Source organism: Neolamprologus brichardi, chromosome 2, assembly GCF_056152115.1.
Source record: "Neolamprologus brichardi isolate AB-2024 chromosome 2, ASM5615211v1, whole genome shotgun sequence".
In the NCBI taxonomy this organism is placed as follows: domain Eukaryota; kingdom Metazoa; phylum Chordata; class Actinopteri; order Cichliformes; family Cichlidae; genus Neolamprologus; species Neolamprologus brichardi.
Window position 1 is genome coordinate 13,864,392 of NC_142105.1, and position 72,089 is coordinate 13,936,480.

General features: G+C 39.9%; 1 pseudogene; it reads left to right on the forward strand.

Moving 5' to 3' along the window:
- The first annotated feature begins 40,818 nt into the window (after positions 1-40,818).
- LOC148106095 (uncharacterized) lies at positions 40,819-44,692 on the forward strand (annotated as a pseudogene).
- Positions 44,693-72,089: the final 27,397 nt, after the last annotated feature.

Consider the following 72,089-nt stretch of genomic DNA (forward strand, 5'->3'; position numbering starts at 1 on the left):
TTATGTGTACTGCAGATACAAAATACATTATTGAAATTACAAAATTACAAATTACAAAACATAAATCTTACATAAAACATTTTGTAATTATAAGGATAATTACGTGAAATATATTAGATATAATCTAAAACAGTCTGCGGTGATTATATACAAATATTCAACTATCCCAGAATTAAACCAGGTCTAAATAAAAAGGAGTGAGTATCACTACAAAGGTTAACTCAGTGGTCCTAATGCTACAGTTTGATATCAGCAAACACCAAGCGCATACATTGATATGACACCACAGCCATGCTATCATTGCAAACACTGATAACAGCATAAATCGAATTAAATCGGGACTTGATGAGACCTTCTGAGTATCACTAGAAATATTATAGAGTCATCTCCGTACCACAGTTTGCTATCAGTAAACACCTGAGAGCATTCACTGTTAGCATAGCACATCCATGTTAGCAGTGTATAAATGGATGGTTTAGCATATATTAGCACAGGTATCAATAAAGGACTACCGTATTAAATACTTTTACTAACCTCAGGCAGATGGACAGGCACTCTGCAGGTGGGATTGAGCACCTGTAATTGGTGTCTAGGCGGGCGATTCTGGGACCGACGCGGGAAAGCAGGTCCTCAAACTGGCCGAGTGAAAGACGGTGATATCGCTGGAATCGGCCGTCATCCAGGCGCAGCTCCTGGAGCAAATGGTGAAACTCACCAAACTGCTCACGCCTCTGGAGGACCTGATGGACCCAGGTACGGCGAGGACGTCTTTTACGCCGCTGCTCTGCTCTCCACAGTACATAGAGAAGGGAGACTCTCTCTTCAACCGCTAGCTCGACAGCTGCCATCTTGCAAAGATACCGTCTGGCACAACTTCCTCCCACATTCCTCCCACATTTCCGGTTCACTGGATTCACTGGATTTTTCTTGGACACGCGTTGAGGCACGAATGTGCACGCGTCAAATTTGGGGCGTTTGGGGCGTTTTTGTTCGCGTCCATCGCGTTTGGTGTGAACACACTGTTACAGCTACTTCCGTGCAACTGATATAAGGTGCGATAAGCTGAACACAGCTTCAACCATCTGTTTGTTGAAAAATAGTAACGCGACCATATTGCATTTTCTTGTTAGTAATGGTAACGGCTTTGTAACAATAGGAATAGTAATTAGCTAGATTATTCGTTACTGAAAAAAGTTACGCCGTTAGTAACGTCCTTAGTAACGCTGTTATTCTCATCACTGCTGACAAGCAAGTAGCCATTAAAGCAACAGCAGTTTTTGACACCGTCATTTTACAGTTCTGGAGGCTTCTGGACCAGTCTATAACAAAGTATTTATACATGTGCTTATGACAACTTTTTCCTTTGAGTGATCCATAAGTGGTCCTGACTATAAGTGAAAATGAAAGATTTTAAGGCTTTTTAAACTCTAATATAGGATGGCAAATAAACACTTTGTAAATGGTGCATTTTTATGTACTGCCTGACAGGGACTTGAGGTAAGTGGTAATAGTTTTCATGGCATTTGTCTTCTGCACCATCAGGCTCTCTGCCATATAATCAGTGTTGGGAAGGTTACTTTTAAAATGTATTCCACTACAGATTACAAAAAACATGCCCCAAAATGTATAACGTATTCCGTTACGTTACTCAATGAGAGTAACGTATTCTGAATACTTTGGATTACTTAATATATTATCATGGTTTTTACAACTACATGAATGTACTATTGCTGTGTGATTTATTACTATTACTGAAGGTCCGCGGCTCTGAACCATAGTAAAGGGACCTCTGGCTAATACGTCGGGTTGTGTGTCGGGCTCGTAGCCGAAAACTAGCTTTACCTTGTTGTCTGGGTCAACTTTGCTAGTGAGAGACAGAGAGAGGCGTTGAAAGGCTGCTCCAACGGAACTTATTGTTTCGGGGGAAAACACAAACACGGTGTACAGTCGAGTCTTAATAGCTTACTTACAACTGGGCTCGTCAGGCGCTCTTCTTGGCTGCAGTGGTTATTATTATATTTACATGCTTCCAGCTCTCGTTTCTGCTCAATGACAACTCTACTTTTCCACTCTCCTTTTTCTCCCTCCTCGCGTTCACAGACACATAATGGGTATGGCAGTCCATTCTCCCTGCAGCACGGACTACACTGCCCATGAGGCTACATTCTTTAGGGCTATGCCTGCAGCATTCTGTCTATTAGGTTAGCACAACAACAACAACAAAAAGGCGCTCTCTTACCCAGGAAACACACAGTCGCAGAGAGGGCGCGCGTCACCCTGTAACCATGGCAACCGTAACGCTGCCACCTGGAACAACAGAACATAGCTGTCAAACAAAACCCAAACAGTCCTGACCCGTGACAATATGAAACAGGAAAATACCGCCGTGTAATTCATTTATTTCAACAAAGTAACTGTATTCTAAATACCACCTTTTTAAATGGTAACTGTAATAGAATAGAATAGAATAGAATTCAACTTTATTGTCATTGCACATGTTACAGGTACAGGGCAACAAAATGCAGTTTGCATCCCCAGAAGTGTAACGGAATACAGTTACTCAAATTTTGTAACGGCGGTACATGTATTCCGTTACTCCCCAACACTGCGTATAATGAACTGCTCCACAAAAATGTCAAAGGTAAAACGTTCTTCCTTGCCAGTAAAAATTCATTTATAAAGCAATTCTCAAGAAGGTCTTACACAGGTCTTAGAGACCAATCAACACTGCCATGTTTTCCCAACCTCATATTTCTTAGTAATGCATTATTGTTGCGGTTGCTGAATAACCTGAGAAGATAAAATAATCAGTTGAGCTGTGATTGTTGTTTCAGTCTATAGTATCTGCATTTGACATGTATGAGTGCAACTGTATTCATATCCCCCCTGTTGATTAGTTTGATGGCCCTTGGAGGACTTGCAAGGTTATCATAGATTTCATTCCTGTTTGGAATTTTCTGGACCAGGGAGGAGTTTTCCATCAGCCCCTGCTCTGTCTTCTTGACACTAGTGTTGTTCGTCTACAGCTGTGATATTTTTGGAAGCTCCAGTGTATCATTGTCAACCGTGACAGTCTGAAGAGCAGATAGACGTTTAGAGTTTTAGCTCCACAGTCAGACTCACTCTGGGATTAAGTGAACTTAAAGTGAATTAGATTGTTTGGCTATCCTTGTCATGATAAATTTAGAACCTCTAAATTTGGTCACAAACTATATTTAATGTTTTTCCTACTGTGTGTGATCCAAGTTGATTATTAATGGAGATTTAGGATAAAGGCAGAAAAAGGCACAGTGGAATGCTGCTTTGTTTTCACTCTTTTAAATTTTACTTTCCCACAGCAAGTGTGCATAATAAAAGGCAAATTACTCCATTCCATTCAAGTCTCAGTCGATTTCAGAGGGACTAAAACTTATCAATTGAAGAAATTTGTGCATCTACTTGTCAATCACAAGATTGGTCTTGCCTAAAGCATGGACATGTTTGACTCCAATGGAAATGATCATTATCAAAATAAAAAATATTTCACATGTAGTAAGAGCTGAAACTAGCACTGAGTCCATCATGATACCCAGTGTAGTAGTGTAGTCATTTAGTCACATTCATACAAGGACTCTGGACTCTCTGGAGCAGCCAGGGTGCAAACCATCAGCTTCCCAATTAGAAGACAACCTGCTCTACTTCCTGATCTACAGCCTCCCCATAACAGTGCAAACAAATAAACTAACCGCATGGTCACCAAACCAAAGTCTGAAAAATCAGATGTTCCACAGGTACTCAGCTGTAGGCTTTATTAAATGGTAACCTCAAATGCCAGTCTCAGTGTCATCAGTGAAGGGGTAACTTGTGGATTGGTACAGAAATGTAGACATGTGGCAAGGAAGATTGAAGTGCTCTACATCAAGGTGTCCTGTCCTATCAGAACATTTGTGAAATGTCAAATAAATCAAAACATTAAAAAAAAATCTGGAAATGCTTGATAAGTCTAAAGCACAATAGCATGGTAGAGTGTCTTCTAAAAGGTTTTGTAACTTTCACTGGTTTAGTCTGCGACATGACTCCACTGCAATAAAATGGATTTTATTATTTAATTCTGAGACATGTGAGACTGAAAACGTCTCTGCAGTCTGACTTGATTGTTAATGCATATTACATAAAAAGAGAAATTGGATCTGTAGCTTCATTTTCTGTACAGTTGGGTCCATTTTGAGGGTCCGCTTCTTATTTACAGTGGGAAATGATCATTTCATCAGTTTGTTAGCTTAGTTAAGCCAAATAAAATTAAACATATGTTTGACAGACCCACCAATGATGAAAAAGATAATTTTACTCTGTGCGCACTTGTATGAACACAGCTGGTGAAATTGTTTTCCATTACAGAGCAACGTTTCACCAGAGAGATTCTGAGAACACAAGGAGAAAACACCAAGCCATGATCACTGCATCTATTTGGCAATATACTTCAATTCAGTGCATCGCTAAGAGTGTTCTGAGGGCCCCAGCATTTCTTCAAGGGTTCCATGGGAGGATAATAAGGTGCGTTGTCTTCCCAGCTGTGCTGTTTTCCACCTAATCGTATCTAGTGGCACAATTCTTTGCAGATGGCGGGTGTCTTGTTTCTTTGGCTAATGCATGTTGTTAGGAAGACTTATCCAAGATCATGGATAATATCCTCTTGTCTTTTACTTCTTGCCATGCCCCATTTCAGCCTGGCAGAAACCACGGTATCCTCAAGCTTATTGCTATCCTTTTTCTAAACTGCCTCTCTCAGCAGGGTTATGGGAGATTTGGGCATATTCCTCATTTCTTTCTAAGTAAAACACAGAGGTGCCATCACCCACTGTGAGCTGCAGAAATGCATTTATATTACTCATTAATTCTGTGTGACGTGATGTTGTGAATCTGAATCTCAGAATACAATTACGACAAGATTGCTGTTTCGTGCATGCAAATGTTTTTGATACTATGTGACATACAGCAATATGACTGTGTCCTCCTTATGCCACCATAGCAGCTCTAACCCACTAGGGCAATGGGAGATGTTTCTAAACCATCTATTCCCAAAATTTACTAGCAGATTAATGCATTGGGTCACAATCATCAGTGCTATAGTCATTTCACCTGTTTTTATACACAACTTACCAATAGCTTTACTGTGATACATCAGTGGTTGGGACCAAGCAGTAGTAGGGAACACTATGCATGTGTTTGGACTGTAAGAGGGAACAAAATGCTTGAAGAACATGCAAATGCCACACAAACCAGCAGGTTTGAACCCAGACCCATCTGTTGTGAGGAGATGGGGCTAGCCATTGTACATCCATGCTGCCTTATGATGCCTCCATATTAACTGTCTAACTCTGCATCAGAAGTAAACATGTTTTCAGAGTAACACATGATGTTTCCACAGTTAGAGGTTGATGATGTCACAGGGATGATCTGATATTGTCGTGTTGGTGTTGTTCCCAGATCATCATGAAAATGTTGTTCCAGGTTTAACATTGCAAGTGACCAATCACATTGTTGTGACGTTATTCTTTTGCTCGCCAAGCCATTCGTGCATTTATGAAATTCCAATGTTGCAAGGACAATATCAGTTCTGCTTACCGTTTGTTAAAGAGTTACGGTTAGGGTTAGGGTCAAGGTCCGTTGATCGGCGGACAGAGGCGGTTTTTCGCAGCTTAAGTACAGTTTTTTGTTTTACGGCGGTTGTTCCCGAAGTTGCAAAAGTATGACGTCACAACATTCTGATTCTTGCAATGTTGATCCTGGAACAACATTTAGTATGATGATCTGGGAACAACACCAACACGACGATATCAGATTGTGCATGTCACAGCAGAGCAACATTCAAAGTTTCCTCCAAATGTACTTAAAAGTATGTACAAATGTACTGTAAATGTTCTTTTACTAGAATTTGAAGATTCAATCAGATTAATTTCATCCTTCAGGGTCCACCGTATTCCAACAATCATTTTGTGCTTCGGGCTGTCAGATATTTTTCCACCTAAAATCGCAGGCTATGAGTTCTGCTTGGCTTTCTTAGCTTAATGCCACTTTTAAAGTTTGGTGAAAACTGTCACTGTAAGTGGAATTAGAGAACCCAGATGTGGAGCTCTTAATGAAAAGACAGTGCATTTATTTACAGTGCAAAACTGTTCAGAATACGATTCAATGTGCAAAAGTCCAATAGTGATCTTCTCCCAGTTCTCCAACAGTGCTTGGTAGTGCGACTCTGTGCTTCCAGAAATAATTCTGTGCTTGTGATCCTCCTCCCATGATCCTCCTCCCCAACTCCATGAACTAGCTTTCAGCATCACTGACAAGGTGTTTCTAATTTTAGAGATATTGCAGAAATGACTCCAAGCAGTGCTAGATGTTTTCTTATTGTAAAAGACATTCTAGTCAAAAATTCAGTATTACAGTATTCACAGTATTACTGGAGGCCAAGCTAACGTCATCTGAATCTAACTGAGGTGGTGTCGTAAATAAGTTGTGTACACTGGAGAGTGAAACAAGAAATTTGTCCTTCTCAATTTATCGAAAAAGTGACTTACATTGATACAAATCGTACATCCTAACAGCAGAGTAGCATTGTGTTCCACTTTCAAACATATAATATGGAGTTATTTTCTCATTATAGTCAGACATTCAACATTACCTAAATGTCTACAGAGCTCAGAAAACCGAGTAACTTTGTCTACAGGCTGAATATGACATACTACACAGCCAGACAAATTCTCTTTTGCCAGCCTTTCTGCACCATGCTGAAAATCCTTGATCACCTATTCTCTCATTTCTTTATTTTTCCTTCCCTCAAAGAACATACTGATTAACAGAAGACTCCAGGAGAAGACTCGATGATTGTAAGAGGATATTGAAAGGAGATGAAAACAGATAAGCTAGAATCTACAACTATGCAAAGTTGGGGTGTTTCCCTGCTAAAGAAGACCAAGCGACATGCTTGAAAGCTTCAAATAGCAGTCCATTCATCAGGCATTTCATCAAGTCATCCATCCACTCTGACATCCTCTTTGTACTTGGTTAATGGCTACAATGCTACATAAACAGACATCCACCTTTGCTCATATTTGTTTTGGCCATGTCAAAGTAGTGTCTGCTAAAACTGGATCCCCATGCCCAACTTTTGTGGAGCCATTCATCCACCTTGACTTCTTCCTTAAACTGAAGTTGTCAATTACAGGGTTCCACCTTTATTGATACCACTGTCTTTGTGTTATGACATGATTTATTGTTGGACTTCTTAGATTTTGTTTTGCTGAAATTTTTTAATTGCTTTATTTTCCATGCATCTCATGCTTGCCTGCATGAGTATACAGTACTCTTTGCTCGTCTCTTTCAATTTACTTTTCTCGTTTTCTCATACTCATCACTATTCTTATATCTCATTTCATTATGTGGCTTTCTGTTTTTCCTTTTTCTGTTTTCCTGCCCACATCATTGCTCTGATTTAGTTCACTTCTGTGTGAAGATTCTTCTTTTCTGTTTGTATTTACTCAGTGTTTTCTCCCTTGAGCTTTGTAAGGTCATCTTATTCTTTCCTTGTGTCTGCTTGTATTTTCTTGCACCTGCTTTTAGTTTGGTCCCGCAACCCTTGGATTTTGATGCCAAACAGTGCAGCACTGTAATTACTGCTGTTAATGTACTAGACTGATGTTTGCATTCATGAGCTCAGTACATTTTTTTAAGAACATTGATATAAAAAAATGGCCAATTATACCCTGGAATCCAGAGATTTAAAAATGTTTTAAAATAGTTATTTTTCCTAGTAATTAGTTACTTTGATAATATTGTAACTCAATTACTTTTTGAAGAAGTAACTAGTAACTATAACTAATTACTTTTTCAAAGTAATTTGCCCAACATTGGTCAGTGATGACCCAGTACTATCAAAAAATGTAATTAACACGCATGGAATGCATTACATGAAATGGCATGACATTAAGTATTTAAATTTACCATAGACAAATTTAAGATAAATAAGATAGCCTTTATTAGTCCCCAAGTTGGGAAATTCAGAAAAATAGAGCCCTGGCTACAAAATGCCCTCATCTATCTTCATGATTCCAAACCTACAGCTGGGTATTTAAGAGGGTCACATAATAGGACACATTCTAGCTTATTACTGGAACCATTGGAGTGCAAGCACAATTGGCCTTACAGTAAACACGTTGGCAATTGATGGAGATGTGCTTCATGAATTCGAAGAGGAACAACAACATCTCAGATGGATCATCCCTCTCAACACAAATGCAATTTTCTCACTAATGCTCCAGCAAAGCAGGACATATGCAACCATTTCTAGTTGCTAGAGAGAATTTGGGTAGGTGCCTGGGAAGGGCTTTCCACCCCCAAGAGTCTGTGTGTCAGAGTGGCACTGGGAAGAGGGTTGAGAGCCAAAGAATGGAAAAGGACTTCAAAGTTGAATCAACAGGAGTTGGCTAATTGAAACACTGAATGAGTCACTTTTCACACAGGAAATACTACCCTGGCTTGCAAAGATGTAATTTTCATCTCCTGAAGACAGTCGACAAAAAGATGTGAAGAAAAGATGGAAAGGAAAAAGAAAGATGGGCACAGGGAAAGAAGGACAGAGGTGAGTGACTGGAAGAAAAATAGAGAAGTTAGAAAGAAAAGGGACTCTACAGAGAGAGACTGCAGAGACAGAAAGTGCAATAAAATACATAAAAAATCTCCCAGAAGTAATTTAAATGTTTATCACCTTAATTAAAATTGTTTTTGAATTAACTGGATGAAGGTTTAACTCTGACTAAATTATTGTATTTTACATAATTATAGTGGCCACCCAGCTAGAGAGTGCGTATGCATACATGGCAGATTTCATATGTTTGTGAGTTTATATTTGAGAATGGGTGTGTGACCTACTATCCATCCATTCATCCATTCGCTTATCCATTTTCAGGGTCGCGGGGAGCGCTGGAGCCTATCCCAGCTGTCATAGGGCGAGAGGCAGGGTACACCCTTGACAGGTCGCCAGTCTGTCGCAGGGCTAATACATAGGGACAGACAACCATTCACACTCACATTCATACCTAGTGACAATTTGGATTATCCAATTAACCTATCCCCACAAGCTGCATGTCTTTGGACGGTGGGAGGAAGCCAGAGTACCCGGAGGGAACCCACGCAAACACGGGGAGAACATGCAAACTCCACACAGAAAGACCCCGGCCTGATGGTGGAATTGAACTCAGGACCTTCTTGCTGTGCGGCAACAGTGCTAACCACCGTGCCACCTACTATATATTACCTATTGCAATGTAATGAGGATGCCAGTCATTGATTTCCTGAGCCACTGAATGTCATCCACTCACAACATTTGTCAAAGGCTAACAAGCAGGACAAAGGCTGGTGCACAGTGAACACAATCATTTAAATTCAGAAAATGGTCGTATTACATTTAATCACCTTTTTGTCTTCTTTGCCACCAAGGGTTTCATATTTTCTGCATTCACTGCATTTACATTTTTCCTTGTGCTGGAAACCTACTCAACGCCACAGTTTCCTGACACTGGGACCAAGTTAATTATTAATTTAACATGAATTGAACATGAAGTGCACAGGTTTGAATTGGGACATTAAAGCCCAAAGGGTATATGGGTAAGACCGAAACTGGGATCTGAGAATTGCAATCCCATTTTAAAAAACTGACTGCAAAGCATGCTGGACTTAAACCCCAATTTCTCAGGAAATTTCTCATTGAAAAAATTTAAGTACCAAGAGTCAGTATATTTTTAGATTAAATGAAGCTGTCCGATATTCAAATGACCAGGATAAAGCACTACCCTAGAACTGCAGTGTTAGAACACTGTAGGCCTCCATATCATCCCAGTTTGATAGAAAAACTTGAAATAGCCATGAAAATCAAACTTGTTTGTATCAACTGCCCCTGTACTAGTTAGCATAGCTCTGTGCATTCCAAATAGAAGAAGGTTTCATAGATATTTTTGCTAGTTTAAGCATGATGAAAAGAAATGACAGTAGTGCTGATTGAAAAAGATTTGGAATTTGTTACGCTAATGAAGCTATGCTACATCATCCGCTTCAAGACTGCAACAAAACACCTGCTGTCTTTGAACATTGCTCAAGATCAGCAATCATACCATCAAATTGACAATCCCTTGATCCAAAATTGTTAGACATAGATAACACATCACCGTCATCTGATGCATTGTTGTCACTTGCAAGGCATCACTAGATACTTTGAAAGTAACTAAACATTAAAATTAAAAATGTATAAAGAAATTTTGCAGGAGAATGTAAAGATGGGAGTCTGGGAGCTCAAGATGGTGACAATGAGAAGCACATAAATAAACAGAATGTATAAAAAAGAGTAAAATTCAGCATTTGCAATGGTTAGGTCAGAGTCCTGACCTTAATCTAGTTGAGATGCAGTGGCATGGCCTGAAGACAGCTACTTAGTACATCTTAAAAATACAAATAAATGGAGGAATAGGCAAAATCTCCTTCTCATTTCTGCTTAAGTCTAATGGACAGACTTATGGATAGATAGGTGTTGCTGCTAAAAAACAGTTACTAAATGTAAGAGTTCACTTGATTATTTAATTGGATAAATGCAGAGAAACATAATATACAGCAATGTGTGTATTATTAGTTTTGCTTTTGTCCATAACTGTTAAGGATCAGATAGGATTTTATGACTTATAATCAAGGCAGAAATCCCAGGAATTCCAAAAGGTTCTCTCACTTCTTTCTAAATTCTCTTTTTGCTCTCAGCTCTTGTTAGTAAGTTAATTTCACTTCCTGAAAAGCTTTCTTAAGCTGGTGAAACACCTACACTTTTGATCCCTACCCACCTCTCAGTTTAATTATCTTCTATAGAAAAAGGCTTCTAATTTAATATGTGCTTACCTCTGGGACTGTTTTCTTTACCGCATATGATTATATTCCTCAATAATATAAAGTTTCTAAAAGTTGAATTTCTAGGTTTATAAAAGCTCCTTCAGCAAGCTCATTTGACCCACACCTGCACAATGAAAAAGTTATATAAATATACTTAATAATTCCAGGGAGAAAAAAATGGGGAAATGTAATGTACCCGCAGGTTAGGTAAAGTATAATTCATTCAAGTTATTTCACAAACTGAAACTATTTCATTTACATAATGTTTGTACTAGCCCTGTCTTTCTTGCTATTATTCTTTTTCCTCTCTCTCCAGCACTTTGCTTCTCTGTGCTCCACTTTCAATCTCTGTCGCTTTATTTTGGCCTCAAAAATCAATTTCATGGAATATCATTTTTTTTCTTCTAAAAAGGAACAGGTCTTTTAGAAGCAAGCAGAGTGCTGTTGTCACAGTGTTAACCTACGGCCGTTTGTGACCCACTTCTAGCAGAGAACAAAACTCTAATAAGAGGACATCTCTCTCTGTCTCTCTCATCTTCATGCTCTCTCATTCTCTGTCTTGTCTTCCTCTCTGTCTCATTTCTCGTCTGTCCACCTTGCTCTAATTTTTGGTCTTTCAGTCTGTTTAGCACTGACAGTCTATCTATATCTATATCTATCTATATCTTTTATTTTAGTAATTACAAAGTTTAATAGAATTTCTCAAGATTTCCCAAGACTGAAGAGATTTCCTTTTTAGTTCTGTTTAGATCAGACTGGGGGTTTCTGTATAAACATGCAACAAATTTGTCAAATATTTATATATATTGCAATATATCCTCTTGGCAAACAAGATAAATATAACACTAATCATGTCTGCCCCTATTTGCTGTGAGGCAACAGTACTAACCACCATGTTGGTTAACACTTTTGCCTCACAGCAAGAAGGTCCTGAGTTCGACTCCAGCACCTGGTTTGCATATTCTCTCCATGTTTGGATTGCGTCTTTCTGGGTACTCTGGCTTCCTCCCATAGTCCAAAGCAAAGAAGTTAGTCGGGTAAGGTTGTCTGTGTCTGTATTAGCCCTGCGACAGACTGGCAATCTGTCTAGGGCAGGGGTGTCCAACTCCAGGCCCTTAAGGACCGGTGTCCTGCCCTTAATTATCTCCCTGGGTCAACACAACGGAATCACATGATTAGTTCATTATCAGGCCCCTGGAGAACTTCAACACTTGTGTGCGGATAGCCAGCTGTGGGCTCAAGGCTGGAGCCGAACAAAAACTCCCCGATAACGACTGTGTGTTGACTGTTCTTTCCACTCTATGCAAGGCCACCTGGGTTGGACACGCACACACATACACTTACATTTATAAGCACTCACACATCCCCCTCCCCTTCCAATGTCTTCGATGCTTGTTGCCTCCTGGGAACACGAGGCGGGTCTGGGCCCGTGCTGGAGAGATGGCGCAGTGGCAGGATGGCTGCTGTGTTGCCTGGGATTACTCCTCATCCCCTACCCAACCCTGTTGCTGGTCACGTGCTCTGTAATGTTGTACTGTGAACATTTCTGTGCTTTCTGTGCAGAGGAGTTTTTTTGTTTCTTGTTCTCATGCTGTCCTCCTATAGCCCAGCATAAGTAGAGGTCTCTTTTTTTCCTCTTGTACATTCCCATTGTAGTGTACATTTCAGTGTTTTTTTTCTGTAATGCAACCGTTCTCTGACTTGTATCCCCATGTGATGTCTGTGTTGTGTGTGTTCATTCCACTGCAGGGCAACCTGCCACTGCATGTGGCAAATAAAATTTGAACTTGAACTTGAACTTGAGGTAATTTAGGCATTTAAATCAGCTGTGTTGGATCAAGGACTCGTCTAAAACCTGCAGAACACCGGACCTTGAATCCTGGAGTTGGACACCCCTGGTCTAGGGTGTACTCCGCCTATGGTAGCTGGGATAGCCTCCAGCTAAGCAGAAGAGAATGGATGGATTAAACATGTCTTCTGTAAATAATTAGGTTGTTGTTCTCTAATGTGCGCCTTTCTCTTATTTTTGTATATATTTCTCATATATCTCTCTTTATTGTATAGATTCCTCCTGTATGCTATTTATTCTTGCTGTCTACTATTTATATTTTATTCTGGCACCGTTGATGTGGAGCAGTCACAAATTTGTTGTATGTGTACAATGACAGTAAAGGGCTATTTTCTTCGTCTGTTCTATTCTAAAGGTAAATGGACTGGCCATTATATATTGCTTTTCTATACTTGAGCACTCAAAAAGCTTTATTCAACATGACTCATTCACCCATTAACACACATTCATACTCCAAGCAACACAGTGGAGAGCAATTTGGGGTTTAGTATTTTGCCCAAGGATACTTAGGCATGCAGGCCGGAGACTGGCGCAGCCAAGGATTGAGCCACTAACCTTCCAATTAGTAGATGACCTGCTCTGCCTCCTGAGTGTTTTGCTTCATTGCTATACTAATAACACCATGTCGAGGTTTGGCTGTTTCCATGGTAGCTGAATAGTTAGAGTTGAAAGTTATGTCAAGTTTGTCGTGTTTGTCAGAATACATGGACATGATCCTATAGGACAAAAAAAAAACATTAAGCATCAGTGGGGTTGTAAGGGGCATCCACACACTTTATAGAAGATGGATGTAACTTCTGGATAATAAAGGTTATGTCACTGTGGATGTGCCTTAAATCTGCATTCTTTATATTGGTCAGCAGGGGGCAACTCCTGTAGCTGTATATAATTCTATGGGAAAGCAAATTTCAAGGTAACTAGATACAAGAAAATGTTTTCATTCAGTAAATAACGCTGCCAAATTAAATTAAATTAAATTACATTGCATTAAATTCAGTTTTCTTTTCTAACCCCAATCAATTCAAGTGCATAATCCTTCCTATGGTAAATGAAAACAGACAGTAAATATATATAATAGAGTGATAGAAAAAGTCCCACTAACTATCAGTCAAATTCTTAGAGAAAGAACTGATTCAGTAGTGTTTTACTCTAGTCCAGACCACTGAGCCAGAATAAACACCCAGAATAATAAGGTAATGAGGGAATAGTTGAATAGGAATCTGTCATTGGAAAAAAAAGAGTCAAGCTGGATTGGTTGCATTCACAACTGAAAAATCCAGGCAACTGTCTCTGCATACCTGTGAAGAAAAATATACTATGGATCGTTGTAGGAGGAAGTCTAGCAATTCAACTCTGTTCATAGGTTCATCATGGAGAGGAAAACAATTGAGACTTTGACACAAGATATGCAAAACTTGTGATAGTGTGTAAAATGTGAATAGAAATAGAATGCACTTATTTGCATATAGACAAAAATGTAAACCACTACACTGTGGAGCCTATTGTATATGGTGCAAAATATCAGCAAAAGATTCTGAAAATCTATGACAACCTCAGTGTACTGAAATGGCGTGTCACAAATTTAGAGGATCATCATTTAGCCTGGAGAAATAGTTTGTTGCTTTATAAGAAAGCCCTCCGCAAAGCCAGAACAGCTTACTATTCGTCACTGATTGAAGAACATAAGAACAACCCCAGGTTTCTCTTCAGCACTCTAGCCAGGCTGACAAAAAGTCATAGCTCTTTTGAGCCAACCATCCCTTTAACGTTAACTAGTAATGACTTCATGAACTTCTTCACAAATAAAATTTTTATCATTAGAGAAAAAATTACCAATAATCATCCCACAGATGTTATATTATGTACAGATACTCTTAGTACCATTGATGTTAAGTTAGACTCTTTTTCTCCAATTGATCTTTCTGAGTTAACTTCAATAATTACTTCCTCCAAACCATCAACGTGTCTTTTAGACCCCATTCCTACAAAACTGCTCAAAGAAGTCCTGCCATTAATTAATTCTTCGATCTTAAATATGATCAACCTATCTCCAATAATCAGCTATGTACCACAGGCCTTCAAACTGGCTGTAGTTAAACCTTTACTCAAAAAGCCATCTCTAGACCCAGCAGTCTTAGCTAATTATAGGCCAATCTCCAACCTTCCTTTCATATCAAAAATCCTTGAAAGAGTAGTTGTCAAACAGCTAACAGATCATCTGCAGAGGAATGGTTTATTGGAAGAGTTTCAGTCAGGTTTCAAAGCTCATCACAGCACAGAAACAGCTTTAGTGAAGGTTACAAATGATCTTCTTATGGCCTCTGACAGTGGACTCATCTCTGTGCTTGTCCTGCTAGACCTCAGTGCAGCGTTCGATACTGTCGACCATAATATCCTATTAGAGCGATTAGAACATGCTGTAGGTGTTACAGGTACTGCACTGCAGTGGTTTGTATCATATCTATCTAATAGACTCCAATTTGTTCATGTAAATGGAGAGTCCTCTTCACACACTGAGGTTAATTATGGAGTTCCACAGGGTTCAGTGCTAGGACCAATTCTGTTTACATTATATATGCTTCCCTTAGGCAGCATCATTAGAAGACATAGCATACATTTTCACTGCTATGCAGATGACACCCTGTCCATGAAGCCAGATAACACACACCAATTAGTTAAACTGCAGGAATGTCTTAAAGACATAAAGACCTGTGTAACCCAGTTCCTAAAATCATCTCAAACAAAAGAGAAGAAAAATTAAAACATTTAATGTTCATTGTTCTGTTCTTACTGTCCCTGTTAATGAAAGAGAAACAAGATCAAAATATTTATTTAAACATAGAAAGGACGCAGATTATATATGATATGCTCTGGTCAAACAAGGGTTAAGTTTTTTCAGAGGGTTGATGAGCTCTGATGAGAGCCTATTGTTTTACTCCACTCCTCGCATGTCAGCCAATCGGTGAAGCTCTGGGCAGCTCTTGTCCCTCCTTAGTACCAGCTCCCAAGTTTTCAGTCTCTTGCTTCTACAGCCAAACAGAGCAGACGGACTAAAACTTTGTTATCGGTAAGCTGGAGAAATTAACATCTAATGAGTTAAAAAAATACCATTTAAACTGATATTTTTTCACAAATTATAGTTTTGCACTTTTTGTCGTCAAGGGCAGAGCGAAACCGGAAGGTTTACTGAGCTGTGGCTTCACGTAATGCTGAGCATCCACTCGACGGCGGTAAGCTAAATGTGGCTAATCAGACACGTGATGTGCGGAGTGTGGGTACAGTTGTTGGATGTCTCTGAAACGCACTGTTGTTATGCTAGTTAGGTAATAATCTAAGTTATTAACATGTGAAAAGCTGTAAATGGTCAAAGCAGCTAAAAATAACTTTATGAGAGATAATTGTAAGCAGACTTTATCCTGCTTCCTGTTTAATTTTTGATGTCAATCAGTTGTTTTACTATACTCAGTATTGAATACTTGGAGGTAATTTTTAGTGTATTTCCGCTTGTACTAGTAGGCCTATGGTACAAGTAGGATTAAGCACGTCTATTTAATACTCCTATTTGAGTCCTTGTGTTTACATGTTATTGAGATTGATTATTTGCACTTTGTTCAATTTCTGATAAGCATTTGCATATTATTCCATTTCTTAAAAGGGGTAATATACTTATTTATTTGTGATTATATATATATGTACAGTGAGTATTTTGATGGATGTAATTAATGTTTACAATGAAAATGAATTATATGGTGACTATAATTCCTGAATGTTTAAAACCTTGTAGATAATCTTTAATGTTACTGCAGGTTACAAATAATTGAACCTTGATACTGTGAAATTTTGGATATTGATACTTTGAACTTTGAAACTTGATATTTTAATGTTGTACAACATGACTGAATTGAATTGATTGATGATTGAATTGATGATAGCTGATCTGAATAGTTGTTACTGCACTGTGACACTACTTTAGTTTAATTTGTGAGAGTTATCCTTAAAGGGGACGTGACATATATTTGGCCATTGTTTATAGGTCAGGTTTTTATATGGGACGAATCCAAAGACCAGGTCAGCGATTCCAGAACCCAGAGTGTTCCAGTGTTCATTGGATGGCGAGCCAACCCAAGATCCTAGGAGCCGATATACATATACACGCACACTCACACGCACATGGACTACAATCCTCTACTGTACAAGTAGTACGGTAGGACAGACAATCACATACACTCCTTGTCGGACAAATTCTATTGCCATACACCCGTTTGTCATGGGCCCCACCGGTATCATTTGGACTTAAAAAAAAAAAGACTAATTCTTTTATTTGTGCACAATTTTATTTTATTCTATTTTTTTGCTACTTTGGGGGAATTTTCTTTTATACTTGACATTCTGTTAAAACCTATTGAAATACTGTGTTGTTTACAAATTTATTTTACAAGGCTTAACGTCACTAAAGTACTTTTAAAGCCACACAACTGTGTTTGTCTGGTTTCTCTGCCATTCGTGTACCAGAGCTCTAAGAGTCGTTCTCAGTCTTCTGATACTAGCCCAAATTACTTATCACCTTGGTAATTATCCATTGGTACTTTATATAATTCTATGTAAGTGCTACACCTGGATGGCCGCTAACTTTCTGCTTCTTAATTCAGATAAAACTGAGGTTATTGTACTCGGCGCTGAAAAGCTTAGAAATACAGTATCTAACCAGATTCTTACTCTGGATGGCATTACCTTGGCCTCCAGTAACACTGTGAGGAACCTTGGAGTCATTTTCTACCAGGATATGTCCTTCAACGCACATATTAAACAAATATGTAAGACTGCGTTCTTCCATTTGCGCAACATCTCTAAAATTAGAAATATCCTGTCTCAGAGTGATGCTGAAAAACTAGTTCATGCATTTATTACTTCCAGGCTGGACTACTGCAATTCATTATTATCAGGATGTCCAAAAAAACTCCCTGAAAAGCCTTCAGCTAATCCAAAATGCTGCAGCAAGAGTACTGACAGGGACTAGAAAGAGAGAGCATATTTCTCCTGTTTTGGCTTCCCTTCATTGGCTTCCTGTTAAATCCAGAATTGAATTCAAAATCCTGCTCCTCACATACAAGGTCTTAAATAATCAGGCCCCATCTTATCTTAATGACCTTGTAGTACCATATCACCCTATTAGAGCACTTCGCTCTCGCTCTGCAGGCCTACTTGTTGTTCCTAGAGTATTTAAAAGTAGAATGGGAGGCAGAGCCTTCAGTTTTCAGGCCCCTCTTCTGTGGAACCAGCTTCCAGTTTGGATTCGGGAGACAGACACTATCTCTACTTTTAAGATTAGGCTTAAAACTTTCCTTTTTTCTAAAGCATATAGTTAGGGCTGGACCAGGTGACCCTGAATCCTCCCTTAGTTATGCTGCAATAGACGTAGGCTGCCGGGGGATTCCCATGATGCATTGAGTTTTTCCTTTCCAGTCACCTTTCTCACTCACTATGTATTAATAGACTTCTCTGCATTGAATCATATCTGTTATTAACCTCTGTCTCTCTTCCACAGCATGTCTTTTATCCTGTCTTCCTTCTCTCACCCCAACCGGTCGCAGCAGATGGCCGCCCCTCCCTGAGCCTGGTTCTGCCGGAGGTTTCTTCCTGTTAAAAGGGAGTTTTTCCTTCCCACTGTCGCCAAAGTGCTTGCTCATAGGGGGTCATATGATTGTTGGGCTTTTCTCTGTATCTATGAAGCGCCTTGAGGCGACTTTTGTTGTGATTTGGCGCTATATAAATAAAATAGAATTGAATTGAATTGAATTGAATACTTGCATGATGCAGGTTTTAGAGCAACGTATATTCCCATCCAAACAACATCTTTATCATGGAAGGCCTTGCATATTTCAGCAACACTAAAGCACCAGCATTACTAAACCACCTGCATCTATTACAACAGCATAGTTTTACAGCAGAAGAGCCTGGGTACTATGTTCCTAGTAGCACACAATTCCAGTTTAAAGGGTTACATATTTTCTAAGACTCTTAAATACCTCTACTTGCTAGTGACCTAGCACATAACGCAGATAAAGCCATTACAGAGAAAACAACTAAAATAAAAATCGGACTGGTATTTACATCTGCAGTAATGAAAATTTGATACAGCAGGGCTCTATTCTGGAATAAGCGGCAAGACCTAAACACAGGAAAGAACAGGCATTAGCCACTTGATTAAATCAAACAGCACATTAAATGGAGAAGTTGGGGTGGAGGTGGATGGAATAGTGGCTTGCAGAACATGACTTTTTTCCACTAGTACCTACTTGGCTCGCCACAACTCAACTGTGCTCTACTCAATTTTCAACCGTTTGCCATTACGATTGATTATACCCCCAATGTGCTTGGAGTCATTAAAGAAATGCAGCCAAACGTCCTGTGAGGTCATTTTTATGCGACACAAATGGCGCAACAATCCAATGGGAAAAACAAATTGAAATCATCTGCTGTCCCTCTCTTGTCATCTTTTTATCTTCATTCTCTCAGCCTCTGTACAGATTCCCTCACAGGTCACACTAGTTTTAAACTGCCTTGTCTGACACTACTCATTGTGTGCAGCCAGCTGGGTAGAATAGGACATCTTGGCTTCAGCTGCTACACCTTGGATTATTAAAGAGAACTTGTGGCCCGCTTCTGTCCCTCTGGCTCATTCAAGAAAACTGATTACATGGTTCTTACTCATCCTGTTTCGCCCTGTTAAAAGGGAGTTTTTTTCCTTTATTTTAGTTTGTTATTTTGGGGGGGATATTTTGTAGTTTATTTTATTGTATAAAGTGCATTTATCTGCAACTGCTGTGTGTTAAATACACTATTTGTGCACTGTTCCTTCTGGTGTGATTCTTCATTATCAATGTTTATACCTTGGTAGAGCCTCTGATATTTCATTAATAATCTGTTACAAGGGTTACATCTTACTCCTCCTGTTTCCCACCTGGAGACAGCATTTAAATTGCAGTCTGCCTTTGGTGGCTTTTTAGCATCCGTGACCTTCAGTAGTGATCTCATTGTTTCAACACACAGAACAAAACAAATGACTACACCACACAATTACTAAACACTACAAACACGCTATATCACAAATCTCAGATCTTGAAACTCACTATTAACATCACCTGGGTTGGCTGGAAGACTGTTTACTTAGCCTGGGAGGGCGAAGGACACTGTCTCAGCTGAATTATGGACACGCACACACATACATATACTGATACTGATAAGCACTCACTGACGCATCACCCTCCCTACCCCGGATCCAACGCCACCTCCAACGCTTACCTCCCCTCTGATGTGGACATCGGGTCAGCTGGAGGCGCAGTCAAAGATTGCAGCGGTCCCAGATCAGATGTACACACTGGAACACTTTCCCATGTTGCTTGTCTGTGTTTATTGTGCTATGGTGTGTTGATATCTGTGCATTCCTATATTATCCTTTTGTGTTACACATTTCAATGTTTTTTTCCTCGCTACCTAGCCTGACCTGTCTCCCCAATGTGATTTTTGTGTATTGTATGTATGGTCGGCAAGGTCTGTCATCTCGGTTGTGGGCAAAAGACCTGCAACTGACAAATAAAGGCTATCTCATCTCATCTCTCATCATCACTCTCATTCTCTTTCACCACTGTCAGTCCCAAAACCTTCCTCTTTTCCTAATCAACCACATGTCTCATGTTGCCATACAATTTTCTTATTGGTTGACATTGTGCATTTTTCCACCAATAGGTGGGTGTATTTTTTATTTTTTGCTTAAGAGAATAATTTTAAACTAGAACAAAAAACATAATCAATTTAACCCGAACTATTTCATGACACTGCTATTGTCTCACCGTTGCAATAAATAAAGGCAAACAGCAATTAAAAAAACAAAACAAAACAACAACTACTTTTTGTTGTGGACCTAGTGCAAAACAAAATCTTTGTACATTTTATTCTCTAATTGGACTGTGGAGCTGTCCAATATCAGGTCCTAACCCTAGGTCCCTCTAGCTGTTACTTTAAGCAGTTAGTTCAACTTGGGAAGTCAGTCTATCACCATAACCTCTAGAAACATGTTCCACCGTCTTAAAGTCAAGTAGAGTAACAGAGGCTACTTACAGTTCTAAAACGGTTCATATTTTTGGTAACACACACAATCTAAAGTTATTGCAGTATATGGACGATGAAGGGTCGCAAAAAAGGAGCAGGGTCACTGAGATGCAGCTGGAGTTTGAAGGTAACACATATTTACAGACAGCAAAATTGTTTTGGGCAACATAAAAAATGAGTCAAGGAGGTGTTGTGTACGTAAGTAATCCAGTCGAACAAATCAGGCAGTCACATATTCTGAGCAAAACCCATCAAATCATGGCTCAAGGTCAGACTTGCTGCGCACCTAGCCAACACAACCAATTTATCAGGGCCAACTTTTCTGTTGAATCCCTCCACTCTTCTCTCGACAGCTGACATAGAATTCAACCTCACTATACCAGAATTGGATTTAGCGATATGCCTGGAGGTGTGAGTGCACATCACTCATACCTCTAAAGGCCAGCAAACACTGGAAGCAATGCACTGTGAGCAAAGCGCTTTAAGCATTTTTCAAGTTTCAATTCTCTTCTCAGAATGTTGGCATCTGTCTTTCACACATTATCTTCTCCTTTGCCCATTCAACTGAAGAAAGCAGCTTTAATGGGTGGCATATAAGTTATAAGCAGTCTACTGTAGAGCAACTGAAGAAGAGAAGGAGATTTGTGATCAGAACTGTCCACTGTGAAATCTTTTCCTGAGGGAATTAAGTGCATTTCAAAGAAAAGGGACCTGCCAACATATAATGCCAACTGTGTCCAATGTGGGAAGATTAGAAGCAAGAGAGCACATAGTACAAGAGGCCGCTCATAATGTGTAGTAGTAGACAATTTCTGCTAACTAAAGAAGATGACATACTTTTCGCAGTTGAGTTATTACTCCTTAAAGTTCAACTTTCTCATTTTGAATCTTTTTGAAAATACTTAACTGTTTAGCTAGCTGAATAAACAGTTTCATGGAGAGAGAAGCCAGAATGCAGCGCTTTAAAGGTTAAAACGACAAATTCAATTTGAGTCTCGAGTTAACAGAGAGCCAATGAAGACATTCTAAAATTGGAGAGATGAAGAATAAGAAGTACTCAATGCAATATGGGAATCCCTGAGCAGCTGATACCTATCGCAGCATAACTAAGGGAGGATTCAGGGTTATCTGATCCAGCCCTAACTATATGCGTTAGCAAAGGGAAAGTTTTAAGCCTAATCTTGAAAGTTGAAATAGTGTCTTTCTCCCAAATCCAAACTGGAAGCTGGTTCCATAGAAGAGATTCATGAAAACTGAAGGCTCTGCCTCCCATTCTACTTTTAAATACTCTAGGGACAACAAGTAGGCCTGCAGTGTTTAATATGTGCATTAAATGACATATACTGGTCAAATATTACTCCAAGGTTCTTCACAGTGAGGTCAAGGTAATACCATCCAAAGTAAGAATCTGGTTAGATACTGTATTTCTACGATTCTCAGGGCCAAGTACAATAACCTCAGTTTGATCTGAATAAAGAAGCAGAAAATTTGAGGCCATCCAGGTCTTTATGTTTTTAAGACATTCCTGCAGTTTAACTAATTGGTGTGTGTTATCTGGCTTCATGGATAGATAAATCTGGGTGTCATCTGCAAAGCAGTGAAAAGATTCAGTGAAAAGATATTCCTTCTGATGATACTGCCTCCATAATTAACCTTAGTGTGTTAGACGATTCTCCATTTACATGAACAAGTTGGAGTCTATTAGATAGATATGATAAAAACCACTGCAGTGCAGTACCTGTAATACCTACAGCATGCTCTAATCGCTGTAATAGAATATTATGGTCAACAGTATCAAACTGTCACGGTCCCCGTGCCTCACCGGCTGACCCCGTTTAGGCAACACGTTTTTGTTTTTGTTCTTTCTCTCCCTCTCGGCCCTGCCGCAGCAGTGCTCATTGAGGGCTCCCGCCCCTGGCCCACACACCTGTGCTCATCATCACACCTGTCGCTGATTGCTACAATCAGAAGAGCTTCTTAAGATGGCAGACCTGCGCTACTCATCACTGGAATGTTGAGCCACCAGCATCAGTAATTCTGCGATCAGCAAGTCTCAGTCTGTAAGTCTCTGTGCGATCTTGTACTAATTGGATTTTCTGTGTGTGTGTAGATCTTCTCTGGACCCGTCCCTGTATCTTCGAGCGAGCGAGTGAGAGAGGGAAGCGTGGGAGGAAAGGAGTGGGACTGTAGCCGAGAGAGTGGAGTGTGGTTTTGGACCCTTCCCCCCGAACACTTTGTATATATTATCACCTGGTGAAATCACTGTAAATAAACACACTGTCAGCTTTTGCAAAGGTCTCCTGGTCTGCGCCTGAGTCTGTCTACAAAACGGTGTCACAAACGCTGCATTGAGGTGTAGCGGGGCAAGAACAGAGATGAGTTGACTGTCAATTGGCGAAAAAGACACTAAATGAATATCCATGGTACAGAAAGTAGTTGTAGCTAATGTTACACTTGTGAGATGATTAAGAGTAATTTTTTCTCTAATGGTTAAAATTTTGCATGTGAAGAAGTCATGAAGTCATTACTAGTTAACATTAAAGGAATGGTTGGCTCAACAGAGCTCCGACAGAGCTGAAGACAAACCTTGGGTTTCCCTTATGTTCTTCAATTAGTGATGAATAGTAAGATGTTCTAGCTTTACGGAGGTCTTTCTCATAAATCAGGAAACTATTATTCCAGGCGAAATGAAGATCTTCTAAATTTGTGATACGTCATTTCCTCTCCAACTTATGAGTTACCTGCTTTAAGGTTTGTGATTGAGAATTATACCAGGGAGTGAGGCACTTCTGATTTTCTCTGTGTAAACTCTGTGTAAGGCCCAGGGTGGACAAGGCTAAGCATCAGGCTTTCAAATGAATTAAAAGTCTGTCTTGGTCTTTGGTTAATTAATAAGGTGGTGTGAAAAACTGCTGCCACACCACGTTCTCGGCCTGTTAATTTGGCCTCGATCTAGAAGAGAGAGACCTCATGTTTAATAATCCACATTTAGAATAGAATAGAATAGAATAGAATTCAACTTTATTGTCATTGCACATGCACAGGTACAGGGCAACGAAATGCAGTTTGCATCCATCCAGAAGTGCTTTAGTGATATAGATATATTACAATATATATTAGCAATAATATAGATATGTAAGTATATTACAGAAATGGGTCTATTATGGTATGTTATAATGTACACGGTATGAAGTATGTTATGAATATTCTATAACTATAAGTATGTACAGGCTGTAGTGAGTACAAGCTATGTACAGGCTATGAACAGGATATAAATATGAAATAAAAAAAACTATACAGAAATCTGAGATATACAGTTATACAGAAATGTGAACTATGCAAGTTATAAACAGTTGTAGGATTAAAAATTATCGTATGTACAGAATGATTATTTACACAGAGCTATAAAGTAGTGCAGTTAAGATAAGTGAGATATGTGGATAATTTCTACAGAGGCTATATAAAGTGCTAGTGGTTGTGAGTGGTGGTCCGGTCCATGTTATTATTGTGTGTTTGAGGGTACGGTTGTCCATTGTGTGTGTGTGTAGGTGGTTGTGGGTGTGTGTATGTCCAGTCCATGAGTTTAATGTGGGTCAGATGTCAGGATGCAGAGTTCAGGAGTCTGACAGTTGTGGGGAAGAAGCTGTTCCGGTACCTGGTGGTCTTAGTCCGGAGGCTCCTGTAGCGCCTTCCAGAGGTCAGGAGGGTGAAGAGTCTATGTGATTGGTGACTGGGGTCTTTGACGATTTTCCCAGCCCTTTTCAGACACTGCTTCCTGTAGATGTCTTTTATGGCAGGACGTGGTGCTCCGGCGATGCGCTGGGCAGTTTTCACGACCCTCTGCAACGCCTTCCGGTCCGAGGCAGAGCAGTTCCCGTACCAGACTGTTATACAGTTGGTCAGGATGCTCTCGATGGTGCAGCGATAGAAGTTCACCAGGATGTCTGAGGACAGGTGGTTCTTCCTCAGAGTCCTCAAGAAGAAGAGGCGCTGGTGAGCCTTCTTGACCAGCTTGGAGCAGTTGGTTGTCCAGATGAGATCCTCGGAGATGTGGACTCCCAGGAACTTGAAGCTGCTCACACGCTCCACAGCCGTCCCCTTAATGTGGATGGGTGGATGTGGGTCAGCATTCCTCCTGTAGTCCACGATGAGCTCCTTGGTCTTCTCGGTGTTAAGCAGCAGGTTCTTTCAGGTTCTCCTTTCAGAGTTTGATCCCTGATGGGTGTGTGGCAGAGTGGGGAAAAGTGATTAGACACATGAACAGGTTGGTGGTGTACCAGGGGCTTCTGTTTAAGACTGTGCTTCCTCCTTACGGTCACCCAGCCGACCTGTTTCCCCTGCTACTTGGGACAGTCTGCTAGGAGACAGCTAGCGGGGCCTACACTACCTTCAGCTGCATCAATTACAGAGGCCTAGCTACAGGTTTTTAAAGGGTGCGAAACCAGGTCCAATTTAGTGATCATGGCCTCCAGAGCTGCAAATAGGTTACATTTATTACAAGTATCATTACTGCTAAAGGATGTCGAGGAGTAACTGAACATCTGACTCAATGAGCAGGAAAATGCAGGAGGACAGCTGAAGAGGCCATGCTGCTAGTGAGTCGGCTACGAGCTAAGCTAAGGTAGCGAAACCCTAAAAACACAGTGAGCGGGTACTGTGACTAGAAGTTAACTAGTGAATACACAGAAAGTGTGCTTCGGATGAAGCATGTGAAGATTGCACTATGAAATAAGAAGGTATCTATAAGCTTTTGATTAAATTGCTACACAGATAAGCTACATGATGAAGGGCTTTGATGGAAATTATTTCTTTGACTGTACTTTGTCTTTTATGGTTTGGTTGGTCTTAATTGCCCCTGGGGAGAAATAAAGTTTTTTTTGACTTTGACTTGGTTGTGGAATGCTTGCATGAAATAATTTATCTGCACAGTACCCCCACATAGCAACTGAGAGTAGCTTGCTAACAGGGTGTCATTAGCAACAGGACACTGTGATCTGAAAAATTAAGTTTAGCTATTGACAAACCTATTGACAAATAATACTACTAAGGTAGTATTATCTTGAAGACAACAGATACTTTTCATTACCCATCTGGTACAAATACAGGTTTGTAGGATTTCTGCACCAGCTTATATTTTCTTACCTGTAAGCTATGTCCATGTTTTATGCTTACAGAATAATAGCTGCTGGTTGGTCTCATCTTGTTGTTAGTGCTACAAATGATAACCCGCTTTGACAAAGGTAGCAACAATATGACCTGAAACTATTGCTATCTACGATATAAAACTGAGCTTGATTATAGCTTTACAAAGCCACTAGCATTACTACAGGTAGTGTCTCTCAATACTTCTATCAGCATAGTACTAAACTACGTAGGCTACACAAAATATTGGTGCAGTGGGTGACGTTTTACTGGATAGTCTTGTTTTAAACCAAACATTACTTATTTTTTAAGTCAAGATTTAACACACTGTGTATTGCAAGGAAAACTCCACGTTCTACGGTTTTGTTAATATTTAGAAAACAATCAGCCAGGTAACATAATTGCACAATGATTGGTGATGCATTCTTTTTCAGCTGACTGCAACTAGTTTGGTGGTATCCAATGTGGCACACTGTTTTTTGACCTTTATGTATACCTCAACCAGGTACTCAAGCACATAATACAGCCATACTAGATACTTTGAATGCACTTGTACACTCAAAATAGCAAGTGTAGTATTTATGGAAATAGATGATTTGAGATAGAAAATTGGTCTTGTTCAATTGGAAACAGAGCTAACTTTGATGCTAATTCATGAGTAAGAAGGAGGTGACAAATGCTGAAACAAGCGAGACTCTCATTACATTAGCTTAATCCTTTAGGCTGACTACTTTCTTTGTTGGAACACACACACTATTATTTCTGCAACACATTGATTTTAAGCTAGTCCTCTTTACACAGTCCTTTTTAGTCATATTCACTCTATGTTTACTTTGATGAAAAGCTTTGGAAATTTTTAAATTTTCTTCTTAAAACAGTTCATTCCATTGCATCTTGAGACAAAATATTGAGTAATGTGGTTACATAGTAAGTTGCAGCTGTATTTCTTCTAACAAAAATATAATTTTCTTAGAGTATAAGTCATTTTCAAGGTCACAATTGTTTTCTCTATTAAAGTCGCTGCCAGGGCCAGAAGCATCTGGCAACATGGATTGTAACACAAGCTAATCTCCATTGCAAGATATGCAGCTGTAACACTGTAAGAAAGCTCTAAGGGCACAATTTTCACATAGTATTATTAAAACCAATTCAATTCAATTCAATTTTATTTATATAGCGCCAAATCACAACAAATGTCGCCTCAAGGCGCTTCATAGATACAGAGAAAAGCCCAACAATCATATGACCCCCTATGAGCAAGCACTTTGGCGACAGTGGGAAGGAAAAACTCCCTTTTAACAGGAAGAAACCTCCGGCAGAACCAGGCTCAGGGAGGGGCGGCCATCTGCTGCGACCGGTTGGGGTGAGAGAAGGAAGAAAACCAAAGCTTTAATTCACACACCCTCTGATTCCTAAAAATAAAAGTCTTACACAACTAAACACTTTTTCACACCACTGTCACATGCCACCTAGGTCTGATTCTTATCAAAATTATTGCCTCTAGCTGTCACTCATCCACAGTCTTCCATACATTTACCAACATGCACTCACCTTTAATGTTGTTCCAGAACATAGTGTTTATTGCTCATATGGCTGCTACCTCCTTGCAGCCAAATCAGCCAGGCCCTGTGTATTATATATATTTAACCATTCATACATTCAAGTGAAGTGAAGTCAGTGTTTCTGTTTATATAACCAGTGCTCCATGGTTATCTGCCAGTGTCATTATTCAGTGAGCAGCAGCAGTTGAATGGACAATACCAAAAGACATTACAAAAATTAGTGAGTTTTTTTTATGTTCTGTGACAATTATTATCTAGTGAAAACAAGATAATTAGCTTGATAATTTATAATAAAACAGGAGAAAAAAATCCACAAAATTATAATTTGTGTGAGCAATAAATATTGTGGGCTCCAAATGTTTCACTTCTTTTCAATCTCACATTCCTAGAAATAAAGAAAAGCTGAGAATCAATCAAGGATATAACTTGATAATGAAAATTTTGATAGGAAATGATGATGCATGATATTACTTGTTGGAAAAGCATGGAGTGCCAGTCATGGGTCAAGTAGACTAATAAGTAGACCAACTAGTTCAAAGGTTTTCAAACATGGCCACAAGGGGCCTACACACCGGCTGTTTGAATCAACTATGAAGCTTAAATCTCAATTTAAACAAAATAAATGCATTCCAGAATTTATTTGACATTTTATACATTTTAACACAATTTCAGTAAAATTCTATTTTTCATAAAGAGAACTGTATCAGTCAGGAAATCACACTGAAATTGGATTAGTAGCAGTTAGTAGTCAACCTCAACCTCACCGTTTCCACATTTCCGGTGATATAATTAATACAGGCTTTAACAATACTGCTACACACTAAATCAAAGTGCTGTAAAGCAGCATTAACTCTGTATGCCATTAACCAGCAAACACAACTTCACCCGTTGACCTAAGTTTTCATAGGGCTCTGCGTAATTCTGTGAAAGAATACGTATACACTTACTTCTTCCATAGAAAGAAGCGATAGGAATTCTCCCAAATTAGCTTTTCTTCATTTTATCTCTGTTAAATCCAGAATCAGATTTAAAATCATATGTTTATACACCACTTTGCATTCACTTATTAATTATTATTAATCTCTGGCTCCCTTCCACAGTGTGTCTTTTGTCTTGCTTTTCCCTGCTCTATTCTTTTCCCTTCACTCCTAAGTGGTCATGGCAGATGGCTGCCCCTGCCTGAGCCTGGTTCTGATGGAGGTTTCTTCCTGTTAAAGGGGAGTTTTTCCCACTGACACCAAGTGCTTGGTCACTTTACCTTGCAATATAAAGGGTTTTGAAACCACTGTTGTTGTGAATGCGTTTTATATGAATAAAATCGAATTGAAATGACATAAAATGAATTGAATTAATTAATCAGCAGGAATGACTCACAGGCTGTAGACCATAAGAAATTGACTTGCTGAATATCATCATAATCATCAGCAAAAGCAGGAGGATGAGTGGACGCTGGCGCGTTTGGCTGCCGCTGCTCCCCTCTGTATACAGTTTATACTGCTTAGCAGTGTTGGTCAAGTTACTTAAAAAAAGTAATCAGTAATTAATTACTGATTACTTCCCCAAAAAAGTAATCCCGTTACTTTACTGATTACTTATTTTCAAAAGTACTTAGTTACTTAGTTACTTAGTTACTTTTTAAAAACATGATTTACAACCTGAATAGGTGATAAAGCGATAGATCTTTCAGCCCAATTCTACTTTTTCTACATAATCCATCATACAAAATGTAATCAAATGGAAAAGTCTCTTTTTAAAACTTGTTTTGTTAGTTTTAATCTTTTAACTTTATGCATGAAGCAAAATTTTAATTATATGCACCATTCTCTGACTTGAAGAAATTAGTTTAACATTTAAATATATATATATATATATATATATATATATATATATATATATATATATATATATATTTTTTTTTTTTAATTTATTTATTTTTTTGTGTTTACACTCACTCTTTCAGATGCAAGTAAAACACAGCAGAAAATAAATAAAGTCAAAGACTAGCGGTCCTTTTGCTCTATTTTCACCTGTAAAGCAGGAGTAGAGTAGGCGGAGGTTTATCCTGGTGCAGGTGTGCCGCAGCGGTCAGTGGAAGGATACCGCAGTTTCTCTGTGAGTTTCTCATTACGTCGTAGCTACTCGGTGCTTGCTTGGAAGTTTAGGGGGTTTTTTCGCTGTAAAAAGAAGTTTTCTTCCCACGCACAGTGGACACTAATGTTTTTGTCACTTTTTACGGAATCAAACTCAAAGTAAGGTCAGTACTTCCACGCTTTAAAAGCTGCACGCTCATACTCTCTCCCGCACTCGATATATTATCCATTATTGATCTGCACACAGCTGTTGTCACGAACATCACACTTGCTTACGTCACTGTCATGAGACATTATCGCAAGAAAATCACGGTTTTAGTGACGCAGTAACGCAGCGTTCCTACGGGAAAGTAACGGTAATCTAATTACCGTTTTTGCAATAGTAATCCCTTACTTTACTCGTTACTTGAAAAAAGTAATCGGATTACAGTAACGCGTTACTGCCCATCTCTGCTGCTTAGTATAGATACAAAAGTTTGTTTGTTTTTATTTGTTTTTATTCTCTGAACCTACTGTCTGCCAGGTGAACTGCTTCCCTGCCTGACCTGTTTGGGCGGTGTGCATTGGACACATTTACTGTCAGCTGTTAGCATCAGCTGTTAGCACCAGCTGTCAGCATCAGGTGCTAGCCACTGCGCTGTCTTCGGATAGGCCGTATTACATCATGACTACTGCTAAGGTGCTGCTCTTCCGGGCTCTTCTCGCTGGGTTTGTTCTGCAGTCCATACTCTGGCCCATCTCCTCCATGCTGAGGTACTCGACATGAGAGCTACTCTTTCTGCGCTTCCAGCACCTCTCGATCTTTCCACCGGCTTCACTGCTACACCCTGGCATCGCCTGACGCCCACGTCGAAAGTATGTCCACCGCGGATCCAGACGGAATTACAGGATCGACAGCAGGAATTCGATACCATCCCTGTGGTCATCTCACCGTCGCTCCGCTAGGAAGCCTGGTGGACGGACTGCTGACCCTAGTGTGCTTGCTAGCCCTGCCCGGTCGGTTTGCAAAGCTTGCGGCAACTATCCCATTTCCGTCGGATTGCTTAATGTCCGATCCCTCTCCAGCAAGGGACCTCTTGTTTATGATCTTCTTAATGAACATAACCTGGACTCTCTATGTCTGACAGAGACCTGGCAGCATTCAAATGATTTTGCCGATCTCAACCTGACCACTCCGCCTGGATTTGTTTACACCTGTGTCGGGACTTGGGGGTGGCCTTGCGATCCTGTACAACAACAAGTATAAGGTATCTTCTCTTTCTGCTCCTGCCTACTCCTCGATTGAATCCATGCTGATTCAAATTAATGGACCAACCCCCACAGTATTAGTTGCTGTTTACCGTCCACCTAAAATCAACTCTGACTTTTTAACTGATCTTTCTAACTTTCTCGCCGAAATCCTACTCTTATCTCCAAATATACTACTGCTGGGCGATTTTAACATCCACATGGACAACACATCAAATTCAGCCACAAGAGATTTTATATCCTGTCTGGACAATTTTGGCTTACAACAATTATGGACGTTCCCACACACTCCAAAGGACACATTTTGGATCTTGTTTGCTGCATTGGTATCACCCCTAACAATTGTGCTGTATTGGACATGCATTTTTCAGACCATAAATTACTTTTATTCAGTGCTAGTCTCCCACTTTACAAAAATAAACAAAACCGCTCAATTACTTTTAGAAATATTAGGGGCATTGATCTATCAGCTCTTTCCCATGGCATTAATAACTTGCCTACCATTGATGCCTCAGTTTCCATAGACGACCTGGTATCTCACTATAACAATGAACTTATCAACCTCTTAGATACCTTGGCTCCCCAAAAAACTCGAACTGTTTCTTTCTCTCGCTCTGCACCATGGTACGCATCTGAACTTCGCCAACTTAAAGCTACTGGACGCCGCCTGGAACGTCTCTCCAGGAAAACAGGACTTACTATTCACAAGGACATGTATCTCAGTCATATACAACACTATAAAGAAGCTATTCATCATGCTAAAACTGCTTACTACACCTCTGTTATTGAATCCGCTGAAAGAAACACTCGCACTTTGTTTTCTACATTACATAATGTTGTTAAACCCCCAGATACCTTTGCCATACATACACACTCTGCCGCAGTTTGCAACAAATTTATGGACTTTTTTTTACACCAAGATTGAGAATCTTCATCAACAATTGTCCTCATCCTGTGAAATGGTCCTGTGAAGTGTTCTACCTGCATTTTTTGTCCTTCTCAGCTGTCATCCTCTCTGTCCAATTTTGAACTTCCCACAATAACTCAGCTATCTTCCATAATTACTAAGTTAAAGTCATCATCATGTAAACTTGATCCACTGCTGACAAATCTTGTCAAACTCTCATTCCTGTCTCTTGCTCCACTGATAGCTAATATCGTACACTCCTCTCTTATATCTGGTTCTGTTCCTTCTTCCCTTAAAACTGCAATAATAACTCCAATACTGAAAAAGAATGGTTCAGATCCCTCCAATCTAAATAATTTCAGGCCAATTTCAAATCTCCCTTTCCTAGCAAAAATTCTTGAAAAGATAGTGGCTGCACAGGGTCATCATCATCTCATTGGAAAAAACTTGTACGAACAGTTTCAGTCCGGCTTCCGTTCATGTCACAGTACAGAAACAGCCCTAGTAAAAATCACCAATGATCTTTTGCTTGCAGCTGATTCTGAGCTTATATTCAATTCAATTCAATTTTATTTATATAGCGCCAAATCACAACAAAAGTCGCCTCAAGGCGCTTCATAGATACAGAGAAAAACCCAACAATCATATGACCCCCTATGAGCAAGCACTTTGGCGACAGTGGGAAGGAAAAACTCCCTTTTAACAGGAAGAAACCTCCGGCAGAACCAGACTCAGGGAGGGGCGGCCATCTGCTGCGACCAGTTGGGGTGAGAGAAGGAAGACAGGATAAAAGACATGCTGTGGAAGAGAGACAAAGGTTAATAACAGATATGATTCAATGCAGAGAGGTCTATTAATACATAGTGAGTGAGAAAGGTGAGTGGAAAGGAAAAACTCAATGCATCATGGGAATCCCCCGGCAGCCTACGTCTATTGCAGCATAACTAAGGGAGGATTCAGGGTCACCTGGTCCAGCCCTAACTATATGCTTTAGCAAAAAGGAAAGTTTTAAGTCTAATCTTAAAAGTAGAGATAGTGTCTGTCTCCCGAATCCAAACTGGAAGCTGGTTCCACAGAAGAGGGGCCTGAAAACTGAAGGCTCTCCCTCCCATCCCATCATATCCATCCTCATTCTCCTTGACCTTACAGCAGCTTTCGATACTATCTCCCACCGCATCCTCCTTCACAGATTAGCATCTATTGGCATCAATGGTACAGTACTCGCCTCGTTTACTTCTTATCTCTCTGGCTGCTCACAGTTTGTTCAATTACTCCCTCACAGATCATGATCTACTCCAGTAAATTCCGGTGTACCCCAAGGCTCTGTCCTGGGTCCTTTACTTTTTATCATCTATCTCCTACCCCTAGGTAATATTTTTAGGAAGCATAACATCCAGTTTCACCCCTACGCAGATGACACCCAGCTCTACCTATCCTCCAAACCCACAGCTACTCTCCCACCCACATCCATTTCTGACTGTTTCAGTGAAATCAAGGTCTGGTTTTCTCACAACTTTCTTAAACTTAATGGCAATAAAATAGAATTCATTTTAATAGGCACCAGATCAAAACTGACTACAGTTCCAACCAGTCTTTCATTATCTATTGTTACGGCCCTAGCAGGGCCTCCTCCTGAAGGTGCCTGTGTGGGCGTGTCCCACCACCTCTTTTGCCTGAGGTGCCACCTTTCCCTTTTGTGCAGCTGACTCTCGTCAGTAATCAAGGAGATTTAAGCCCAGGGAAAGGTGAGCTCGGGGCCAGAGTGCCATTAGTGTGGTTACAGCTAGTGAGCTGAGTGTGCTGCTGTGTTTTCAGCTAGTGAGCTGCGTGTCTGTGTTTGCAGCTAGTGAGCTGCACTCTTTTTGACTTTGTGCTTTATTGACTAACATTTGAGTTTTTGTTTTCTTAAATGGTGATAGCGGCTTGTCCGTCTCTTTTAGTTGAGCTACTTTAATAAAACTCTTTAATTTACCCTCATGCCTTTTTGTCTCCTTTTTCTGACCCGGACACTTTTTGTTACCTCCCCCTCACCGCCTAGACCCCTCAGGGGAATGTAACAAGTGGGGGCTCGTCCGGGATCGTTGAAAAGGGAGTTTTGAGTTGGAATTGGTTTTTGATTGTCTTTTTTTTTTTTTCACCTTTAGAGATTCAACTTCCCAGTTAAGTTAGGTGAGTGTCCAGCTGAGCTTATTAAGTTCTTCCTTCGGGCACTCTTTTGTTATTTTGCCTTTTTTATTTTCAGAGTAATCCTGGGCGGGGATTAGTTCCCTGTTGGGGGTAGGCGATTCAGGGCTCCGGTCGCTGGAGTTTTGCCTTTAAAGTTGCCTCGAGCCCAGCACGCTCCAGAAGATAGGTAGGTAAAGTTTGTTGTGCTTAGGAACTGGGTAAGTTGTATTTGTTAATGTGTGTGCAGCAAAAGGTAAGTTGGTCAAGAAGAGTAAGTTGTTCGGTTACCATTAATTGTTGGCTAGCCTGTGAGAAAATTGGCACAGGTGTGTGGTGGTTTTCTTCAGGCTGAAATGGCGTTCCAGTTGAATCAGCTGGAGCTGACGAGCACTGGGCCTACATCTGTTGGTGAACAGGTGTCCATAGGCTCGTTTGTGAGCAATAACATCCACCTGGTTCCAGTTTTCTGTGAGTCCAGTGTTCATAGCTTCTTTATTGCATTTGAATGCATAGCGACTGCACTGCAATGGCCTCAAGACATGTGGTGTGTGATGTTACTATGTAAATTGACAGGTAAGGCTTAGGAGGTTTGTTCTGGTTTGTCTATGGAGGACTGCTTAGTTTATGAAAAGCTTAAAAGTGCCGTCCTCCAAGCCCATGAACTCATACCTGAAGCCTATAGGCAGCATTTTCAAGGTTTGGAGTTGGCACAGGGTCAGTCCTATCTTGACTTCGCTAGGGACAAGGCGAAGCTTTTTGATAGGTGGTGCTCTGCAAGCCAGGTTAACGACTTGGGGTCGTTACGTGAGCTTGTGCTGGTAGAGGACTTTAAGAACACAGTGCCTGAGTGTGTTGCTTGTTATTTAAGTGAACAGAGGTTTTCCACTTTACAGCAGGCTGCCATACTGGCAGATGAGTTTACCCTAACTCATAAAACAAATGCTGTAGAATGTGGTACCCCTCTGTGCCATAGTACATCTTGGCGAGGTAAAAGTGGGCCAGCTAACAAGCTGAAAAAGTTGTGGTTTCGAGACCCAAAACAAAGCTTTGTTTCTTCTGCCACAAACCTGGACACCTTGTTGCTAACTGTTTGAGGCTGAAACTCAAACAGAAAGCCCACTCAAAGCAAAAAGGGCCTGCTTTGAGAAAAGTCAGTCGTGGCTCTCAAACCGACAAGGTTGCCAGGCCTACTAAGAGGCTAAACTTGGAGCACAATTGGTCAGTAGCGCCCTGTAGTAAGTGTAAGAGGTCAACTAGCCCTGAGCTGCTGCTGGTTGACAATGTCCCAGTTCCTCAAAATGACCTGCAGGTGGACAGATCATGTATAACCCCACCACTCAGACCTGTACCCCTGACTAACAAACATGCCTGTACCCGTGACCTGAGCAATCGTCTGAAAACTGTTGCAGTAAGGTCTTCTGACTGCCTGCTGTGTTCTCCACATGTGATGGCTCAAAAAAGCCCTGGCTATCACAAGAGACATTGTTTTGAGGGTCTGCGGCCACCTTCAGTAAGCATTTTGAACCCATTGAGATAGGGTTGGCAGCTTCCGCAGGCAATGCCTAACCGTTGCTATGGGGTTTGGTAGGTGGAAAGCCTGCAATTTGTTAAGGAGACGGTTACGGACTTGATTTGTAGTTTTGTTTATCATAATCATTTGACAAACCACAGGTTTGTATTTATGGGAGGGGGTGTTACGGCCCTAGCAGGGCCTCCTCCTGAAGGTGCCTGTGTGGGCGTGTCCCACCACCTCTTCTGCCTGAGGTGCCACCTTTCCCTTTTGTGCAGCTGACTCTCGTCAGTAATCAAGGAGATTTAAGCCCAGGGAAAGGTGAGCTCGGGGCCAGAGTGCCATTAGTGTGGTTACAGCTAGTGAGCTGAGTGTGTTGCTGTGTTTTCAGCTAGTGAGCTGAGTGTGTTGCTGTGTTTTCAGCTAGTGAGCTGCGTGTCTGTGTTTGCAGCTAGTGAGCTGCACTCTTTTTGACTTTGTGCTTTATTGACTAACATTTGAGTTTTTGTTTTCTTAAATGGTGATAGCGGCTTGTCCGTCTCTTTTAGTTGAGCTACTTTAATAAAACTCTTTAATTTACCCTCATGCCTTTTTGTCTCCTTTTTCTGACCCGGACACTTTTTGTTACCTCCCCCTCACCGCCTAGACCCCTCAGGGGAACGTAACATCTATTGATAACTCTGTTGTCATACCCTCCTCTCAGGTTAAGAGTCTTGGTGTCATCCTCGATAGCACTCTGTCCTTCTCAGCACATATAAATAATATCACTCGGTCTTCCTACTTTCATCTTCGTAATATTAACCGTCTTCGTCCCTCACTCACTCCTCACAGTACCGCCATACTTGTCAATGCTCTTGTCACATCTCGTCTGGATTACTGTAATTCTCTTCTCTATGGTTTACCTCATAAATCCCTCCATGAACTGCAGTTGGTTCAAAATACAGCTGCTCGTATTATTTCCAGAACTAGATCCACTGAACATATAACACCTGTTCTTAAACAGCTCCATTGGCTCCCAATTCACCTCTGTGTCAATTTCAAGATCCTGCTTCTCACTTTCAAAGCGCTTCATAACCTTGCTCCTCCATATCTATCCGATCTGCTCCATACATACTCGCCCCTTCGTACACTCCGCTCTTCTTCAGCTTCCCTTCTGTCAGTTCCACCTGCTCGCCTGACTACCATTGGACTCAGAGCCTTTAGTTGTTCTGCCCCGAGACTTTGGAATGCACTCCCACTTGCTCTACGGACCACACACTGTCTCACCACTTTTAAATCACTACTCAAAACCCATCTGTTTAGAATTGCATACACCTGATCTCTCTTAGGCCATTTTTACCTTGCTCAGTTTTTATATTTGCTTTTATACTTTTATGACTGTTTATGTCTAAATTTTATCTACCATGTTTGCTATATACATTTTTCTTGTGTTTTTTATGGTATGTTTACGTGTTACTGTAAGGTGACCTTGAGGGTCTGAAAGGCGCCTATAAATTTAAAAAAAATGTGTGTGTGTATCTTGCATTTTACGTCATATGAGATTTAATTACCCATTTACTAAAGGTGCAAGAACTCTGCTAAATGTCATTCCAACTGTCTTTAACCTCTGCACATACAGACATGCTGTATATGCATATTTACATGGATTGAATGTAGACTATGCTTAGCTTCTGTATAGTTGTATAGCCACGAGCTTTCTGTAGTCCATCTTCAGGTCACTGTAGTTTTAACATGGTTCCTGTCAAACCTGTCACTGTTTTATATGAAAACAGTAAAATTGCACTTGAGCATATTAAAATATGCAAAAAGATGAAAAAAGATTTCTAACTTTATGCATTTTCTGTCACAACTTTCTGTGACCTCATAGAGGTCAGTATATTTCTTCTCCAAGCCAGCAATGCAAATGAAAAAGCTAAATTATTATATTCTCATGCCCATGGAGCATTGAGGTCTATTTTCGTCCTACTAGCTTTCATGTCAGAACTTTGTTCTAATTGGTTAGATATGTATGCAGTGTGTTGTGCATATTATTAAGAGAAGTTTAAAATAAATTACAAATACAATGCAATGGAATTTCAGGAGATAATTCTTGTGACTTTTTTGTCCATAAATGTGTAAGCCTTGGTAAAGTTGCCTATTTTTAATTTACAGTGTACAGACAGGAAAGGGGGTTTCAGCTGTATAATTATTAATTATTAAAAATATATCATTTTAAACTGGGTTTTTTTATACTTTCAAATTGATCTGACATATCATAGTTATCGGTTGAGGAGTACCACCCAATTACACAGTTTGCTTTATTTGCTGGCATTTCTCACATTTACTTTGCTGATATGCTAAATGTCAGCATCCAGAGGATCTTCTTCATATGCTTGCTTTTTGGAATTCTGCAAAGACAAGCAAGGCAAGAAATGTCAAGATTGCAGCTGTGTCATGATCACTAACTCAACACAATGACTGTCCTAATCTCTGTTTGGCTTCAATTCAATTCAATTTTATTTATATAGCGCCAAATCACAACAACAGTTGCCTCAAGGCGTTTTATATTGTAAGGTAGACCCTACAATAATACATACAGAGAAAAACCCAACAATCAAATGAACCCCTATGAGCAAGCACTTTGGCGACAGTGGGAAGGAAAAGCAGGAAGAACCAGGCCCAGGGAGGGGTGGCCATCTGTTGCGACCAGTTGGGGTGACAGAAGGAAGACAGGATAGAAGACATGCTGTGGAAGAGAGACAGAGATTAATAACAAGTACGATTCAATGCAGAGAGGTCTATTAACACATAGTCTGTGTGTAAAAGATCCTCTACTGCTTTGCACAAATAGAATAGAATAGAATTAGAATAGAATTCATTGTCATTGCACAATACAGCACAATACAAAATACAGTTGTCCCTCACACCTCCTGTTCGAACCTTAGAACACAAGGAGCTGGTGGTCTTAGAAGAAGATGAGGTAAAACAGCTTGTTTTGGCTCAGTCACACTAGAGTAAAAACACGACTGGGAAAGACTGGTGGTCCTCTGGTGATTGCACTGAATTTTGTTAGTAACTGGTAGTATTCTGGCTTTATTGTTAAATGAAGGTGCCTATGTTATTCTGCATCTAAATCAGTGTCCTGCTTCAACTACAACATCATTAAAAGTGGATGAATATGCTAGGAGGTTCTGGCTGAATGTAACTAATCAATGTAGTTTGTTTTTTTAATGTGAATTTCTGTGTAATGAGATGGTAACGGATTGGCAACAGATGGTAACAGATTTGTGATTTCACCAATTTATCACAGTTAATCGCTGTATAATCACAAATAGATTGCATATAATTGCCAACTTGACCCCATTCAATCACAAACTGAAAGCACACTGACTCCATCTTATAGCTCTCTTATCACCATACTCATGTTCTCTGTCTTCAAAGCAACCATTTCAAAGGCAATGAGACTGCAGTTTCATTGCACACAGTGGCAATAATTTTGGTTGTGCCACATGCATCCCACAGTTTTTTGGAGCATTATGTTTAAATAAAGGACTGCACTAAGCGCAAGTATAAATACATGTATTATTTTGAACTGTAAATCATGATATGCTACTTTGGCGAAGTTTAAGAAATCAAATATATTGATGAAAATAAGGAATATACATCAACTTGAAGTACCGTGTTTGAGTAATATAGTAGTAATAGCAGTGTTGTTTTTCTGTTGACACCTTGCATTAGTCTCTCACACTGCAGTCTGTTCCTGAAAGGAGAAATCAGCGATTGTAGTGAGGCCATTTTAACGGCTAAATTTAAAAAATGCAGGATCAGAGATACAAAATGATGAATGCTGCATTTTCACCAAAGGATAAATGAAAGTGGAATGAGTGAATGTTTTTCTTTAGTACAATTTTAATCAGCATATTTCATATTCCTTGAGGAGGGCTGTTCAGTTTTAAAGTCACAGCAGATTGATTTCTCTGTTTTAGGACCTCTGTCATGTATTGATTGGGGGCCACTGAAGTCTCTTACCCAGAGTTTTCATCACAGTGAGCAGAAGTCAGCTCTGAAAAATGCCTGAATCTCAGACAAAATGCAGTTAGGTCTCAGAGAGCCGAGCTGTGCATGTATACAGAGTGGGCCACTCTTTTTTCAGTAAGCTCAATACAAGTTAAAACCCTATTTGGAGAGAGCTTGTCCTATTGATTATGCATCAGACCGGTAACATGGGCTCTCTGTTGCACTGGAGTCATGAATAGCTATAGTCAGCATGTGAAGCAGTGACAGGATGAGAGAGACACCAGGCCTGATTTTGAAAAGCAGGGGCCTATGATGATTTAGTCATTGGTTTGTCTAGATTTATCACCATCAACTTCTTTTCAGAGGCTTTTATTTATATATTTTTTTATTAAAGTCACTGCTGTGAACCACAGCCCACAATTTTAGTCATGTTCAAGTCATGTGTTTGCTTTCATTTTGTGACCAAAGACAAGCGTGTCAACTGATTCATGAAAATGAAGAATAGAATAGTAATGATAATTGTTTTTTATTAAAATTTGAGCTAAATGTGGCAGGAATTGATGTCCCTCTCCATCTTATGAATTTTCTTCATAAATGCATTTTTTGATATGCTAGGACTGCTTGCTAAATACTATGAGGGATGTTTTAATCATTTTTCAGAGGTATCTGTCTCTCCCACATTAAACAAATAACCAAGATGTCCATCGTTCACGAATGTAACATTTTCAAATGAAGGAACATATTGTGAGTGTTGCTAAAAAGCTAATCCATGCATTTGCCCCTCTAGGATGGACTGTTGTAACTCTTTATTATTAGACTTTTCTAGAATCTCCATAAAAGATTTCAGTTGATTAAAAAAGCCACAGCAGGAGTACAAAAAGACACCAAAAAAGAAAGATAAAATTTCTTTCATATTCGTTTAAAGGGTAGTTCTTCCTTCCCACTATTGCCAAGTGCTTGTTAATAGCAAACAGTCTAAATGTTGGGCCTCTCTGTCTAATAGTGTGGGGTCTTTAAGTAAAAGTAAAGGTTAGGTATAAAGTGCTTTTCATAGACAAGTAGTCACAAAGTTGTGCATAAAAAGTAGAGTAAAGAAAATAAAAATTGCTGTACAAATGTGACAGATAAAGTACAGTTACTGATAGTGGGAACAGCTACTGTATCTGAGCCTGTAATTGATTATCACTGTGTTTAATAGAGGATGGGATAAATAGTCTAGCTTGTCCGTTTAGTGGTCTGTATGTAAATACAAGAATTTTAAATCAAAAAAGTATTGGGAGCTAGTGTCATGTGAGCCTTCTTAGTAGAGTGTGTGTGGCGGAGGTGTGGTACCTGGCATGGCTGCAGGGGAGGGGTGGTGCAGTGAGCTGGTGGTGTGCCCGGCGGTTGCTCAGCAGCCCTCCTCCAGTGAGCAGGAACGGGTGCAGGCCCCTGCCAGGCACCAACCGCTCCCACCCAAGGAGTGGGGACAGGTGCGGGAACAGTCCGGACCTCAATTCCCGTGCAGTCACGGGTGGGGGTGGCATCGGTGTCCAACACAAACTGACCCGAGCTGCCAGACTTGCAATCAGCTGCATCCAGTGCTCGGATCGGTCCTGCAGCTCTTCCCACACCACAACACAACTACCACAAAAGCTATATTGTTTGCCAAATAATTCTATTAAAATTGCACCAAAAGGCACCAAAGTCCCAAACATTGTCAATAGGTCCATTTCAGTGAACAAGAGACTCATCACAGTGGATGAGTTTTAAAAGAAAATGAGCCTCAGTAGAGTTGCTGAAAAAGGAAGAAATTAGCTATAGAGACCAAAACTATTTTTTATAGCAGGCTGTAATCAACCTGGAAGTGGTTCCAAGTTGATGGAGGGATTCACTTACTCAGCAGGGAGCAGTCAGACTGACACTGATATTTATTCAATACAGCAGATGATATCTGTAAAGCCAATATTAGCTTTTTAGTGTCAGTATAACCTAATCTCTGTCTCCGTCTTCATCTGTTTGCGCCTCTATTTTCTTTCACCACACATTAAACTAATCCTCTTAATGGCTACTTGGTGGGGCTATCGTGAAGCCTGATCCAGCCACCCACACAAGTTAATGATCCTCATGCTCATTTCCTCTCCACACATTCTCTGTCCCATCTGTTTACCTAATTGGCTGTAATTAATTATGTCACACCAAATTAGCAACCTGGTTAGTCATTCAATAAAAAGAACAATTTAAAGTGGCCATACGTATTTATCAACTTCAGTCCGAATCTTAATCTGTGTCTGATGGTGCATGACTTTATCTATGTGTGTGTACGTGTCTGTGTGTGTGCTCGTCCACAGTAGCACGGTTGATTTGACAATAAGTTTAACGCAGGGTGAGCAGTGTTTTAGATTTAGGTTTAATGGAAATAAGCAGCTCAGAGCTCAGTGCCTGTCCTCCCTCTTTAATACGCTTCAGCTAAACTTAATCAGTAGTCGGGACCTTTCATTAATTACTCAGGAGCTAAGAGGGAAAAATGTTTTGTGATTGTTTCATGAATTAAAATGAAGTGAATCGTTAAAACAAGCCAATTTGCAAAGCTTACAAGTCAGCTTTAGGCTGTTCATTTTGTTTTTCTTTTCTTCTGACTTGCTAACGTCTTTTTTAATACATTTAAAATGAAAGTATAAAACTACACTTGAAATAAAATGCAGAAAGAGATGCAGAAATTTAAGAAAACACAGCCAATATTAGACAAAACTATAAAACAATATATCAGCTGAACACATTTTATCTTCTAATCTTTTGTTTTTTTATGTTAACACAAAGTTGGACAGATGTATTTTGACTCTGACAAGCAGTGTTTGGGTGTAAACACTACACTCTGAGAATAAAAGGAGGCCAGAACCTTTCATAATGATTCAAAGGAAGTAAATAGAGCAGAATTATATAACTGCTGCTGTATATTTTGTGAACAAGGTTGAAGTGAAGTGAACTGAAAATTAAGTACTTAATATGTACATAGCTACAGATGATGATAAGTCTCTGGAACTCGAAACGTGATTTATCAAAAAAATATTTCCTCATTTTTGATAATATAGGACCCAAACTCCCAAACCACACCAGCTAAGCAAACCTGACCTCTTAAACAGAGGAGTAGTAATATACCTATACTATATGCGAGAACGGACTTTTTGCATGTGCATGTGGGTTCAGGGGTCATATGAGTTTACATGTGTTTAATAGCGTTTTATTTAATGTAACCATTGTGTGTTTTAATTAAACTCTTGTATAGGTCTCAGAGCTCTGTTATTTAGACATAGATGAATTAATTTAACTAGTTTAGGGGTATTTTAACTAGTTAGGAGCATTTTGCTTTTTCTTTAGTGCTATTTATGAGCAAATAGTTTCAAACAGAGTGCCGCAAATAACAGGTATCTTTTTAGAAATAAACAGTGATACTTCTAAAAACCGTGTATTCCCACACAGCATTTAATTTAGCTAGTTTAGAAAGATTTCACTTTTCTAATAGTTTCACAGGCTAATAGTTTTTAAACAGAATACCACAAACAACATGTATCCCTTTAGAAATAAACTGTGATACTTCTAAAAGCACATATTCACACCTAGCCACACTAGCACTGTATCAACCCCAATGTGCCTTTAATGCAACTAGTCCTATAATTATCTACTAGTCACAAACACTCTGCAACAGTTAGACTCGATGATTACACATAGATGATTTAACTACTTTAGGGGCATGTTGCTTTTTTCTTTAGCGCTCCGAAAAGACACAGAGGCTAATAGTTTTAAATAGAGCACCACAAACAACATGTATTCTTTTAGAAATAAACTGTGATACTTCTAAAAAACACATATTCACACCTAGCCACACTCTGTAACAGTTAGACAGAGGGGGTTACAGTTAGGCCCCCAACAGTCAGCAAAAGAAGTCATGAAACAATAAAAGAGGCTCCCTTATCAAGAGCATCCCAGCACACATCCCAACTTTAGTTCCATAGTTTCCACATTTTTTAATTACAAACAGTTCCATTATCTTATCTTATCTTATCGTGTCAGAGGTCAACTGAAACCATGTCCAGCTGAACCTCCAAAGGTTTTTCACCATGTTTCTTTACAAACAGTTAGTTCCATTATCTTATCTTATCATGTCAGAGATGCTGTATGTTTTCCAGTGGAACAGTCCAACAGGCCCTGAACTTTACAGGGTCGAGGCTGATCGCTTCAACTGTAGCCCCGATGACTTTATTTTTCTCAGTGTATGTGATGACAGGGAAAGTCTTATTGCTGTCAGAGGGGTTGAAAACTGGAGGTTAAATCCTTACCCTCTGAGCATAGAAGAGCGCACTACATGGTTTAAGGACATGTTTTTTATACAGTGGTGCGACTGGAGACCTATGCTGCGTCTGTTTAGCCAGATTGACGACACCATCAAGAGGGATAGTCTCAACACTGCGTATGAGGGTATTAGAAAACGCCTTGTTTTTGATGATTTTGCGACTTGTCCGAAGACTGGTTTGCCTTCTACCCTGTGCAAACCTAAAATCATAAGGCCGTCTGACAACTAAATAAACCAAATGGTAGGTTTAATGTGTGTGTGTGTGTGCGTGTGCGTATCTATGCAACAAAATATAACATCTTTTTATTGTTCTCATTTTTCAGAGGGAGACATGCAGGCATGGGACCTCACAGACTCCCCACCTCCACCAGCGTTGCTAATCCAGACCCGATCACCTCCACCCCCCTCTCCACAATTGCTGCAGGATCCTACAGGATCGGGTCTTTGTGAGGAAACCATTATCGACATCAAGCTTGCAACCCACCACTTGCTGATGTTGGCGCTAAATGACTTTCTACAGGATACATGCTACGGATGTCAAACAGCTCATCCCAGTCAGGTGCAACACAGCTGCTTGCACGAATTGTCCAAGTATTTCTTTGACACCTACTATGACGATGTGATGATAAGGCTCAAGACAGACCGATTCATCCCCCGCCATTCGCCTGTTTGTACGTGCATACACAGTCGCTGGGACTGGAACACAATTCAGCAGGATTGCAGAACACACCATGACTGAACTGAGATCATCACAACATATAGTATGCGCAATTAACGACAACATTGTGCTGCTGTTAGAATCAAGTCGTTATGCCCGGCGTGTTAAACCAGCCATGCTTCGCATGATTGGTAACTACTGGGCTGGGAGACACCTGGTTTAATGTATGCTGTTCAGTATTCATTGTCTGTGTGAATGAAATAAAAAGACATGTTAACACCAACATTTTAGTCATTTGTGTCTTGCATACATCATGGAAAACACATTGTATAAAATTTATCATGATCCGGCCCATCCTGCTGGCTTGGCCAGTTTAAATAAGCTCCGTTTAGCTACCGCTGAGGCAACAGGTGTAAAACCCTCATTATCACAGGTCAAACATTATTTAGTATGAGATGACACTTACACACTCCATAAACCAGCTAGGATCCACTTTCCCAGAAACAGAGTATTGGTTAATGGAATCGACAAACAGTTTCAAGCCGATCTGGTTGATATGTCTGAATACATGGCAGATAATGATAATGTTAGATACCTGCTAACATGTATAGATGTATTCTCAAAATATGCATGGGTTAGATGTCTCACAACCAAGACGGGCCCAGCCGTAACAGCCTCATTTGAGGATATACTTACTGAGGGCAGGATCCCTATGAAACTACAAACAGATGAAGGCAAAGAATTTTATAATACACCCTTTAAACAGCTAATGAAGCGATATAACATCAAACATTTCTCAACAGCTAGTGAGGTTAAATCTAGTATTGTTGAAAGATTCAACCGCAGCTTCAAGGGTAGAATGTGGAAGTATTTAACATCCGTCAACTCAAGGAGATATGTACAAGTCATCCCTGAGCTCACATAGGCATATAGCAATGCTTATCACAGGACTATCCAAATGGCTCCGGCAGAGGTAAATAAGGATAATGAGAAGCTGGTCTTTAACACCCTGTACAAAACCATGCCTCAGAAGAAAGTGCATTTTAAATTTAATGTTGGTGACACCGTACGAATATCGAAACTGAGAGGAGTATTTCAAAAAGGATACGAACAAACCTACACTGATGAGATTTTCACAATCAGTGAGTGTACAGGGAGACAACCACCAGTGTACAGACTAGCCGATCTAGCAGGAGAGGTGTTGAAAGGAACATTTTATGAGCCTGAAATACAACGTGTGATTGTTGATAAAAACAAAACATTTAAAATTGAAAGCATATTGGCTAGAAAAAAAGTGGGCCGGAAAAAGATGGCTCTAGTAAAATGGTTAGGATGACCAGCAAGTTTTAATTCATGGATTCCAGAAAAAGACATTATTGATGCGTGATTAACCTGGATGACACAGTTCTGCAGTCATTCATTCATCACAGTGCAGAGACAGAGTAAAGAAGGATGGATAAAAAGAACAACAAAGCAGGCTTTTATGTGAGTCTCTTCTCAAATGCATCGGCTCATGTTTACCCAGGCAGTAAGATATCTAATTTTAGAACAAAACTAGCAAAACCTATTGTTTTGAATAATCAGTATGAGGTAGCTGTTATAAAGATACAGTACCCACGCACTTGGTTGTCTTTTCCACAACCAGACTCCCGAGTAGAAATTTATAACCCTGTCAAAGATGATGCCCTATCCGTAACGACGATTGAGCTGTCTGTGGGTCATTATACCTCTGTGGAGCAAATAATAAAAGAATTTCATTTGAAATGCCAACAGCACCAGGGCACAACGGACATTAAAACACAATACAACACAGTTAGTAACTATGTCAGTGTTATGGGGCCTAGAGGCAGCATTCTCACATTTAGAGGGAGACTGGCAGAAATCCTAGGATTCGAAACAGAAGAACCGTTTGTACTTCATTATAAAAACACATACGCGCCACATCCTGCTGACATATACGGCGGAAAATACAACATGTTTATTTATGCAGATATCGCTGACTACCAACTTGTGGGTGACGCCCATGCGCGGCTATTAAGGGCTATAAATATCACAGGCGATGTCCTGCGCGTAACCATTTTGCAATTTGACAGTCCACACTACACACCTGTGTCAAAGACATTAATCGACAACATAGAAATTGATTTGAAAGACGACCAGAATCAACACATACCCTTTTTATACGGTAAGGTGTTTGTCAAGCTACACTTCCGCCCGATAAGCCAGCATTTTTAAAAAGAAAGGATGGGTGTCTACAACACAGATGAAGCAAAATATCTAAAATATTACCTCGCGCAAGCCGGGGGGGAGTTGGGAGGGTATATAGGGACCAGCACACAATATGTCGCAGGCCTAGGCGGGTTGTTCCGCAGCTTATTTAGATTTGCAGTACCGCTGTTTAAAAAAGGAGTCAGTATAGTCAAACCCCACCTAAAAACTGCTGCATCAGGCATAGTGTCTGATGTCATATCCAACATAACCAAGCCCACAGCCACTAAGCAGGATGGTAATGGCGTGTATGTGTATACGCCCAATACTTCAAAGACCCCACCCACAGCGCGCACTATGTTTAAAAAGCGTAAAACCACAAAGCCAGGCAGAAGATCCAACAAACGGACACCGTCACGCGGAGTGAAAAGACCCCGAACTAGGCGTTCAAAAACTACAGCATTTGACATATTCTAAATGGCGCTGTTACTCAGTCAATCTGGAGAATGTGTAAAATCAGAGCTGGACCTGTTTACCGTTCCCTACACACAGACTAGCATTGAGAAAAGTATGTTTATTGAAATACGAATGCCTGTTTCGGCAATCACTGACGGAGGCCCGATCGAGTTTTACATCTCATCGTCTGGAGAAGATTACCTGGATCTAAATGACACATATATCTACACGCGTGTGAGAATCACAAACGCTGATTGCTCAAACCTGGCTAGGGACGCTAATGTAGGATTTATTAATTATCCTGGATGCAGCATATTTAGTCAAGTCGATATTAATTTGGGAGACCGACTCATTAGTCAATCATCCAACACATATCCATACAGAGGTGTGATAGAATGTCTTATCAATTATAATAAGGACACTTTAGACACACAGTTCAGCACAGGGTTATTCTGTAAGGATACAGCATCACACATGAATGACACATCCATAGAAGGGGACAACCAAGGCCTTGTGACCAGAGGCAAATATACAGCAAATAGCAGTATTGTTGAATTGATAGCACCTGTACATGCAGACCTGTTTTTTCAAGAAAAACTGATACTTAGTGGAATCGATCTGTCACTGAAATTTGTGCGCTCTGAAGACGAATTTGCTCTCACGACGGCGGATGCCAATGCATACAAAGTTAAAATTGTCTCAGCCAGTCTCTTTGTCAAGAAAGTTAGTGTATCACCGAGCGTCAGACTTGCACACAGGAAGGCACTGCACCATGCAAACTCAAAATATGCTATAGACAGAATATCTTTAAAGACCTTCTCCATACCGGCTGGGGCTCGAATATCAACTAATGACAATTTATTTATGGGCAGGATACCTAAATTTGTCATCATTGCATTCATTGATAATGAAGCTTTCATTTCATTTCGAAACCTGTGATATAGAATTTCTTTATACGCTGGTGGTCAGGCTTATCCTGCTAAACCATTCCAGCCAAATTTTCAGAGAAAACAGTATACCAGAGAATTCTATCAGCTGATACAAACCACTGGAAGACATTTAAAGGACAGGTTGCTTGCCATTTCACGTGACGATTTTGGTAACGGGTATACTTTATTCTGTTTCAATCTGGAAGCTGACGAAGGACATTCAGGGAATGTATTGTTAATTAAAACTGGGAACGTAAGGCTTGAAACCCATTTCAGAAACCCACTACCCCGCACAATGAACATCTTGTGTTATTCCATATTTGATTCAGTCAATGAAATATCTAACATGAGACAGGTGCTCTTGGATTACTACAGAGACAACAAAGACGGCCATGAACACGTCTGTGATGGGCAGGATTATCAATAAAAACACACATTTTCTAGGCGTGTTAGCCTGTGTTCAGGTACCCAATGCACAGCTTCAAAGACTCCCAGCTATGGCTATTGTAAACACTCACCCTTCTACAATGCCCGGGGAACACTGGCTTGCTGTTTATATTTCGAGAGACAGACGCGGTCATTTTTTTGATAGTTTGATAGTTCCACCAGCAATAAAGGTGTTTCTTCTAAAAAACTGTTCCACTATTTTATATTCAGGAAAACAAGTGCAGAATGACTTCGCCATCACATGCGGTCAACATTGTGTATTTTTTTTATTTCATATACAAAATGGTGTATCTTATTCACATGTGCTTAACATGTATTCTACTAATTTAACTTGTAACGATGCTATGGTGTGTCGCTTTGTCAACAACATACAACCCGTAGCAGTGTGTAGTGATTATGTGTGTGTGCAACAAGGATACTGATGTGTACTACCGGTGATAATAAAAGACGATATGAGAGCATGATTTAATCGAGTCAATTTATTATCAAAAATTGTAACATATATTATTATACAGTCACATCACACATGCTTCAAGAGTAATAAAGAAATCAAACATTATACAATGATAATAATAGAAAAACTGTGATAAAAGAAAACAATCTAAGTGAAAAAAAATACAGTAGAAAAACAACAAACAGTCAATATTTTAGGCAGAAAAAACAATAACAACATTGCAGCTATGATAAGAAATAGTCTGAATTCAAAAATCCAACCACTCGATAGGACCACCCTTTAATTTACTTTTTTTATTCTTTATTTTTTTCTTTAATGTACTATCACGCAGTGAGACGCCCGGTGTGTTCTTTTTAGGTGTGTGTTTTAAAAAACCAGTCTTCAGTCAGTGTGTGATCTGTTTTATACAAGGCAATGGTCTTACGTACGCCGGTATTGGATATGGCCGATAATAGTATGTTTAAATCTGAAACAGCTTTTAAAAACTCTGTCCAACCTATAGGTCTGAAACCTTCAGAAGGTGTGTGTGTGGATGTGACGGCTTTAATCAGATCATAAATGTGTGAACCCGGTATGGTGTGTTTATCAACAACAATTTCGCCTTTGTCATTGTAAGAAACCATGTTTGGCAAATGGTTCAGAGCTGCTAGAATGAGTTCTGCGTTCTTCCTACTCCTTTTAGACAGGTGTGTCAAAACATTCTCTGCAATAAAATCCTTCACCCCAGCATCGCTATAAACAGGTGTGTCCGCAGGAGGGGTTTGCACATCTGTGTTAAGCTGTTCCGGTAAGGATAAAGACAATACACTCTTTTCACAGGCCCCTTGTCTCACAAGTGTTAGGAATCTTTGGAGAATATCTCCATATTTTTTAGCTTTCTCATACACATCTATGTCTGATTCATGTAACACATGAAGCATCTCCTTGTCCAAGTCATTCTGAGCCTGTTGTCTAATGTTGCCTGTGTACTGTTGCGGTTGTTTCAATAAGTCCAGCTGATGTTGAGGCACCAAAAACATCTTTTGCACATGCTCCATTTTCACCTGTTTGCTATTAGACTGGTTATGAAAGGGATTGCAGCCCCTAATAAGGGTAGTAAAAACCCTCCAGATTGGTTGATTGTCTGAAGTTTTTATCTTTTTGTCAGCAATCAGTCTGATTAGAGATTTTTTCTTTTTTAACTGTTTGTACTGCTGATTTGTCAGCGGAATGTTACCTTGCAATACGTTAAAGGCTATCTCACACAATGCATTGATGAAATCCAAGCCTGCATTGCTAATAATAACTCTGCGTAGAGCCGGTGGAGACTTATATATCAACTCCAACAGAGACAGATTCCTCCGCATGCGTGATGACATCCTTTCACCTCTTTACTGTTTTATGTTTTGGGATATAAACAACCGGATGGTCTGACAGTAAATTTGTTCTGAGTCTTAAATAGTCCGGGGTCTTGGCTTTATAGTCTATTAAAAGATACCCGTATGTTGTTGATGTGGCATCATTAAACGCTTCTATAAAATATTTAGTATTACCAGGAAACATTTGTCTACCTAAAAGCATGATTTGATATTTATCTCTAGGATTTTTAAACAATATTAGGTAGTTAGTGTTCAAGGAAATAGTTCTACTGGATTTTCCTTGAATAAACAAATTCTGAACCAGATATATACAACTCAAATTCCTATGATGCACATACTTTGTGAACACATTTTGTACTTCTAAATTGTTAGCGGCATCGTTCATTACATCGTCTATAATTAACAAATTATTCTTGTCTGTAGGCAGAAGGGTGTCATCAGCCAGAGATTCGGGTATACCGTTAACAAAGTTTATGAATCTTATCTTAAGAAGTTGGTCATATAAAGGCTGCCAGCATGAGTATATATACACAATGTTATCAGTGCTGTGTGAAATAATCCTGGAAGCATTTTCAATGACATTTTTGACAAAAAAAGTCTTGCCGCAATTACTGGGACCACTGACCACCATGCTGAACGGGTGCTGTAACCTGGCATCAAACCCCTGATCTAATTTAAAATCCATAAGGCAGGGTTGTATAGTCTGGGAGCACACGGCGGTTGTTGTAGAGGACTTTAAGCTTATTCACAACGGTTTCATTCTTCAAATGAAGCTTCTTTTTATCGCGTTTGATATTATCAGACACAGCCACTAGGTGTGCGTCTGATGCCTGATTGGCTACAAACTTGTGGACTAAACCTTTCAAGGATTCGTGGGTGACAACTTTGGAGTTTTGTGCATTCAGTGTTATGCCTTTACATTTGACCTGTGTTTTGCCCAGCAATGTGTGATACGCGTAGCATTTTGGCCCACCGGAAACAAATTCTACTATGTGATCCTCCACACCCCCCTGTCCAAAAGCTAATTCGCTGGTGAGATTCCCCAGAAAAGGACCTAGAGGAGGCATCCAGTCGCCAGGGCGTGCTGTGAAAATGACGCTGTCTGAATCAGAATACCGCACACGCTGCTGCAAGTTTTCTAACAAACCATACAGCATGAGTCTGGCATGTGCAGTGGTCATGGCACCCACAAAGACATTAACGTCCTTCACGCGGGATGCTCTACCATCGGCGTGGCGCCACTGCACCATGGCGACGTCGTCAGAGATGAAACAAAACTGCCGCACGTCGTACTGGTCGCTGAACATTAGCTGACTAAACCTGGACGGGTCTGTGATGAGCTCAGATGACGCCATGTTTGACCTCATACTGAAACGACCCCATAACGAGTTTAGCAACAGCTTGTTGTAGTTTCGAACAGCTTTATTTACGCATATTTTGGATGGATCTAGCATTATTCCCTCATTTTCATGGTACTTGTCTATGTACTCTTGCTGTTTGTTAGGGGTTTTCACATGTTCTGGATACCCCGAGGCCTCCTGTTTAAGTTTTAGAAAGGCTTTCACATAGTCTTTAAACAATGTGTCAGTCTTGTTGGGGAAATGCCACACCTCATCAATAGAAACAAGCTTGTATCCTTGCTCAACAGCTTTTTCAAGCTCAAATGAGACCAATGTGCCTTTCAACACCCGTTCACTGTCGCTGTGCCCACATGCAGTGAGCTGATTCTGGTCTTCAGCGTACATGCTGCAGAGTGGAAACATCAGTTTGCCGTGGCACCTGTAGGGAAGGACGGGGTGGAAAAGCCCTCTTGGTGGCAGTACTGTGCATTTAACAAAGCCGAAATAATTTTCTAGCCTGTCAAAGTTGCTGTAAATGATTTGAGGGTGTCCTACAGGATAATCTTTTTTAGATTGCACTGTGGGATAGAGACTGGTGAAGTCGTAGTAAAATATTTTTTCATCACACGCAGCCTTGTGGTACAGTTTTAGAGCATTTGTGCGACCGCCAAAAAGGGAATCTCGGGGATTAAGGCGTTCTGGCTTTCTATATGTGTGCATGAAAGCCACAACTGCAGGGTCTGTCTGCTTCAGGGCAGCCCATTCACACTCCCACATCACAACAATGGTCAAATGGTATTGCGATCTCAGTGCATCCACTTTGTCACAAAACATACGATGCAGCAGTCCATAGGAGGCTTTGCTAACAGGATTAACTTCACTCTCGGGGTAGCATTTTTTAACACATCCGTGGTGAAAACATCCTGCAAATTCGTAAGCCGTGTTAGTTGTGGGGTCAAAGCCATCCACAAAATACGGTCCAACCCTATGCTCGCCTCCTCTGAGAGCGTGTTTTATCACTGTGTTGTTTGTGTGGGTCACATATTGAAGCCATTCAATAGAGACATTTGAAAACGTCTTATTCTGCTCAACGTATGCACCATCATACGTGAGAGCGAGCGTGTCTCTAGGCAGAAACAGTGTTTTATACACACCCATACTGAATGCAGCCAGGGTGGTGTGCATGAATGGATCAACTTGTGTACAATCCAGCAGCGTGTCGCGATAAATGCTGCATGCTTTACGCAGGACGTCAACATCGTTAACACAGTAGCGCCTGACTTCTGTCTGAAAATCAAAGGGTTTATGTGAGGCGGTCTGGTACCATTCCATGAAGCTCACCTTATCACTTTCAGACATGCGCTCATAGCCGTAGAAGGAAGGGTCTGGGTATGGACCAACATAATACTCATTATCCCTAGTGTTGAATCTGTGTGGGAAAGGGCCCTTCTGCAGGTCTTGAAAACCTAAAGCAGAGGGTATTTTGGCAAGACCCATGGGCAAAAAGCTGAACGAATCAATCCACCGCTGGTCATAGTCCCTGTCATGCATCAGAATCACACGGATCCCTCTCATTGTGACAGTAGGTGTTATACATTGCTTGACAAAGTACTCCGGAAGTATGTAGTTATCAAAGCCCGATGCATTATGTGCTATGAATGTGTACCCACGAAACCTCGGGTGTCTGTAAAGGCGCACAAACGCCTCCACACATTTTAATGTATTAAATGTGAACTTGTTGCTCTTCAGATCAGACGCACACACAAAGGTGGCCTCATGTTTGCCGTTGTGATACCGTGTCTCAAAATCATATAAAATATATTTATCACAAGGTTTCTGTTGTTCAACAGGCTGTATGAAACACTGATGCTCAGAGTCCCTGACTAATTTCGGCTTGCGGCAGTGCTCGCATTTAGGCTGGACACATTCAATTCAATTCAATTCAATTTTATTTATATAGCACCAAATCACAACAAAAGTCGCCTCAAGGCGCTTCATAGATACAGAGAAAAACCCAACAATCATATGGCCCCTATGAGCAAGCACTTTGGCGACAGGGGAAGGAAAAACTCCCTTTTAACAGGAAGAAACCTCCGGCAGAATCAGGCTCAGGGAGGGGCGGCCATCTGCTGCGACCGGTTGGGGTGAGAGAAGGAAGATAGGATAAAAGACATGCTGTGGAAGAGAGACAGAGGTTAATAACAGATATGATTCAATGCAGAGAAGTCTATTAATACATAGTGAGTGAGAAAGGTGACTGGAAAGGAAAAACTCAATGCATCATGGGAATCCCCCGGCAGCCTACGTCTATTGCAGCATAACTAAGGGAGGATTCAGGGTCACCTGGTCCAGCCCTAACTATATGCTTTAGCAAAAAGGAACGTTTTAAGCCTAATCTTAAAAGTAGAGATAGTGTCTGTCTCCCGAATCCAAACTGGAAGCTGGTTCCACAGAAGAGGGGCCTGAAAACTGAAGGCTCTCCCTCCCATTCTACTTTTAAATACTCTAGGAACAACAAGTAGGCCTGCAGAGCGAGAGCGAAGTGCTCTAATAGGGTGATATGGTACTACAAGGTCATTAAGATAAGATGGGGCCTGATTATTTAAGACCTTGTATGTGAGGAGCAGGATTTTGAATTCAATTCTGGATTTAACAGGAAGCCAATAAAGGGAAGCCAAAACAGGAGAAATCTGCTCTCTCTTTCTAGTCCCTGTCAGTACTCTTGCTGCAGCATTTTGGATTAGCTGAAGGCTTTTCAGTGAGTTTTTTGGACATCCTGATAATAATGAATTGCAGTAGTCCAGCCTGGAAGTAATAAATGCATGAACTAGTTTTTCAGCGTCACTCTGAGACAGGATATTTCTAATTTTAGAGATGTTGCGCAAATGGAAGAACGCAGTCTTACATATTTGAATAATATGTGCGTTGAAGGACATATCCTGGTCAAAAATGACTCCAAGGTTCCTCACAGTGTTACTGGAGGCCAAGGTAATGCCATCCAGAGTAAAAATCTGGTTAGATACCATATTTCTAAACTTTTCAGCGCCGAGTACAATAACCTCAGTTTTATCTGAATTAAGAAGCAGAAAGTTAGCGGCCATCCAGGTCTTTATGTCTTTAAGACATTCCTGCAGTTTAACTAATTGGTGTGTGTTATCTGGCTTCATGGACAGATAGAGCTGGGTGTCATCTGCATAGCAGTGAAAATGTATGCTATGTCTTCTAATGATGCTGCCTAAGGAAAGCATGTATAATGTAAACAGAATTGGTCCTAGCACTGAACCCTGTGGAACTCCATAATTAACCTCAGTGTGTGAAGAGGACTCTCCATTTACATGCACAAATTGGAGTCTATTAGATAGATATGATACAAACCACTGCAGTGCAGTACCTGTAATACCTACAGCATGTTCTAATCGCTCTAATAGGATATTATGGTCGACAGTATCGAACACTGCACTGAGGTCTAGCAGGACAAGCACAGAGATGAGTCCACTGTCAGAGGCCATAAGAACATCATTTGTAACCTTCACTAAAGCTGTTTCTGTGCTGTGATGAACTCTGAAACCTGCCTGAAACTCTTCAAATAAACCATTCCTCTACAGATGATCTGTTAGCTGTTTGACAACTACTCTTTCAAGGATTTTTGATATGAAAGGAAGGTTGGAGATTGGCCTATAAATAGCTAAGACTGCTGGGTCTAGAGATGGCTTTTTGAGTAAAGGTTTAACTACAGCCAGCTTGAAGGCCTGTGGTACATAGCCGATTATTAGAGATAGGTTGATCATATTTAAGATCGAAGAATTAATTAATGGCAGGACTTCTTTGAGCAGTTTTGTAGGAATGGGGTCTAAAAGACACGTTGATGGTTTGGAGGAAGTAATTATTGAAGTTAACTCAGAAAGATCAATTGGAGAAAAAGAGTCTAACTTAACATCAATGGTACTAAGAGTATCTGTAGATAATATTACATCTGTGGGATGATTATTGGTAATTTTTTCTCTAATGATAAAAATTTTATTTGTGAAGAAGTTCATGAAGTCATTACTAGTTAACGTTAAAGGGATGGTTGGCTCAAAAGAGCTATGACTTTTTGTCAGCCTGGCTACAGTGCTGAAGAGAAACCTGGGGTTGTTCTTATTTTCTTCAATCAGTGATGAATAGTAAGATGTCCTGGCTTTGCGGAGGGCTTTCTTATAAAGCAACAAACTATTTCTCCAGGCTAAATGATGATCCTCTAAATTTGTGACACGCCATTTCCTCTCCAGATTACGAGTCATCTGCTTTAGAGTACGTGTTTGAGAATTATACCACGGAGTCAGGTACTTCTGATCAGAGACCTTAGTTTTCACTGGAGCTACAGTATCCAGAGTCGTACGTAGTCAGGAGGTGAAATTATTAACAAGATAATCGACCTCTGTTGGGGTAGCGTTCAGATAGCTGCTCTGCTCTGTGTTGGTACAGGGCATTGACGATGATAACAGTGGGTGGATTATATTCTTAAACTTAGTTACAGCGCTTTCAGAAAGACATCTACTTTGATAAAGTCTACTCTCCACTGCTGTGTAATCAATTATTGAAAAAAAAATCAATACATCTGTGTGGTGATTTTTTTGATTCTTTATATGTGACACCACAACGCATGCAATGCTTCATATTGTCACATGGGACCATGTTGTGTTTTATTTCTGGTAATTTGAGTTGTTGGTAACAGTGTTGTGATTTGCAGACGCGGTTACAGTCACTGCATTTCACTGTGGGACCGCTGTGGTGGTGACAGAGCGTGAAACATACATATGTTTACAGTTGTGATAGAGCGGTGATTCATATGTATTGTAACAAAAATTACACACATAGCCTGCCCCGAGAAAAGCTGCTGGCTTTTCAATCAGGTGATAGCGTTCATTGTGTAGGTACAGCATTACAGTGTTTGGATTTGGCTCATCATGTGTGAAGAAACTAAGCAGACGTTTACGTCCTGCTACGTGATAATAGATTACTATCTTAATGTTTAGGTGCTTCTCAAATTTGCAGACATCAGAGAATGATACTGTCTGTGCGTCGCATAGACCTACTTGAGCATGTAACTGTTTAGCAGTAGCATGTTTTTCATGCTCAGGGGATGTTGGGTTTAATGAATGTTCTATGCACAGGGAAAAGCACCAATTGTTGTGCGTGTTGTTTGGTGTGTACAAATGTTTACCCTTCTTTGAGAGAATCTCATCATAAGGAATGTTTGGAACCGCTACTGTTTTGTGCAACCGTGACAATAAACTCTAATTCATCATCACCGATAGATTCATCGTTACTTTGCATAACTTGTGCTATTTGTTCGAGAAACAGGTCAGGATCATACTGATTATCAGGATTTAAAACAGCTTGAACATCAGAAGCCAGTGAGGGCCCGCGTAGGACCACATTTAGAACACAACCCTGCTGAAATCCAGCCACTGCTCTATCTATCACATTAGCTAAGCAACTTCTAACTCTTTCTGGCACTTGTTCTGGATCATTGAGACTTATGTCCCTAAAATCAGCCTCAGCAGCATCAGATGCAGTAGCATCTGCAATAGCGTCAGCAGTCAGATAAGCATGTGCGCTAGGTGCACAGACCCTTTCAGGCGTGACAGAAGCCCCAGTAATAAGGCAATCGACGGCAGCTTGAGTAACAACAGTCCCTGCAACAGTAACACCCGTGGCTACAGGCAAATCCGAATGTGTTTTGGTTGGTTGATCAACAGCATCATCAGCAACGGGTTCAGAATGAGTTGGACAAGCTGGCTCATTAGACACACCACTGCGTGCTGCAGCGAGACTACTAAGTGTTGCATGCAAAACTTGACAATTGCTTACTAATTGTGCAGCCGCCTGGTTATAAGCGTCAAAGTCAAACCATTTAGCTCTACTGGAGGTACCATCATTGTGTTTGAATAATTTACGGGGTGGATTCATGGTGTGGATTTTAAAAGTCACCTATTTAGAATGGTGGTATTTATGAGATGTAATAAACCCGAGGTATTGTTTATTGTCTGCTGGATACTAGTTAAAACCCCTGCTATTTCTTGCAAGTTCCCCGGTACTGCTTCTTGATGTTGCTTGACTTTAGCCGCTATTTCTTACAAGTTCACTTGTACTGCTTGTTTATGTTGGTTGAGTTTAGCTGCTATTTCTTGCATGAGTTTAGCTGCTATTTCTTGAACATCCCTCTGTACTGTTTGTTGATGTTGACTGAGTTTAGCATCTATCAAAGATAATATATCATTTTTTGAAGCATAATGGCTCTGTTCAAAAGTAGAGGTGTTTGCTGCTGCATTTAAGTATGTGTCATATGCCTGTGATATTTGTGAGTCTGTTATGCAACCTTCTTCTTCAAAACCATGGTCTGAATAACTGTTGTTGTTTCTGAGACATTCTGGCGTGGTGGGTATGTCATTTATATTGAAATCTGATAGACTGTACTCAAAAACATCGCTGAAATCACTAGGCAGACACTCACTCGCTGGTATGTGCGGTCCTGTGATGAAGAATGCTTCCGAGTCTCCGTTGTTGCACAAAGGTTGTGGGTTTTCTGGTTGTTGTTGTTCTGGGAGATCGATATCGCGTAAATATTCCAAAAACATCAAGGGGTCTTCATGGAGTCCATAGTGGTAAGGGGTTGTGTGATCACTGTGGAGATAGACGGGTGTTAGAAACAATATATATATATATATGCGTATATATACATGGCATATCATTTCAAAAACAGGATGTGTTTGACTCTTTTGATTTATTTATGCCTATACTCACACTTTGTTCTGTGTTATTCCGGATGGCCCCGGTTCTTGACACGCTGCGTACTTTGTCTCAGGCCTGGTGTATTAGAACATTTGTAAATATTTAAAACCTTTTTTCCTTTAAATTGTGTGTCATGTATAGAGACTTGTATACATACCTAGCGTATGGCTTGGTCTTATTGCACCCGCTTCTGTAGGTTTTTCTGGACAACTTATTGACCCTGTGCACAGGGGATAAGCCCAGTTAATACAAGGTTTAAACAAACACACATATATTTAAAACATGTGTAACACTGCATTTACCTTGTGTTTTTTAGAGGTGTAGTTTGCCCAATATAGCTTTGTGATCCTGTAGAAACAAAGAGAAATATACATTTTAAGTGTTACTATGTGAGAAACAGGTAAGATTGCTTCTAAATCAATGAGGCACAGACTGTTTTGTGTGAGCTGATGACTGTTTTTAAAAAAGAAGAAGAAACACAGACCTTGTGTAAGTGAAACGTATGGTGTCCCGTTGTACCGATCTCCTAAAAATCAGGCTTTTGTTTAGAAAAAGAAATGTTAAAAAGAATGCTGTTAGGTTTGCTGACCATGCTGATGAACGAAGTGTTATGCTCTCAAGGGCCGATGTGAAGTAGTGAGGAAGAATACAGGGTGTCTGATTAGGGTGTTTTTATGTAGGTGGGGCTAGTTTCAGTTGACCTCTGAGATGTAGAGATAAAAGAGTAGGATGTAAAGAAGAAAGGTGGAAAGCCTTTGGAGACTCTGTTGGACATGGTTTCAGTTGTCCTCTGACATGATAAGATAAGATAATGGAACTAACTGTTTGTAAAGAAACATGGTGAAAAACCTTTGGAGGTTCAGCTGGACATGGTTTCAGTTGACCTCTGACACGATAAGATAAGATAATGGAACTATTTGTAATTAAAAAATGTGGAAACTATGGAACTACACACAGCAAATTCAAAAGTGTTAAATGTTTTGGTGTGCGTAGACTTAGAGTTAATTTTACTCTAAGTAGAGTCACATTCTTTTAATGTAACTCTGAGGTGTAAAATGATAGTAGTTAAAATCGAGTGTTAAAAATGAGTGTTTCTATGTCAAATCTGGAGGTGTTACAATGGAAACATTAACTCTTGACCGCTTAACTCTGAACTCCTACAGGGGCTATGACACCAATAGAGTAAATTCACAGACTCCGCCCCTAGCACCATAGGCTCCAATCAAAGCTGAAGTGAAGCCGTTTCAGAACATTTTGCTCTACATATTTGAGTTGTTTGCCATGCTTGGTAAGTCATTTTTTCAAAGATTGTTTCAATTATTATTATTAGCTTTTACTTCTGTGGCTCTTTGGAGTTGAGACAAAGCTGTGTGAAAGGCATTAGCCATGTTGCTAGGTGGTAGCATAATATTCTGTTTTAGCTAGCTGAAAGGTATTGTTTGCGGGCAAATACCACAGCCTTGAAAAAAAAGCTTGCAGGTGAATTTTCAGTCAAACCTTTGGTCAAATACACCTAAAACAATGTCTAGAATGTGAAATGTTGGTATAATGGTGCTACTTGAAGCCTGAAAATGATCTCCCATAAAAAAAAACCGAGCAAACAGCAGTAGCAGACGTCCTGACTGGGTTCTAGTTAGCATTTAGAGCCCTCCAGAGTTTTGTGCACACGGTTTAGGTAAAAATGAAAAAGGTTGAGGTTTTACATTTAGTTCAGTATTACCTGTTGTCTGTGTCCTTGTCTTTTGGGAAAATACCTTACACAAGTAATGGCTCAAAAAGGATTCCTTTTTTTTTTTTTTTTTTACTGTGCTGCAATTGATTTGTGCCATTAATTAGTGTCAACTAATTTTTATTCAATCTCCACATAGGATATGCTTGTGAAGATGGAATATGGGGGAGAGCAGAAGTGCGTTGAAGTTCCACAAAGTGATGAATGAAGGACATGCATATTGTATTGAAGAAATAAGTGATGAGAATGCTGTTATTTGCATTTACCAGCTCACCTATGTAAGACCTTTTGATAAACAAAATTCTAATGAAAGTGAGAACACTGTTACATCTTTCAGAAAATGTTTTGAAATTGTGGTGCACAGTTCAGAATAAATGTTTTTCAAAAACCATTGCGTCTTTTTAGTAAATGTTTACTTCCAAAAGAAATTTCTAGAAGTTCAGAACAGTAAAATTCCCGCTTTTTAGAATTAATTAGAAGATAACTCTTATGTAGTTAAACTAAAATACTCTTTGAGAGTTAATATATAAACTCTTAACACCAAGTGTTAAATTATCAACTCCAGACAGATTTGGTGTTTAACACTAAATCAGAGTTAACGTACCAACTCTCCAAAAAGAGTTAAATTAACACTCTCTGGTGTGGACCCATATAGACACTTTAATAGTGTTGAAATCAAATCTGACAGTGTTAATTTGGACATGCTGAATTTGCTGTGCAGTTGGGATGTTTGCTGGGATGCTCTTGATAAGGGAGCCTCTTTTATTGTTTCATGACTTCTTTTGCTGACTGTTGGGGGCCTAACTGTAACCCCCTCTGTCTAACTGTTACAGAGTGTGGCTAGGTGTGAATATGTGTTTTTTAGAAGTATCACAGTTTATTTCTAAAAGAATACATGTTGTTTGTGTTGCTCTATTTAAAACTATTAGCCTCTGTGACTTTTCGGAGCGCTAAAGAAAAAAGTAAAATGCCCCTAAAGTAGTTAAATTATCTATGTGTAATCATCGAGTCTAACTGTTGCAGAGTGTTTGTGACTAGTAGATAATTATAGGACTAGTTGCATTAAAGGCACATTGGGGTTGATACAGTGCTAGTGTGGCTAGGTGTGAATATGTGCTTTTAGAAGTATCACAGTTTATTTCTAAAGGGATACATGTTGTTTGTGGTATTCTGTTTAAAAACTATTAGCCTGTGAAACTATTAGAAAAGTGAAATCTTCCTAGACTAGCTAAATTAAATGCTGTGTGGGAATACACGGTTTTTAGGTAGGTATATTACTACTCAGAGGAACCAAGTCACCTAATAATATGGGTCAAGGGCTCAAAGACCTCAATACTCAAGTAAGAGAAACCATAAAAAAAAGAGGTTTAAGTCACACAATAATTTCTTTAAGGGGAAAACTGGAAGATATTCCCCTTGGTTTTCTCACTGAAATCTGTCACTACAATAAACAAACAATCAGCTCCCAGTGCAGTACAAACTACACTAAAAAAAGTGTATCTCTCTCTCCATCTCTCCACACTGTTCGTTCTGTCACCTCAGTCATTCTCATCCCTTGATTCAGGCAGATGGGTCTCCCTGATCGCATGAATGGTTCTCCCTGTTATAAGATGGTAGGATGGATGAACTATCTACCAGTTCTAGGTATTTAACTATGACATGGTGCAATATAAAAAAACATCAAATGAATTAAGCTCATAATCACAATAGAGAAGAATCCTTATAAAAGAAACAAAGGTTGTAACTACACAGACCATATATTATCAGGACTCTTTCTTTGTTGGTCAGAACACTCAACTAAAACAACACTTTGACAGCTGTGCACTATGGAATACAACAATTTAAATTAATTATTGTTCGACAATCATTCCTTGTCCTTTAATATTCCTTGACTCATACACACAAGCTCACAGTGTCGTTGAGGAAGATGAATGCACCATGAGACAGGAAAAACCCCCGAGTAGAAAAACTGACTCTTACATATTCTGACATTTATAAAGGAGGCTTCAGACTGTCATGATTTAATCATAGCTACAGCACACACACACACACACACACACACACACATAAACAAACACCCCCTGTTATTTAATTATCACCAGTGTACACTCACGGGTGGAATCAACACAAACACTAACATTGCTTCATCATGGCTCACTTTAATTTACGGTTTTGCATACTCATGCACACAAAAACACATCACGGAAATAGATATTAAGTTACTCTGAAAACACAGCAGAAATAAACACACGCATCTGAACCAATATGCAATTCACTATTCTAAAGTCCTTGGGGATCTGACTTGAAAATACGTCGTCACAGAGGAAGTATCAGAAATTCAGTCTAAGAAGCTTGGAAAGAAAAGCGTCTGGACCATCTGTCTTCTCTGTCTTCTCTGTCCAAAATGTGAACATTGGCATCCTCGAAAGAGTGACCTTTGTCCTTTAGATGCAGATGGACAGCCGAATCTTTGTCTAAAGGACAAAGGTCACTCTTTCGAGGACGCCGTTGTTCACTTTTTGGACAGAGAAGACAGATGTTTGAAAGAGGAGTGAAAAAAGCCACCACTGCGAACGACCATCTTTGAACAGAGGCGGTGGCTTATGACACCAGCTGTCTGCCATCTATAATCCAGTTTTGAGATCCTTCCTGGCGCCTTAACGCCCACTTACATCCTGGGCCTTTTGACCTCAGGAAATCACATGATAGTGTGGGGCTAGGTTTCACAACCCAGAACTGTTTACACACCTTGGCTCATGTGATTAGGTAGAGGATAAAATCTGGGACTCTCCACCATAGAGCCTCTAGTGGTTGTCAAAAAAAACATGGAAATGTTCAATAAATAAAATAAAATAATTTTTTTTGGTAAGCATTGTCTTTTATTATCAGTAGTCAGAATGACCAATAATTAAGGTTCTTTACTGTGACTTTTTATAAACCTGCACTCATTCTAATTCTTCATTTTCCACTTCTTAAGTAAGTAAGTAAGTAAAGTTTATTTATATAGCACCTTTCACAGACATATGTCACAAAGTGCTTTACAAGGTAAAAACATAATACAGGTCATAAAATACATCATAAAAACCCTGGTCTAATTAAAAGCTTTTTGAAATAAAAATGTCTTTAGCTGCTTTTTGAAGGTCTCCACTGAGTCCAAACACGGTAGAAATAGGGGAAGTGCATTCCACAATCTGGGTGCAACAGCTTGGAAAGATCGGTCCCCTCGGGTTTTAAAACAAGTGTGGGGGACCACTAAAAGGTTGTGGTTTGCTGACCTCAGGGTACGAGTGGAGGTTTGTGTATGAATCAGATCAGCAATGTGGGGGGGGGGGGGGGGGGCTGCCTCTGTAATGCTCTAAAAGTTAAAACTAGAATTTTAAAATGGAACCTGAATCTGATTGGTAGCCAGTGCAACGACTTTAAAACATGGGTCATATGAGCACCCTTGTTCGAGCGGGTCAGTAGCCTCGCTGCAGAGTTTTGAACAACCTGTAGGCGGGCCCTTTCATGTTTAGACAAGTAAACAGGCTGTTACAGTAGTCAAGTCTTGTAGAGATAGAAGCATGTATTATTATCTCGAGTTCACTTGTTGACACGATAGATCTAAGTTTAGAAATGTTCCTCAAGTGAAAAAAAAGCAGGTTCTTACTGTCTGATATAAATATCCCTCCAAAGAAAAAGCTTCATCAAAAATGACACCCAAGTTTCTAAGGTTATGTTTCTGTGAGGAGCCTAAGTCACCCAGTCGCCGTTTAATATCAGGTATTGCACTGCCTGGTGCAATAATCAAAGATTCTGTTTTGGCCGGGTTTAGCTGTAAGCAGAGTAGGTAAACCTTAGAGTAGGTAAACCAAGCTATTTGTGAACCAAGCAAATAGTGGCTTGTCTTAATTGGAGAAGTTGGCTTTGTAACATGCTTAATGCTGTGTCCCTTAGAGATATAGTGCCAAATATTCATCATTTCATTTCACAGTGTTTATTTGATCAGTGTAGGTCAAATGAAATTCAGAACCGCCATTCATCTGGATTCTGTCTTTAATTGGCTGGTTTACCCATCAAAGAACTACACAATTAAGCAACAAGTAACAAGATGCGAGTTACAGGGAGGAGGAGAAGACTTGACTGCATTCTCTAGTTGTAGTTATCACTTTGTCATTAGTTTAGTTGTTTAAATAAAGCAGCTACCAGTTCAGGAGTTAGCAAGTTGTTGTTATGTCTTAGTATAATGATCATGATGATCTGCTATGCTTAATTTTAGTTCAGTAGGGATTGGAAAGGGCCATGTGGAACACAATGATAAAACACCTATTTATATGACTCAACCATCCTCATTTATCCAGGCTTGGGATTGGCACTAGGGGTACATGGCATGTGGACAGCAATGTTCACAGATGGCATTGTGATCTGTAGTGAGAGTAGGGAGTGGGTAGAGTGGTGGAGGTACGCATTGCAGAGAAGAGGAATAAGAGTCAATAGACCCAAGACAGAATACATGAACAATGACAGGGGAAAAAGTTGAAAAGGTGAACATACAAGGAGTAGCAATAGTGAAGGTAGATATGCTTAAACACTTCAGCTCAACCATCCAAAAAAACAAACAGTGCACAAGAGAGGTGAAGATGGGGAAGTGCAGGTAGGGTGGAGTTGGTGGAGTTTCAGTTTCACTAAACTTACTCAGGCCTGATTACTGGGAGATCTGTTGAATCAAAAAATAGACTGGCAAGACAAAAGTTGAACTTTTTGTGTGTCCAATTACATCTCACGTAAACGCAACACAGCTTTTAAGGAAAATGAACATCATACCATCAGTAAAATATGTGTGATGGTCTGGAGCTGTTTAGCTGCCTCAAGACCTGGAAGACTTGCTATGGTAAATGTATCCATGAATTCTGCTGTCTACCAAAACATCCTGAAGGCCATCTGTTCATGGCCTCAAGCTGAAGCACACTTGGGTTCTGCAGCAGGATAATGATCCAAACTACACCAGCATGTCCACCTCTGAATGACTTAAGAAAAACTGAAGACTTTGAAGTGGCCTAGTCAAAGTCCTGACTGAATCTGACTGAGATGCTGTGGCATGACCTTAAAAAGGCGGTCCATGTTCAAAGCCTCCAATGTGGCTGAATTACAACAATTCTGCAAAGAAGAGTCAAAATTCCTCTACGGCTGTAAAAGACTCACTGACAGTTATTGCAGATGCTTGAATGCAATTGTTGCTGTTTAATGACTTTTTCACACAGGGAAGGACCATGTAGGTTTTGTTTTTGTCCCCACTAATAATAAACACCTTCATTTAGAAACTGCATCTTTTTCTTCTGTTATCTTTATCTAATATTTAAATTTGTTTGATGATTTGAAGCATTGAGGTGTGACAATTATACAAAAAATAGGAAATCAGGAAAGGAACAAACACTTTTTCACACCACTGTAAGAGTCAGGGGTGATTTGTGACAGGATAGCCTCAGGAGTAAAAATAAATGGATGGTGAAGATGAAGATTCCAGGCAGCATGAGGAAAAGAGAAAGGCCTCACTGAAGGTTCATGGATCGAGTGAAGGAGGACATGCTGAGGTATAAGTGCCAGCTCTTGTGATGAACTCACATGCCCTGATGCATACATACAGACATAGACACACTCACACACACAGCTATCTGAGTTGAACTCAGTGTGTTTGTCATTGAGAAATCAGATGAAGTCACAAGCATGCCTTGGGTGACAGGAAGTCTTAATTGTGGCTGTGAGTGCGTGTATACCACACTGGCCTACTGTGTGTCCTGGGATGACTAAGCCATGACATGTCTGTTCTGACGCTGGCTCTCATCAAACTATTTAATGCCTGTCTGCAGCCTTTCTGTCTCCTCCTCTGCTCATCCTTCACCTCTGTGACACACTACTCCTCCATTTTTTCATTCTTTCTTCCTTTTCCCCCCCACGTCCTGGCTTCACTACTGCTTAATTCCTTCCCTTTTGTTTCATCATCCTTCATCATCTCTCTCCTCAAGTGAGCAAATGAGAAAATTATCTTTCTGAAGAAGCACAGTGCATTTATTTTAATGTCTTTTCATGACCTGATACATTGTTTCAAATCTTGTTTTGATCAACAGAAAGATTGCACTGGCAGAGTGTGATTTATCCCACTAATTACAGGTCAGATGGCAGAGTTTGACGGGCTGCATGTAGGAGTCAGTAACAGTCTCCAGAGAGGAAGATCTGTTTACTATGTTTTACTGTCTTACATGGTAAAACCAGCTCATACATTTACACAAACTGTTACATGCAGATTCATGTTTGCAGTGTGCAGGACTCTGTTACCAGTAAATGTACAACAGTATTACAGATTGGTGGGTTTAATGGTGAATGTTCATTGTAAAATACAATAAAGAAATGAAACATTACAACAGGATTGCAGCTTTAGTTACTCATTGACTTAAGTCAATCATCATATCTGAACACAGTAAAAAAATAAAGCGATGAACATGACTGAAACACACTTGTTGCAACACACACACACACAGTTTTTAGGGCATGCCAGTTACGTTTTTGAACTTTAACAAGTTGTGAACCACTGCGACAACAATTATATCCCAGCAGTGTCCATCAGAAGGTGTGTGTTTTCCTTCCAACAACTGTTCACCTGGATAACAGTTGAGTTTTAGGATGGATGTTGCTCACATTCATAGCCATTAAGAGAGAGCAAAGTGACATCATCTGGGAACATGAAGATGATGTCATATGCTGTTGGGCTTATATTTGAGAAGAAAATGGCAACTTAGTCTGAGACACTCTTAAAATCAGTTTACACCTTTAGAGTGAAGTGCCTTTGGACATGTAAAATTTAAATCCAAACTGGAGCATCGTTTCACATTATTTGGCATTCTTGTATTTATAAAGCATTCATTCATTCATTCATTTCCTCTTCCTTTAATAGTCAGAGACAGAAACACCATAAAATATCATGCAATTAAACAGCCATAATCACCACTGTTAAATTGAGGAGTTCCAGTCTCTGTTTCATACATACGGACATGCTGGATTTTCCATTAGAATCAGATCTGGTCAGTTTGCAGGCAGGCTCATTGTAGTCTTTCCTCAACCTGCTCATGAGAAATTTTTGAAGTGTGAAAGAGCACGTTTTTTCCCCAGCGGGAGGGGTCATAGGGCATGTGGTTGGAAGATGTTTAGATGGGTTCTGGTGCCAAAGTAACATCCACATAAATGCCAGAAGCCAAGGTTTTCCAGCAGAGCATTTTATTGTAATCATTTGATAAGTGTTATTTGCTTCACCTGTCTCGTTTTAATGTTGTCTGATTGGTTTACATTGTGTATTGTGTAATTCGAGAAATCCATTATAAAATCAATGCAGATATAACCCTGAGAGTACTGACTAATCTAATTTCTAATTTCTAAAATCTAATTTGGTTTTGGAGGCCAGTATTTCCTGATTTCAATGAGGAAAAACAGTGCAACATTAAACACAACATTATACAACACTGCAGAGAGTGCTGTGGTTTAAGTAGTTCTTGCATATTATATCATTATTTGCTGTCAGCATTTTGCAGTGTTGAATTTCATCATAAGAAAGTTCAGGTTCAAATTCTGTTAGTGCAGTTTCATTGTTCCAAAAATAACTGTCTCCCCCTCCCTCCCAGGCTTTGTAAAGTTCATCCCTGTGTACTATTTTAGTATTCATTGGGCCACTTAACATAGGGAAATATTGATCAATGTGCTTTTCTCTAACTGGGACATACACTGTACACTCTCCTCCTCCCTTTAACTCCCCTCAACTGACTGCCTCCCATCTTCCCCCAGCCACCACTTTCCTTCTTGCATCCCCTTTTCATTCCTCATCATGACAGAATACTGCAGGCCATAACAGAGTAAGTAGACAGAAAAAAAAATAGTGTGTGTGTGTGATAGAGAGAGAGAGAACGATAATGAGTTGATGTCCTGTAAGGTGCTTTTATAAAAACCATCTATCCAGAATAACGTAATAACTGTAATAATCAAGATAGGGTGAAAACAGCACTTTTCGTGATGAAGATGAAAGAGTTATAGAGGTGCACCGATGCACTTTGTCACTTTTTAGCACTGCAGAGAGAGAAAATGAGTTCAGAAAATCAACCTTTGGATTTACCTACATTTATGTTTAAACATGCTCTAAAATATGCTCAGACCTTCACTTAAGGAAAAGTTATAAACAAAGACAATCAATTTGAAGTACCTATAGTGATTATCCATTCGCAAGTGAACAGTGTAGGATGGGAAGTATGTAAGCTGCTAGTTACTGAAGTTGGAGTCCTTTCAATGAAACATGATTAAAGCTAGTTACATGCCCTCATTTTAGGTTTGCTGTTCAGAAGAGGTATTACTTGATATTAAGCACATTATATTTGTACTGATCTGGAAGTTTACTTAGCAATTTCAGAGGGTTACCCACTCAATCTACAGTTAGACAACAAAATATTCATTACAAGTCCATACCATCAAATGGGATATCTGTTCATAGATATCTTTGGGATGCAGAGAGAAGACAGATAGTACTGTGACTAGTTTACCTAGAAGTTGGCATACAGCTAAAATAATTCCAAATGTGTACTGTAGACAGCCGAAGGAATGAAAAACTAAAAGCAAAAATGAAATCTGAAGACTTACATGGAGTCACCATGACCGTAACCCTAAGCCTGTGCTATTTAATTAGCAATTTTTGACTTTTACTGAAATAGTTCTCGAAAGTCATGGCAATTAGGAGTCAAAGAATGTAGTCATTCAAAGGTGTACAAAAAACTGTTTTCTTTTTCCAAAAAGTATTTTTGTTGTTCTTTAAAAAAAGTTGGGGAAAAAAGTTAGGATTCAGAGCAAGAGCTGGGATCATCACCACTGATGACTTCAAGAACTCTTTTAGCTGATTATATTCATTTTCTTTTCAGATGACGTCCTTGGACCATGATGTCCAGATGTGGCAGGTGTGATTGCACTCTGCCTTGGCCAGCCCCTGCTGTGACTTCCCTTGGCTGTCCCTCTCTGTTGTCTTGCAGGCTCCTGATAGATGGGGTTAAATAATGCATCTGGGAGCTCTGGCTTAACCCTAGTTATTTTATGATTTACCCTACACAACACTACATACCTAACATTTGATCACTGACACACTGACTTATAGACCTCATGAAGTTAATTGTGGTTTTTGTTTTATCTTGTTAATAAATTTATAAACTTTGGTTGAAGTTGTGTCTCTTCCATTCCCACTGAATTTAAAGGTACTGATATCATGTTTTTTTCCCGTTTTGATGCAATATATAATGTATATCAGTATAATGTTCAGCAGGTCACACACATCTACATAACTAAATGTTCCAATGGCTGTTTTTTTAACAAGCAGATAATCTGGTGTAACTAACACAGTGGCTTACGAACACAATGTTTAAGCCTTGTCTTTTTGTTTAAGTGTAAAGTTTACATGAGAGCTGAGTGTTACTTCTCTGTGGCAGTCTAATTAGACATTATTTTAACTACCCAAAGACACTTCCATGCCAAGATCATTCACTAATTCATTCACAGAGGCTATTTCAAGTCTCAGATCAAACTGTTTTAAGTACATGTAAGTGTTGCAATGTTCCCAATACATCAAAGACTGGGTCTGACATGATCTGAATAAATCTTTTGTCTTTAAGGTGAAATGCGCCATGAATAATGAATAAAGGAAGAAGCTATCTTCCTGTGAAATTTAAAAAAAAAAAATCAACTCAAGCCAGAATTTTAATGCATATGTATAAGACAAGCATCAAATATGGTAGGTTAAATACAATGTAATAAGAAATGGCTATGCTACATCTTAAAGTATACTGAAAAAAGACATAGACCTTAAGTTAAATTAATGTCATTAACTATAAGTAGTTATGACTAACTTGTGGTATCTGAGACAAACCCATTTCAAATCCATTATAGACACCCCAAAACCCCCAGTTTGCTTTAGTTATCTATTCTTCCCTTAGGTTTAGAAAAAAAAAAGTGAAACATCCAGAAAATTCTCTGATGACTAGTATTTCCTAAGGTGATTTGGTAGAAAAGCAGAGCCTATCTAACAGCCCTTGAAGATCAAATACAAAAATCTCTGTCAGAGCCTTCCAAAAAGTGATGAAATCATGATGAAATGACACAGGAAGGCAGTGGAAGTGATTAAACAGCCACAGACCCTAGGCGAGTTCTGCAGTATAGGCTGAGCCTCTCATGACAGAGAATAACATGAGCAGAACTCGGCTTTTTATTTAAAACAGCAGGCTAAGTATTACCCATAAATGTCTTATTCCAATGCATAATAACATATTAACACAGCCTTCAACCTATTTTTAAAGGCTCTCTCTTAAAGATGGATAGATAGAAGATATATTAGGTTAAGTTTTCTACTGAATTGTAAGATCAGTTAACCCACTATTAGCTCAAACTTCCACTGCAAATGGCTGGAAGGTTGGATTTCTGTTTTCCAGGTGGATGAATTGCATGCTGATCTTCCTCTCCACCTCTGGAGTGGAGCTGTACCTTCATCGCACATTTGGGCATCATCTACTCATCTGAGGGATGTGTATTTAGTCCTGGCTGTGACTCCGCCAGATAATAACATCATACTTGATGGTGAAGTGGCTCTCCTCATTTTTTCTGTCTCTCATACTTCCATGGATTCCACTCTACATCTGCAATCACCTCTGATATAATTATATCCGGCCTGTGAACCTTGAGTTTGACATGTCTGCTCTAAAGCTAACTTGATGGTTACTAATTCCCGGTTTCCCCCATTATAGTTCCTTTCAGCAAGAGTTCATAAAATATAAGCTGAGGTTAGATGCCGGTTAGGGGTAGAGCAATCTGACTGTAGTTTTACTCATTTCTAAATTACTGCTCAAAATTAGCAAAGCCAAGAAAGCACTGCAGCTGCTTTCTTGTGGACAGTGTGTAGGCCAGTCTAAGATGGCTTTGACTTTCTCTGGGTCAGTCTTCACTTTGCCCATTCTTGAGACAGAAACCGAAAAGGTTACATACTTTTTCCATACAAACTTTGAATTACTTCCCATAGGATGTTTGTCAACATCCCTGCAGAAAATTATAATGTTGTCTAAATAGACAAACACAAAAAAGATTCAAAAAATCACTCAAGACATCATTGACTAATGGCTGGAACACTGCTGGGGCGTTTGTGAGGCCGAGAGGCATGACCAGGTATTCAAAGTTGCCAAGGGGGTGTTGAAGGCTCTTTTCCATTCATCCCTCGCTCTAATACAAAAGTGATATGTTTTACAGAGGTGAGGTTTAGCTTAACCTCCTAAGACCCGAACTCTTCCACGGCATGCATTTTTAATTTCTCTTTGATATATTAAATAGATTTTTTTTTAACCTAATTTCTGTTTCGAAGAAAAATGAGAGCCACATATGAGGATATTCATTTAAAATTTCGATAGAACAATAGCAGTATAATGTCCTCGTAAGTGGATATCAGGCCCTTTTAGAGCAAAATTGAGTATTTTGGTCTAAATAACCCAAAATGTGATGCCCACATATGTGGACGCCAGGTCCTAGGAGGTTAATGGTGGGGTTCAAAGGCAGAAGAGGACATTTATTATTCACAGTGATTGTGTTGACACCCCTGCAATCAATACATGGGTGGGGTGTTTTGTCTTTTTTGTCAACAAAACAGAACCCAACACCTACTGGGGATGAGGAGGGATGGTTGATGTCAGTGTCAAGGGACTCATTTATATACTTTGCCATTTATTGGCGCTCAGGACCAAAGATGGCTGTAAAGGTGGCTGGCGTCAAGAGGCTCTCCTGGGAGAAGATTGCAGCTCCACTTACAGTAACAGAGCTCAGAGCAAACTTTAGGTCCACTGCTTCACTTCTGAGTCCAGTTCAGATGGAACAGGTGAGGATTTACTATAC